The sequence below is a fragment of the Pinus tabuliformis genome, chromosome 6, assembly GCF_031772625.1.
Source record: "Pinus tabuliformis cultivar Carrire ecotype Pingquan chromosome 6, CPIR1, whole genome shotgun sequence".
In the NCBI taxonomy this organism is placed as follows: domain Eukaryota; kingdom Viridiplantae; phylum Streptophyta; class Pinopsida; order Pinales; family Pinaceae; genus Pinus; species Pinus tabuliformis.
In genome coordinates, this window is record NC_142292.1 from 321,062,536 (window position 1) to 321,134,624 (window position 72,089).

General features: G+C 38.0%; 2 protein-coding genes across 2 annotated transcripts; both read right to left on the reverse strand.

The window, feature by feature from the left end:
- Nucleotides 1-27,250: 27,250 nt before the first annotated feature.
- Nucleotides 27,251-29,539, reverse strand: LOC149258588 (12-oxophytodienoate reductase 3-like). Its single transcript, XM_089372160.1, has 4 exons — nucleotides 29,334-29,539; nucleotides 29,096-29,236; nucleotides 28,868-28,998; nucleotides 27,251-28,379 (listed from the first exon to the last, which is right to left on the reverse strand). The coding sequence occupies exons 1-4, from the start codon at nucleotides 29,459-29,461 to the stop codon at nucleotides 27,553-27,555; spliced, it is 1,227 nt and encodes a 408-aa protein (XP_089228286.1). The 5' UTR covers nucleotides 29,462-29,539; the 3' UTR covers nucleotides 27,251-27,552.
- A 17,356-nt stretch (nucleotides 29,540-46,895) lies between these two features.
- On the reverse strand, nucleotides 46,896-55,491 carry LOC149258589 (12-oxophytodienoate reductase 3-like). The gene is made up of 5 exons (XM_089372170.1): nucleotides 55,275-55,491; nucleotides 55,029-55,169; nucleotides 54,802-54,932; nucleotides 54,174-54,313; nucleotides 46,896-47,874 (listed from the first exon to the last, which is right to left on the reverse strand). The coding sequence occupies exons 1-5, from the start codon at nucleotides 55,400-55,402 to the stop codon at nucleotides 47,173-47,175; spliced, it is 1,242 nt and encodes a 413-aa protein (XP_089228296.1). The 5' UTR covers nucleotides 55,403-55,491; the 3' UTR covers nucleotides 46,896-47,172.
- Between the last annotated feature and the right edge of the window lie 16,598 nt (nucleotides 55,492-72,089).

Here is a 72,089-nt window from a genome sequence, read left to right on the forward strand (position 1 = left end):
TTTTAAAGTATGGAAAGAACTTGTAAAATCATATGAGAAGTTGGATGCACAAATAAAAGCCGGCAATGAGAACATTCAGGTATTGAATTTTTCATTAAACATTATTTAGAATGTATTAATACTTATAAGTATCTTAGACATGTATTTGTGTGAAAATAAATTGAATTGGTTTATGTTTAAGGACAAGGCATCCAAGGCGAGGTTAACCAAGACAAAAGTCACTCATCGTAGTGGCCAGAAAGGTTTAAAAGCACTGATAACAACCTTTGTAAGTATATTAAACATGTGATATTTTTTTAATAAATTTTGTACTAGAAGAAAGTCATTGTTATCTAATTTCTCCCTATTTATTGATTGATAGGACCTCTCCAAATCATTTGGAAAAGGAGGTGCTGCAGCAAAAGAGATGGGTTGAATTTGTTGTTTGGATGGACTCTATGGTATGTAATCTTAGTTGGATTTCCAATATACTTTTGAACCGTATTTTCATTTTATTTTTTAGTACTATTAGATATTATATCTTACCTCATTTTATGGTTAACATTGTATAACAAAAACATGCGTTTTGTTATGTAATTAATACTAACATGTAATATTGATTTTTTTTGTCAGAATGCTATAGGTAATGATTGCCAAGATGATGATTATGATGATGATCCAAATTATGTTCAACATATATCAGGAGATGATGAGGATGATGGTGGTGAAGGAGGAGATGATGATGATAGTTGCGGTGTTGGTGATGATGTGGATCAGAGTAATGAGGATGGTCAAGATGATCATGAGGATGATCTTGGTGGTGGTAGCTAGGCATGCACATGCATTGTTTTTTATGAAGAAATTATTGTGTAGAATGACATTGTTATGTTTAGATGGGTGTTGTGAATTTACCCTATATCAATGAGACATTTTGATTTTGTAATCATACGATGAGTTTGATTTGATTAAAGATGATGATGATATTATCATTATTATATTTTTATTTGATTTATATATTGCAAAGTATAATCATTATTTTGATAGAGAATTATAATGTCTGGTGATATTACCATCTTTGGATGTATGTTGTTAATTTATCGTAGAATAATGATATTCATGAAATATTTTGATTTGTTAATCATATTTGAATTTTAGTTGTTTTGATTAAAAATAATACTGATTTTATTAGTATTATGTTGCTATTTTATACATGTTTTGAAAATTGTTAATGACACATTGTTATTTTTTTGGATGGATGTTGTCAATTTCTCTTAAATTTCTTTACAAATGATTTTGAATTGTGATATCTGCTTTAATGATATTTAGAAACTATCATATATTTCACTATGAATCTATAAAGGGGGTCATATATGTAAAGAAAAATATACTCTATATAAGAAGTCAAATGCGGATGTAACCATGGATGCAAAATTGAAAGTAAAATTGGATGTTAAACTAGGAATTAATACAAAATGCAAACAATTGACATACAAAGTGTTTTAAATTAGAAGTGAAAAATTGTGCAATAGTTGACACAAAGAAGGGAACAAAACATGGCATACAAAAGGATATCAAATTGGGCAAAAACAAGGACACATAAATGGGCACCAAATTAGATGCAAAAAAAGACAACAACTAGATGTAAAATAAGATGCAAAGTTGAGCATTAAAAAGAAGCAAAAAACGTTACAAATTAATATGCCAAATGATGATGCAAATAATGGTGTAAATTTGGGATGCAAACTTGGGCGCAAAAAAGGAAAAAAAAAATATGTAAGAAAAGACATAAAACAAGATGCAAAATGGGGCTGAAAAAAGGTGAAACCAAGGATGCCATATTGGATGTAAAAAATGATTCCTAATCAAATGCAAATTTAGGCTCAAACTCAAACACAAAATTATATGCAAATGTGGACACAAAATGAGGCAGAAAAAGATGCAAATTTGGATGGTGAAAACGTTGTAAAACTAGACACCAAAAAAATGCAAAATTGGATGAAAAAGTGGGTGTAAATAATGGTGCAACATTGGACACAAGTAGACACAAAAAATGGTGCAAAAAGGGGCATAAAATAGCTTAAAATTGGATGCAAAACTTGGTGCAAAAACAAATACAAAAGTAGACGTAAAAAATGGCTCTAAATTGAATGTACCATTAGACACAGAATAAGATGCAAAGGTGGACACAACACATGACTCAACATAAGATGCAAATTTGGATGCTCAAAATGATGTAACATTAGATGCAAGAGATGGTGTTAAAAAAGATGCAAAATTGGATGAAACAAATGACGCAAAATATGGTGCAAAATGAGATGGGAAAAATGGAGACAAATCAAACGTAAATGTGGATGTAAAAAATGGTCCAAAAAAAGATGCAAAAATGGGCACAAAAATGGATGCAAAATTTGGTGCTAAATCAAATTCAACACATGTTGAAAAGATAGGCACCAAAGCTGGTGCAAAAATAGAAGCAAAAACTAGTGTAAGACTAGATACAAAACCTGGCGTAAGACTAGATGAAAAAACTGACACAAAATGGATGCATAAAAAGACGTTAAATTGGATTCAAAATACAGTGTAAACTTGATGCAAATGATGGCGCAAAAATGGAAGCAAAGAATGACACAAAATAGGAAGCAAAAGAGAATGAAAAATAGATGCAAAAAATGACACAAAACTAGAAGCAAAACCTGTCATAAAATAAGATGCAAATCTTGGTTCAAAATTTGACGCAAAAAATGATGCATAGTTTGGTGTAAAAAATGATGCAAAATCTAGTGTGAAAAAGGATGCAAAATCAGGTGAAAAAAAGGACGCTTTAAAATTGTACAATAGAGCCAGATTTAGCGCCAGGTTGCTCATCACAATTACAAAAAAAATGCACTAAAATCTGGCGCTAAATCTGGCGCAAATCGCTGGTTTTGTTGTAGTGACGTTGATGCACTTGGATCTACTAAATATCAATTCAACAACAAAGAGGCATGTGTTATATTTTACTTGTTGCGTTAAGTTTCTGCTAATAACTTTAAGACCATGAACTATAGCACTATGGATGAGAGTGAATTATTTCTTTCTATGCAAAAATCCATTGGAAAGTGCCTCCGTGTTAGTCGTGTGCTATCTGCTCCTCCAAGTTATGAAAATTGTCGATCTAGAATACAAGAATATGGCCCCCCTATTTATCTATTGATTAGTTATCTAGCTAAAGAATCAGCACTCCCCAAAGGCCCACCTCCATACCAAGCCACTGTGTTTCCTTATATTTCCAAATGGGCTATTGCAATGATGTGTCAACTTCTCGGATATGACCATGACATAGTAGTAGATGATACTATGTTAGGATTTATGGTTGTTCCGTGCCCCCCATCAGAAATCGTGTTTTCCAACTTTGATTATGCCCAGTTTCTTGTTGAAATCATCCATGTATAGCTAGTCAATTTCCACACCACCAAGTATGTTAGGTACCAATCTTATCTAGTGTACTTAATAATCTTTAATCTATGTCCATATTTTGAAGATATTGGGATTAAAAGTAGCCCTATCAATCATGAACAATTATGGTCTTTGATTTCTTATTGGATGTGTAGGAAGTCCGAGGATTATTCAGTGTCAAATCTATAGCACTAATAGATTGCTCGTAGCCTCAATAGAAATTGTGTCATATATGCATCAAACTACTTGCAGCACTCACCTCTTTCTTGCTAAATGTGTATAAGCTATGAAAAATTGTTACTTAGTCAATTTTATCTTTTCATATCAATGCAAAAATAGAATGTCCTCATTTATTTTTTTCTTCCAATCACTTAAAGAAACAATAACTGATCCCTGTCATTGAATAGGACTACCAGTTGCAACACGTTATCATTCTGTATTGCTGCCCTTTGAATTCACAAGTTCCAACATTTAGTCTCTCTAAACTCACAAGTTCTTGTAACAACGATTCTTTCCTAGGGGACTTATTGTTTCTTGCTCTTATTTTGTTACCTAGACATCAATACTATTGTACTTATACACTATCAATTTCTCTTTGTTCATCATGCATCATGAATAGATATGAAAACTTTCTCTACTATGCTTGCATCTATGTGCATCATTTCTTTGCCTTGACCTCTGTGCCTTTACCCAAATCACCAATGAAAGAACCTGGAGTTGCTTGCTTACTCTATTGTTAGTGGTGCTTCCATTGGTTTAATTGGTGCAGGATTAGGATCTTAAACAAGCTCTGCTACTGAACCTGCTTAGTTACTCTACCTGGTCTATCTGCTATGCCAGAGGCTGGTCTCCACAGAGCTACTCCAGACCAATCCACTATGTACTGCTAACAAAATAGGTTGGAATTTTGCAAATGTAACCAGAGTGAAAATTTTGCAATCTACAGCAAACTTGCAAGCCTTTTGGTGTTTGTGTCCTCAATATGAACTTTGCCATCAAGGAGTAAGGTGGGATACTACAGTTCAGTAAAGTGGTTGAGATTGAATTGTTTCTTTCTATGCACAAAGCTGTTCGAAATTCAATTTCTAGGACAATAATCACGATCAACTGCCCCTCTATGTTAGTCATGTGCTATCTGTTGCACTAATAGATTGTTGATAGCCTCAATAGACACTGTGTCATATATGCATCAAATCACTTGCAACACTCACCTCTTTTTTGCTACAAGTGTCTAAGCTATGAAAAATTGTTACTTAGTCAATTTTATTTTTTCATATCAATGCAAAAATAGAATGTCCTCTTTTCTTTTTTTTCTTCTGTTCACTTAAAGAAACAAGAACTAAATATAAAAGCAACCCTATCAATTATGAGAAGTTATGGTCATTGATTTCTTATTGGATAAGTTGCAAGTTGTAGTAAATTCAATTTGTATTTCCCATGGTGAGGTTCATGGTTCATAGCACAAAGCTTAACCGGAGTTACTACAACTAGCATAGAAACTGCCTCTTTCATAGCCACTGGAATGGGTCTTGCAATAGGTACTAACACCCTTGCTACTTACTCTGTTGTTAGTGGTGCTTCCATTGGTTTAATTGGCACAACATTGGGATCTTAAATGATCTCTGCTACTGAAACTGCTTAGTCAACAACGAGCACGAAGTTGCAAGTATAAAAGATAGCTAGCTAGTATTGTTTTTGCTTTCTATGGTACTTGTGTTGTAGCATTTTTTGGTTTTAATAAGATAGAATATTTGACAAAATGTTAAGTTAGGATATGGACATAAAAATAGTGAATAAAATGTTTTTAAAGAAAATATCTTGATGATGATGTCCATATCAAAGAAAATGTTAGGTTAGATGTCCAAAAAAAATGAAGACAAAAAGAAAATGTTAGGTTAGAAAGAAAAGAAAACAAATAAACTTTGAAAGTGAGCAAGTCTAAATGCCACTACTATTTTTCTATAAAATAATGGTTGTGTGTAGGTTGTTTTAAATGCCACAACCCATGACAGACAAATAGTTTAATCTTGACTGCTTCATGCTTTAAATTTGATGTTATAGTTAGAGAATAAAGATCTGGCCAAATTGTTTAATCTTGGAAAATCAGTAGTTAGGTAGAGAATAATAAGTTGCTCATTAGTTTAATCTGAGCCCTTAGAGGTTATAAGGGTAGAGTTAGATAGTTTACTTTTGTAAAATAAAAAGAAAGGAAAAGGGTTTGCTAGCTTAAATGTACCCATTAAGTGAAGAAAAAATTATAGGATAAGCAAATGGTAAGTAGAGAAAGGTTGCAGAAGTTTGATGATTCATTAGACAAAGGGTACATTTATCATGTTTCACCATATGTTCTATGCCCATGATGCAATTTCACAAAGCAAATGAAGGTCTATAAGATCAATTAAGTAACTTCCCATTCATCCCTATATTCACTAATTTCCCCTTCCCACGTTCATATATTCATATTCATTCATTTTCTACAAAAAAACCCCTTTTCCTAGGGTCAGAACCTTTTTTGCCTAGGAAAAGTAAAAAAACCCTATGTAAAATCCCTTTTTACCTGAAAAATCCATAAAAAGGTGTTTTAGCCTAAGTATTGATGCATATGTGAAAAGAAAATAAACCACGAAAAAGCATAATACTTAGTATTTTCCCTTTTCCGCTCATATTTCATATAAATTCCCCTTTTCAGCTCATATTTCATATTAACACTAATTAACGTATTAAACCCTTAAAAGTTCCCTTTCTCGTATATATTAGATCCTCTATAAAATAACCCGAAACCCTAGTTTTATAATAAAACTATGTATATTAATATCGCATCACAATATTATCACATCGCAAGCCTTTCATATGGATACACTCTTCTCTGATTGTGATATGCGATCAACGATGGACCCGGACCCAACCAAATATATATTACAGTTCATGCCATATGGCATCCACCTCCATCGCAAGTCCCGCTAATAGCATAACCCTCTGCCATTGCGATCTCCGATTGCGATGGGACTCAGACCCAACGCAGTATCATCCATGTTCTATTTTCATACCGTGTTCGGCCCTTATCGCATTCCTTTGCGATGCGTTGTCCCCCTGCTAAAATTCAATTGTGATATGCGATTAGCCCAGAGCTGATATCATTATCCACTCGCATTTATATTATTTCAAATCTGCCATATGCGTTTTACAAAGCTTTTCTTTGTTAAATCGTTTTTTATGATTTAAACAAATAGAAATAACTAAACCTCCATTTAACCCTGCTAATCACAGTTTTAACACATAATAAATCCATTACCGCCATTTTTAATCATTCATACCCTCCATACTCCTTCTTCACTCTACCACCGTCCGATCTAAGGTGTTTAGATCCAACGACCCTCGGCAATTCCGGGTACGCTCTCTATATGAGCATTACCTGCCCGTAAAGTGGTATTCCACTAGCCTCCTTTTCTACATGTCAGGCTCACGTTATTTTGTTTGACCTTTCCCAAAACCCCCCACGCTTCATAAGTAGTGCGATAAAAACTGCCTCCTGCAAAACGATAAAATGGTTACTGTTCATTTCGTGCCATTTTTCAAAAAGAACCGTTTTTCCATTTAAATGCCTAAAATGAAATTTTGCTCTGTTTTTGCGTGTTTACAGAGCAAAGCCTCCATAAGCCTCTAAAACCAAAACAACCCTTTTTTTACCTTTCGATATGCTATGGACTCCTTCCAATATCATTTTAAGCTCAGTAAAGCCATTCAAGACTATCTCTGCCACCTTGTTTTTCTTAAAAGTTTAAGTGTTTTGCAGGTAAAGACCCCTGTTCCAGGCTTACAAAGAAAAAGCCTGTGTACAGTTGGAAGACAAATATGAAGACCATATCAATTTACTTTACCCTGTAACATAAAATCTAAAGTGATTTACTGTTGAAAAACACAGTAAAAACCTGGATTTCACAGTAAAGATAAAAGGAAACAGTAAAGGTTATTCTACAGGGTTAAAGGATATTCACATAGTTTAAAGAGTATCAGATGAAAGATCAAACTGAAGGAGTCAACCAGTGCAAAGGATTCAAACAATTTTAGTAGCTTAAAGGGTGAAATATCAAACAACAAAGCTAACAAAACCTGAATAAAAGGGACAATAAGAAGTAGTTCAATAGCTACCCCTATCTTCTTACATGAAGATTTTTTCCTTTCCTAGAATAAATCCTAATCAGTTTTAGGATATTTCTTAATTTTTATATTGTATAAATAACTCTCTTCTCGAGATGTTATAGGTTCGGAGTTCAAGATTCATAGTTCATTGCTTGTAAAGTCTTTACTGTCAATACTACTTTGAACCTGGAAGCCACCTTTGAAGGAAACTTTTCTAGACATTTGATGTACTCAGTCTTTTTGGAACCTTAATACAAAGTAGAGGATTCTTTATCTGGTTTTACACAGTTTGTGTTATCCTGTGGGTTTTCCCAGTTATCAATCATTATGTTTTTCTTCATATGCTTATGACTTATAGAGATATCTAGGTAGGAAGAATTGTGTCTCAATTCATTCCTATAAGCTCCTGAAGTGATCATCTATTAAGAGAATGGATTAATGAACTGTTTGTTTAGGTAATCCCCTCTAATCAGTAAATCATCAGCATCTTGTGTAAGCTTAAGTATACTACCTTGAGCCTTTGGATTGTAGTTTAGAAGGTTTTCCAACTTATGATTGTTCTATTTTATAGTCTGGAAATTGTGATAATCATATTATTTGTTGTCTTCTTCTCACCACTATTTTTTATCTATATCACTGTGTAATGCTTTATAGCAGCCCTCTGCTGAAGTATTAATATAACCCAAAGGATTAATTACTTTAATTATACATCTGTCTTCATTCATTGGTCTTCCAAAATTAAAACCAAAAACCCCAAAACAATTATTTTAGATGCTTTGGCATTGGTAGCTGACCTACTACTATCTCAAAGGTACAACATCATACTGGCGCCGTTGCCAGGGATTTGAATTTCATTTAAGTTTCCATTGGGACAACAATATTCATTCATTCTTTTCCTTTAAAGGTGATTAAAGGTATATAAAGGTTAAAATCATTCACCTAGGTGACTCCACACTCCCAAGCTGGCACCTTTTAAACATACCAGATCTCGTTCAGAAGCTGACATAGTTAGTCCCCTGTTAGATCCTGAAAGGATTCTAAGAAAAGCCAATTCTAAAATGGGACACTGATCATCTTCTTGCGATAAAGGGTAAAGCGTTGAAATCTGTGCAAAGGTCATTTTAAGGCAAAAAGGTATGTTTGCGGAGTTTTCCTTTGTAAACATATGTTTTCCTTTATAAATGGTTTTTATGAAGGAAAAGAGCGCCAATAGAGATATTTACGCATAAACATATATTAACCAAGGTTTGGAAGGAGAAGGTTATATATGCATGGATTAAAGGATTTAAAAGGCTCCGAAGGGTTTTAACAGACCCGATGGGAGTTTCAGGTGGAGTGATTGGGTTCTGATAAAAGGAACTTATAAAGGGCCCTGACCATTTATGGTCTGAAGATTTAACTCCATAAAGAGTTAAATACCTAGGACAAAGCTATGGATGCGTTGTTAATATGCATACTGTGGGCATATGTTGGGTAACCCTGGCATATGTGATCAAAGAGATTGAGCAGAGATTGTTTCAAGATGGTAAGGAGGCAGTAGGAATCAAACAATTTCAAAGTGAAGATAACTAGAAGCAGGTTAAAGGAGGAGAAGTTCACTACTGTAAACCCAAGCAGGAAGACATCATTAGAACAGATGGTGTGGAAGAGAGACTAACTGAGAGTCTCATGAATTCTGCTAGGAATTCGAATCAGCATACTGATGTACTGACCGAGGAAGAGGAAACAGAGCAGCAAACTAAATTGTTGCCAAAGGAAGATAAGGCACAACAACCTTATGTTTTTAATTTTAACAAGTGTTTTACGAATGCAAGTTTTGTTGCAAATGTTGGAGAAGATTTGGCATAGCTAAGCCACTTAAATATGGAAGAAGAAGACTCCATGGGAAATTTAATCCATGGAGCAGAGGGTAAGGATGATAGGGAGGTAGCAAGTAAACCAAAGGATGAAGCAAGTAAAAGAGAAGTCAGCATAGGAGTCACAGCAAGCGTTGAAGCAAGCGCAAGCAAACCAAAAGTTGGAGCAAGCAAAGGAAGAGTCAGTATAGAAGATAGCAACAGTAACCTTAAACAAAAAGAAAGAGGAAGGATATGAAGCAGAATATGGACCAGCCCAAAGATATGTTGGACATAAAAATTGAAGAAATGTGGCAGCAAATGATGAAGCAATTCAAATGGAGAAAAGTGGTAGTAGTTGCAAGCAAGATCAATCAGAACATGAACCTGATTGACAAGAAGAAGAAGACAGCAGACATACAACAGTAGCAAATGTACAAGGCATCTGGACAGTTACAGAACAAAGTATGGGATCTAGGAAGACCAAGACTAGAAGACACATGATCAGGAGATCGTGAATATTTTCTACTTTTGGAGTCTAATGTAGGAGAATTCATCCCAAGGAAAATCATTATAAATAGTAGACATAGGCGGGTCATGCATTTTAGGAAATAGTTTTCCTAAGTATCAAGTTAATGCAATATTTAGGCCTTTAAGTATGATTTAATTAGATAATGGGAGAATATTTAAATGCTCTCAAAACAAATAAATGAGAACATGAGTGGTAAAGAGACGGTTCGATGATTCAAGGAACAAGAGAGAGATTTTAGGAATTAATTAGAATAGAAGTGGACCATTGAGCTGATAAGGTGACTTTTCTATTTTAAAACAGATAAAAAGATGGAGTGGATAAAGTCTGCCACATATGTATGCATGTAGCGAGCTTTAGGGCTTTTGTTAAAGGATGGGATCAGGTCCTTCATAGTAATCCAATCCAAATTTTCCATATAAATATATGTAAGCCTACGGGCAGAAGAAAGGAGGCCACTAATGTTGAGAATCGGGCCTGTGCGAGGCAAGGAGTCTCGAATGTAATCTGTGTTTTACATTAATATATATACAGAGTTATTTCTGAATGTCTCAAAAGAGTTGAATGCGTGTTGTAAGTGTTGATTTGTATGTGAACTTGTAGGCTCTGTGATAGGGGGTTACAGACAGAGTTGTGCGGAACACACAGAGAGAGGGGATCGATTCAGAAGAATCGTAATGGACCATCGAGTCTAATTGAAGCAGCAGAGCAAAGCTCTGGAGAAAAGGAACGGAGTGAAGATTAAATGAGGAGTTAAGCTAAGAGAAGTTGAGCAGCAGACGTGGAAGAATGAAACCCTGAGGAAAGAACCCAAACCCACAGAGAAATGCTAAGAAGATAGCAAAACCATCAACAAAGAGAAGAGTGGAGAAGTGAAGAGGAGTCGCGCAGCGAAAACAACAAGGATGAGAGCTTTTGAAGAAACTCAAACAAAGAGAGAAATTGAAGAAAACGCGAAGAAATTCCAAGTAAAAGGAATAAATGGGGAAGTTTAAAGTGGTGATCAACAGCCATTAGATCTCATAGATCAACGGCTATGATTTAATCGCATTGGCGGGAGCCTGTTTAAGTTATCGAAATGGAAGTTGAGTTATAGTGATTGCGATAAAGCGATGGATCCTAGATCGTCAAATCGAGAGTTAACATCGACGGTCCAAATCTAAATCACTAATCGCATATTGGAGTAGCGCAGAGACCAAGCAAAGAGGCATTTGAACGCCGATATGCCGATAGTGACAAGTCAGCGATCAGAGATCGGCCGACTGCTAATCGGAGGTCGGAACGCAGAGATAAAGTGCTGAAGTGAGAGCAAACCCTCTAACAGTTGTGAACGCGAGTGTATACGATTTAATATCCGCATGTATGTGTTCGCATATGGTTTGTCGTTTCTGTTGACTTTTAGTGTTGTGCTATTCCGATAGTCGCATATCGGAATCAGAGGAGTGGTATGGTACATATGTGTTATGACCGCGAGGAAGCCGATTAGCCGATTGTGATAAAGGGTAAAGCGTTGAAATCTGTGCAAAGGACATTTTAAGGCAAAAAGGTATGTTTGCAGAGTTTTCCTTTGTAAACATATGTTTTCCTTTATAAATGGTTTTTATGAAGGAAAAGAGCGCCAATAGAGATATTTATGCATAAACATATATTAACCAAGGTTTTGAAGGAGAAGGTTATATATGCATGGATTAAAGGATTTAAAAGGGTCCAAACAGTTTTAACAGTCCCGATGGGAGTTTCAGGAGGAGTGATTGGGTTCTAATAAAAGGAACTTATAAAGGGCCCTGACCATTTATGGTGTGAAGATTTAACTCCATAAAGAGTTAAATGCCTAGGACAAAGGTATGGATGCATTGTTAATATGCATACTGTGGGCATATGTTGGGTAACCCTGGCATCAGTTTGGTTAAGTATGGTTATATGCTGGGGGACCCCTAGATCACGTTGGATTCGTACAGTCACGGGAATAATGTCCTGGCCCTCGGCAATTGTAACATATCAGCTGGTCACGACCTCTTCTTGGTCCCATTCCTCCTTGGCCTCGTCCGCGCCCCTAAAATCCGGTGTGTGCCATTCCTGTGTTTTGATCAAGGGCCTGTGTTTCAACCTGAACTCTATAGGTAGGAATTTGATCCATCATCAGTTCATAACTTCTACAGGTACACTCATCATGGCCTACTGACCTGCAGAAATTACAGAACAACTGCTGGGAAATCTACGTATACTTTTATAATAGATGGCAGTTATCTATAGCATGCTTCCCTCCTATCTAACAAATCGCGCACCATATTGCAGGCGACACACTTGGCCCTACTTGTGCCTTTGGTCTCAATGGCATTGGTCCTCCTCCGGCGAGGTAATTCGCGAACACCGGGCAATGGTCCTTGTCGTGCCCCTGACCCTTGCCCTTTATGCACCATACCTCGTCGCGCACTTCTGGACAAGACATAATGTCTTTTTTCAAACTCTGCATTTCAAGGCACAAGTTTTTCAACTGCGCGTGAATCTGTTGGACTCCCAGGTTTGGATCTTGTATTCGAGTCTTGTGCAATCTCATCATAACCTCCAAAGCTTCAGCCTTAGTTGTTAGCCTTTGTTGTGACAACGCATTCCGTAGATGCGGTGTTAAATATGCTACAAACCATTCGCGATGTTGCCCATCTGTTAGTGGCATGTTCGCTTCGCGAACTATGCACTTCAATGTTTGATCCAGCTCCCACGGGGTTTCGCCTGGTAGCATTGTGATTTCCTTGAATCCAATGATCGACTATGCCTCCAATTTTGGTCTGCTAAATTCCTTGTTTAGCACAACCTGGATATCTGCTATCCCCACATTTGGATTGTTGTTGGAATGCTTAATGTACTAGGTCAGCTCACGATCCTACAGAGCACTAACCAACATTGCCTTCTTTATATTGTCGTTCGTCACACCTTGTGCTTCCCATACCGCTTTTACCACAAACCAAAATTGGTCTGGATCTTCATTCCCTACTCCCTTAAACATTGGTAGCTTTCTCGCGCTGGCCATACTGCTTTACGGTGGTGGCGAAGGTGGTATGGCCGAAGTTGAGGGTGAAGATAGTGAAACTGGTGGTGGTGTGGGTGGGGGTGGTATGCGCGGAATTCTTTGCTTTATTAGATTGATCGCACTTCTTGGTGAAACCTTCAGGAGTTCTTCTTCGCCTCCACGTGGAGGTGAAAGCAAGGGGCTAGTTTCTAGTTCTGTGCTACCTTTGTTTCTGCAGATCCTCCCACTCCACGTAGCCCTAAACATCAATTTATTTGCATAACCTGCTTTTTACACAGTAGCATTTTAATCCAGGTGTTCAAGGATTTAACGTACTTACCTCGTGGTCCCTTAAGGAAGTGGCGTTCTGCCTCGCTATAGCTGACCAAAGTATCTACCGCGAATTCAGTGATGAATCCTCCGATGATTCAATCCAGCCAGTGATCGACAGCTCACACGATCCTACCTTCCAATGCTTCCAGTTTGCGCACCAATTCTGGATTCCACATAATAGGTTTTTCGAGTTTACACCTTCCTTGGCTATCTGCTAGCTTTACGATCCACTCGTACAACTCAGTGGGGAAGGAAGCAAAGAAAATTTCGTGGATCTCCATATACAAGTAGCAATCTAACCACTCTTCCTTTATAATTGTGGATTCATGTTTTCCTGCACCGCAAACTCGTGAATCTTTCTGTCCAACCACTGCTGAATTCCTTTCTTTATTAGATTCCATTGGTACGACATCAGACATCTTTATGTAGATACCGGTCTCAGCAATGGAACCATTTGTTGGCTTGTTGGGGCCTGACCCAGGTTTAGAGTTATTTAGCCAAACAAATCCCGGTACTACTAGCCCTTTCGGCAATAGTCCACGGAGCGCGGACTGAGGTCTCACTTGAAGTAGTATGGGAGGGTGCTAGAACCAAGTTTTCGCACCCTGGAGATGTCTAATGAGTACGACTGGTTCGCGGTTTCTCCTCTCCCAGGGATGGTATGACGATCTTACTTACATTGATTCACAAAGGAGCATAATCCAATTGATGTTGAATAGTAGCGGACAATTGATAGATGAGGAGATGAAGGATTAGGATTAGTGTTGGGAGTTTCTTAGTAAGATCAATTGAGGGTAAATTATGAATTGATGTAATTAAAATGATTATGATATATCATATTTCTCACACCTATTTGATATATGTGTAGGACATCTGATGAATCTTTGTTACTTTGTTAACAAATGTATGTGGGACATGAACAAAAAGTTTCATTATTATGCATAGATGTATATATGTATGCCTAACCCCAAGGGTGTCAAGGAGAATTGAGCATGTAACCTCTCAATAACGAAATACTTTATAAATAAGAACTTGACCAATTAAACTAACCCTCAAAGCTACTATTTAATATATTTATATTGAAATTAAGAAATAAATATATTTATTTTGTAAAAATAAATAATATACACTCTCACACATGAGAACAGTTAAAAGTCATACAATCATAACATAAATTGGAAAGATTTGTTATTATGCATGAAGATGAGGTGGTAAATCTCGTTAAACCTATAAACAAAGGGGGGTTTGCTAGGTAGCGAAGGCTATAAGAAGGTATTACTAGATTTCTATAAAATATAATTGAATTCGGAAGATAAATAAATATTATTGTGAGATAGATCCCATGTCAAAGATGTTGCTTCCTTGATAAAGATAATAGTGGAAAAACTACCTTAAAAAGATGTTGGGAAGCTCTTGGTTGTGATCCTTTGGCTGTAGTTAACTTTGTTTGTGGCTTTAATAGAATCTTTTTGGTACCCACACTGAAAGCCAATTGTACTTGAGAGAGCCCAAGTGTTAATATGGAAACTCGCTTTAGTTATGCTAACTAGAAATACCTCTAAATGACATCTGGCCTTGTGCACCCTCCAAGGCCCGCAACGAGTGGAAATTGGTGCCATGCAATAAAAAGCGTAACAAATAGAGGTTGTTGTGCCATGCAATAACAAGTGTAGCAAGTTGATGGTGTTGTTTCATGCATAGAACATGTTATATGTGCTATCTGCTAACATTTTTAGTTGCAATGGCGAACCAGGTACCGAAATTATTAGACATGTATAGTGCTGATATGATATTACAGTTGAGTGATACAGATGGTGTATGGTATAGAGGAAACCCAGTTGGGATCATGCATGGGCGACCTGTCCCTTCTGTTTCGTTCGTGGTTCTCTGGTTCGGTTCTGTTTGTTTCTGGTTTTGGGTCTGGGTTCATGGCTTCTTGATTTGTTGAGGCTCTGGTGCTTTTGATTTTGAGATGATGGCTTAAGCTGAGGTTGAATATCGTTGCTTCATCGAGGGTCTCACTTGGTCCATTAATGATTGAAGCTTGTAGGACGCTTTCAATCCCTTTGGGGAAATTTTGGATTCGAAGATTATAACCAACTGAGAAACTGACAGATCCTGGGGATTCAACTTCATGACCTTCAGCAATGAAAAATAAATGAGGGGTGTCATAGATACCATGAATGAAAAGGTGATCGATGGCAAGAACATCACTATTAATCTGACCCAGACTAGAGGCAACAGAGATGGTGTTGGTGGCTATGGCTACCGTAACAGCGGCAGTGGTTGATCCAAAATGGATCTTGTATCAAACCTCTAAGTCTAAGTCTTCATATATATTGACTATCAGAAAACACTATCGCAGAAGAAAAAAAAACTAAGATGACGGAAAACAGAGCTAAGCGGAGGTTGAAGTAACGTTGCACAGGAGTCATCAGATCGGACAGATCAACGGCCCAGATTAAATTGGGATATCGCATCGGGAGAGGCCAGCGGAGTATATTGGAGGCGACCCTAAGGGAAATATGACTGCGATCGGCGACTTAACGTGGATCGTTGATCGAGCATGCAGATCAACCGCAGAGATCGTATCGCAGATTCCTAAAGGGAGGACTTAACACAAGCGAACCCGAACGAGTTATGAAATAAAACAACGAAGGATTTGAGTTTCGTGGTAAGCAGTATTTCGGGCGGGCTTCAGGCGGTAAGCATTATTGGAGAGGCTTCGCCCGATTCCATACACTAGCTGACACGTAGCACGCTACAAGAGAGAGAAGACTGCTTTTTCGAGCGAGTAATCTTCGTGCAAGTAGGGCACCTGAAATGGCCATCAACCATTGGATTAGCGATCACAGATCGGACGGTGAAGAAGGCACGAGCTGGTTGGATGATCGGGTTGGATGCGAACTGTCAGATTGAAGGCAGATCAATGGTGGGCTTGCAACAACGATAAAACACAGACCCGAGAGGATTATAGATGCGACACTATAAAATTTGAAATCTGATATGCGGCGTTTTGTCGGGTTTTTCGATGTATTTGCGTTATAAAATCAAAATACAAAGGAGTTATTGTGCCTTAAGCATTTTTTTCTTAATAAGATGTGTCCAACGCTGAAATGAAGGCGAACGAACATACAAAGAGCCAGGAGAGGGAAGGCGAACAGACAGGGCCGATAGGCTTAAAAAACCATCCCATAACATAACAGAAACAGGTCAAAGTTGAAATCAGAGTTCAGAGACAGAGGAGAGATAGAGAGTCAAAGAAAACTCACAGCTATGAACAGTTGATCAGAGGCACTAAGAGGGAGAGTCTGTGCACTCTTTAGACTCGAGGTTTTCGAGTGAAATCCCTGTGTAATATCACTGTTGTTGTGTTATGGCTCTGATTGAGCTCACACATGTAAACTATATTCTTGAAGACATAATATAGAGGTCGACGATGAAAGCTGGACCAGGAGACGTAGCCAGGGGGTCTAGTGAACTCCTTGATTATTTTGACTGTGTTGATGTGTGTTTATTATGTTTTATCATTGTTCATTTTTTATATTATTCGCAATCTTTTCGATCCATTGCACTAAATAATATAGGCATTTTCCTGCACATGAGTCTGTAATACCTTTTCTTCTTGATTTAGTATCCATTTCGGATCAAGTGGTATCAGAGCATTTGGTTTTGGTTTTATTAAGGTTAGACAAGCTTGTGTTGGATTTTGAATGCTAACTAGATTAAAGCTCAGACTAGGAGAAGGAGAACTTGTTGAGGCTAATCCAGAGATTGGAAGAGTCTATTCTCAAAGGAGAATGGTAGAAGAAGCTCCATTGGGATCAAAATCTCAATTTATAGAGAGTTTTAAGATACTCAAAGCCATGGTAGAAGAAATGTATCTGGAATTTTAAGAAGGGTCGAGGTGGAAGCACTTCAACACCTAAACTAGACAGAGCAGAGGAACCTTTCCTAGTTTCCCCTCCAGAAAGCAAAGGAAAGGGAGGGATGACTCCTCCACCATCTCCTCCATCATCATCCTCATCATCATCTTCTAGCTCTTCTAAGAAGAAGAAGAAAACTTCCTTAATCAAATTAGATGTGAAGTTTGATTTGCCAATTTATGATGGAGAACTCAATGCAGAAAAGCTAGATAATTGCATAGGACAAATTGATGTATATTGCAGGGTACAGAACATTGATTTAGAAAGGAAGAAGATTCAGCTGGCTAGCCTTCGACTTGGAGGAACTGCACTAGTATGGTAGGAAGGCAAGACACAAGCTGATCTAAAAAAACATGGTAAAATCATTTCTACCTGGAATGAATTTGTGTTTGCTATCAAAAAGCAATTCTATCCTTTAGCTTACATGCAGCAGGCAATGATGAGTTGGAAAACTCTTCAGCAATTGAATGGTCAAAGTGTACAAAGTTATACTCAGGAATTCAGAAAGAGAGCTTTAACTCTAGGTATATCCTTGGACTCACTTGATACTTTATTGAAGTATATAGGTGGTCTTCATAGCTATTTAAAGCATACTATTCTCATGTGTAATCCCACTAGCTTAGATGATGTATCACTTCAAGCCACACATCTAGAAGCTAGAGGTAAGAATGTAAACTCAGAGGTTGGGGGATCATCTAAATATTCTGTAAGCAAGAGAAAGGAAAAGAAGAAACTGAAATGGACGGAGAGGAAAGAAAACAATGTAAAGAAGGGTAAACGTTCATGCACTCATTGCAAGAAAGAAGGACACGATGAGGCACTGCTGGTTTTTGCATCCAGAACTGAAACCTAAGAACTTTGGTGGAAAGGAGAAGAAGAATGTTGCTATTATTTAGCAGAGCTTGGGATTAGATTCAGGCGATGAAACAATAGTTACAGCCACAGGTATTAAAGGTAAAGATTCTGAAGCATCCACAAGTAATTTTGCACAATCTGTTGATAATGAAAATAATGAGAGAGAAATAAATGAGCTTTTTCGTATTAGAGTAATTTCCAAGCATAATAAGATTGATACTTTATTTGATAGTGGATCACAAGTAAATTTGATTTCCGAAACAATTGTAAAGAAATTGGGATTAGAAACAAAACCTCATGAGAATCCATATCCATTAGGTTGGGTGTGTGATAAAACAAAGCTACAAGTAACAATACAATGTAAACTTAGGTTTGCTATTGGATCAACATTTGTAGATGAGGTTGAGTTAGATATAGTTCCATTGGATATATGTGGTATTGTTTTGGGAAGTCCATACTTGTATGATAGAAAAGCTATTTTCTATAGAGCTGAGAATAAGTATCAACTCACTAAAGATGGAATAGAATATATTGTAAGATCTCATAAACTCAAAGGTAATTATTCTCTCATAAATTCAGGACAGATGAAAAGAATTGTGAATTCAAGTAAACAATTTTTACTAATGGTTGTAAAGGCAAAGGATCCTGAAAGGATATCGCATTGGGAGAGGCTAGTGAAGTATATCGGAGGCGGCCCTAAGGGAAATATGACTGCGATCGGCGACTTAACTTGGACCGTTGATCGAGCACGCAGATCAATGGTGGAGATCATATCGTAGATTCCTAAAGGGAGGACTTAACACAGGCAGACCTGAAGGAGTTATGAAATAAAACAGCGAAGGATTTGAGTTCTGTGGTAAGCGTTATTTCAGGCGGGCTTCAGGCAGTAAGCAGTATTAGAGAGGCTCCACCCGATTCCATACACTGGCCGACACGTAGCACGCTGCAGGAGAGAGAAAACCGCTTTTTCGGGTGGGTAATCTTCGTGCAAGTAGGCCACCCGAAATGGCCATCAGCCGTTGGATTAGCGATTAAAAATCGGACAGTGAAGAAGGCACGAGCTGGTTGGATGATCGAGTTGGATGTGAACCATCGGATTGAAGGCAGATCAACGATGGGCTTGCGACAGTGATAAAACATGGACTCGAGAGGATTATAGATGCAGCACTATAAAATTTGAAATTCGATATGTGGCGTTTTGTCAGGTTTTTCTGTGTTTTGGTGTATTTCCATTATAAAATCAAAATACAAAGGATTTCTTGTGCCTTAAGTTTTTTTGTCTTAATAAGACGTGTCCAACGTCGAAATGAAGGTGAACAGACAGACAGAGAGCCTGGAGAGGGAAGGTGAACAAACAGGGATGATAGGCTTAAAAAGCCATCCCATAACAGAACAGAAACAGGTCAGAGTTCAGAAATAGAGGAGAGACATAGAGTCAAAGAAAACTCACAGCTATGAACAATTAATCAGAGGCACTAAGAGGGAGAGTCTGTGCACTCTTTAGACTCAAGGTTTTTGAGTGAAATCCTTGTGTAATATCACTATTGTTGTGTTATGGCTCTGATTAAGTTCACACCTATAAACTCTGTTCTTGAAGAAATAATATAGAGGTCGACACTGAAAGCTGGACCAGGAGACATAGCCAGGGGGTTTAGTGAACTCCTTGATTATTTTGACTGTGTTGATGTGTGTTTATTATGTTTTATAACTGTTCATTGTCTATATTATTCGCAATCTTTTCGATCTGTTGCACTAAATAATATAGGAATTTTCCTGCACATGAGTCTGTAATACCTTTTCTTCTTGATTTAGTATCCATTTCGGATCAGTGGTGGTTATGGAGGTGGCCATGACCGTCTAGATCGGGGTTATGGGGTCGGCCGTGGTGTTTGCGGCGGCGTGGGTTACGATGGTAGGGGAGGCTATGGTGGCAGTGGTGGATCATGCTATGGTGGTGGTGGGGGTGGAGGTTGTTGGAAAGGAAAAGGAGCGAAAACACCAATTTCACACACAAAACAGAAACAGGTCAGAGTTCAGAGATAGAGGAGAGACAGAGAGTCAAAGAAAACTCACAGCTATGAACAATTAATCAAAGGCACTAAGAGGGAGAGTCTGTGCACTCTTTAGACTCAAGGTTTTTGAGTGAAATCCTTGTGTAATATCACTATTGTTGTGTTATGGCTCTGATTAAGCTCACACCTATAAACTCTGTTCTTGAAGAAATAATATAGAGGTCGACACTGAAAGCTGGACCAGGAGACATAGCCAGGGGGTCTAGTGAACTCCTTGATTATTTTGACTGTGGTGATGTGTGTTTATTATGTTTTATAACTATTCATTGTCTATATTATTCGCAATCTTTTCGATCTGTTGCACTAAATAATATAGGAATTTTCCTGCACATGAGTCTGTAATACCTTTTCTTCTTGATTTAGTATCCATTTCGGATCAGTGGTGGTTATGGAGGTGGCCATGACCGTCTAGATCGGGGTTATGGGGTCGGCCGTGGTGTTTGCGGCGACGTGGGTTACGATGGTAGGGGAGGCTATGGTGGCAGTGGTGGATCGTGCTATGGTGGTGGTGGGGGTGGAGGTTGTTGGAAAGGAAAAGGAGCGAAAACATCAATTTCACACACAAAACACGAGTACTGACTCTTTTATTAATCACACAAAAACTTTATGATTACAATGAAACCGTGAAGGGTATTTAACCTTTTCCAACTAGAGACTCTCTTAAAATAACTTGACGTAAAACCACACACTAAATTCGACTATGACTTAACTCGACCTGACTCAAGGCTCAGTTAACTAACTCTCTAATTTTAGCCAACTCCTCATGCAGGAGTAATTACCTTATTTGAACACTCCCCCTTAATTACAACTGCTAAACTAATACATGACTCATGAAAACTCAAACATTCTTGCTGGTCTATGTCTCAACTAGGCTTACAAGTGGCTTACAACACCCAATTTTGTTCTATGAAACTCAAACACATCTTTTGCTAATGACTTAGTAAATATATCAACCAATTGATCACTAGATTTACAAGGCTTCAAGTGAACTTCTCCATTGATCACAAGTTCTCTAATAAAATGATATCTAGTATCAATATGCTTGCTCTTCTGATGAAACACCCAAGGGATTAATACTAAAAACCCAATCACATCCTTCTTCTTTGTGCTTGCATACATTATGCCACGGTCTCTAGTTCCTACTATGTATCTCATAATTCTTTTTCCTGCACTCAAATTTGTTTCTTTTGGAGTCTCCATAAATCTGGAAATCAAATTCACTCCTTGCATAATATCTGGTCTTATAGCTGTGAGATACATGTGGTTGCCAACCAATCTTTTGAATAGAGTTGGATTGACATCTGATCCTTCATCATCCTTGCTTAACTTTGTACCTATTGAAACTGGTGTAGGGTCAAGTTTGCAATTCTCCATCTTGAATCTTTTCAACAAATCTCTAGTATATTATTTTGGCAAATAAAAATTCCTTTTTAAGATTTCTCAACTTCTATGCCAAGAAAATATTTCATGAGACCAAGATCTGTCATCTCAGATTCTTTCATCATGGCTGGTTTAAATTCTTCCAATTCAAAGTCACTTGTATAAATCATGTCATCAACATATAAACAAATAATTAAAATCTATCCATGCTCATTTACCTTTGGGTACAAGGTAAGCTCAATCTTGCTTATGCGAAAACCATTCTTGATCATGTAGTTGTCAATTCTGCTATACCAAGCTCTAGGCACTTGCTTGAGTCCATAAAGTTTTTTTTTCAACTTGTAAACTTTGTCTTATTTACCTTCAACTTCATATCCTAGACGTTGTTGCACATAAATTTCTTCTTCTAGAACTCCATTCAAGAAGGTTGATTTCACATCCATCTGATATACTTTCCACTTGACTTGAGTTGTTGTGGCTAGAACTGCTCTTACAGTATCCAATCTGGCTATTGGAGCAAACATTTCTCCAAAATCTATTCTTGCTTGCTGCGAGAATCCTTTTGCTACAAGTCTTGCTTTAAATATGTTAATTTCACCTTTCTCATTCAACGTCGTTTTATACACCCATTTGACACTAATGAGATTTTTTTCCTTTAGCAAATCAACCAAATCTCATGTATTATTCTTTTCAATAGCTTCAATTTGTTCGTCCATGGCTTGCACCTAATTTTCAATTTCAACTAACATCCAAATCATCATAAATATCTTTCAGACTTCTCATCTTTCTCTTACCATTTCTTGATTCATCACCTGATTGATTGCTGGGAGAATCTCAATTTGTTAACGTGCTTGAAGATCCATGCTACTCAGAAAATCTTGGAGTCCTTGTTGGTGTGTCTCTGTTTCGTGTCTTCACTTCTGATTCTTGTTGCTCCTTTTCTACTACATTGTCTTCTTCCATCAGTGGCACTTGTGCATCAACTGTTTTTTCCACAGTCCCTTTTCATGACTCTTGTTCTTTGAACACAACATCTATGCTAATTATGGTCTTCTTGGTGACAGGGTTATACAATTTGTAAGCTTTTGATTTCTCACTATAACCAGTAAATATCCATTTTTCACTTTTATCATCCAATTTTCCTCTTAGTTCCTTTGGAATACGTTCATAAGCTAGACATCCAAACACGCTAAGATGAGATACGCTACAGGACATACTTGACCATGCATCTTCTGGTACTCTGTTCATCACACTCTTTGTAGGAGATTTGTTTATCACATAAACAACACACGCCACTACTTATGCCCAATACTCATTAGACACGTTTCTTCCTTTCAACATGCTCATCACCATGTTCATAATGGTTCTATTCTTTCTCTCTACTACACCATTCTGATCTGGTGTGTATCTAGTTGTAAACTTTCTTCTAATTCCATGTTGTTTACAGTAATCATGGAATGCCTTTGAATCATATTCTCCACCACAGACCTCAATAACTTGATTTTTTGATCACTTTGGTTCTCTGCCAAGGCTTTGAATTCCTTTAACTTTGAAAAAGTTTCAAACTTCTTCTTCAAGAAGTAAACCCAAGTCTTTCTGTTATAGGCATCAACGAAAGTGAGGAAGTAACAACTTCCACCTATCAACTGTGTCCTCATAGGTCCACAGAAGTCTATATCCACTAGCTCAAGAGGTTTCTCTGCTTTGTATGCAACTCTGTTTGGAAAACTTTCACGGTGTTGTTTTCCCAAGATGCAACAATCAAAGGTACTAACAGGTTCTTTGATGGGAAGTACTTCTCTGACCATTTGTTTCTGTTGCAATAATCTTAAACCAGAAAAGTGCAAGTGTCCAAACGGAAAGTTCATAACCAATAATCATTAGAACATGCAATTGGGAAAGAACTGACCTGATCATTGTAATCCATAACTAGAGGAAAGAGATTGTTCCTCGTCATCTGCACCTTTGTTATCAGCTGCTTTCTTGGGGGATTGTCATATATAACACACTCTTGTCCTTGAAAGATAACTCTATATCCCTTCTGTGTCAATTGACCAACACTTATCAAATTATGTTTGAGACTAGGGACATAATATACCTCTGAGATTGTCTTCGGCTCCCTCTGTTTTGTCAGAATGTTGAACACTCCTTTGCCATCTACAACCACAGACTTGTTAGATCCCAACTTTACCTCTCTCTTCATAGATTAATCCAAATTTGCAACCAAATTCTTGTTGCCTGTCATGTGGTTACTGTAACCACTGTCTAATAGCCACACATTATCAGAAGGTTGATGCACGGTATGGCAAGCTCGAAACATGGAGTTAGTACTATCTGTAGTGACATCAGCTCTCTCGTTTCCTTGATCAGCTGTCCTCTTCCTGCAATCACGAGCATAGTGACCAAATTTATTGTAATAATAACATCTCACCTTTGATTTGTCAACTCTTTGATTATTGTTAAAGCATATGCTATTGCTTCCACTTTCATGTTCATTCTCTTCTCAACTATATCTCTTACCACCATGTCTTCTGCTTCCTCCTCTTCCTCTCGATCTACTTCGGCCTCGACCGCTTTCACTTGAAATAGAAACCTGACTTTTGAAAGCAGTTTCTAAAGTGGAATCTTTATTTCTGTCTATCCTTACCTCATGCGATAGAAGTGATCCCATCAACTCATCAACTGTCAGTGATGCCAAATCCTTGGCTTCTTCTATGGCTTCTACAACAACATCAAATTTGGTAGACAAAGATCCGAGGACCTTCTCAACCACTGTTTGACCTTTAATTTCCTCACCATAAATTTTAAACTAATTTACGACATCCATGACCCGATTCATGAAAGAATCGATGTCCTCTGTCTCTTTCATCGAAAAAAGTTTCAAAATCTCTCCTAGTATTCTACAACTTAACAATATTGACTTTGGCCATACCTTTATAGCTTGTCACCAAGGTCTCTCATGCTTCATTTGTTGAAGACGTGATCATAATTTTCTGGAACACTGGTCAGTCTACTCCTTGCTGGATGAGCTACAACACTTGTGCAGTCTTCTTTTTGTCTTTCTTCCATAGATACCATTCTGCATTAGCGAGAGCTCGTTCCTCTGCTTCATCTTTAGATTCTGAAAACCTAAACTAAACATAATTCCAAACATCATGACTCTGCAATGTGGTCACCATCTTAATGGCGCACACATCATAATCCTTCCATATAAGCGATAAAAACTAAGATTGAAAAATTGAAAAACCCATATTTCTTCAAAAATTTCTCTTCAAATAATAAAACCCCCCCTCTTTACTAGAGATCTTTATATACCTTTTTAAAAAAATCCTTGTGTAAGCAAAACTTTTTCAAAGCCCTTTTAATAGAAACCTTTTAAATATTCTTTTAAAATAAAATCTTTACCGAAAGCTCTTTTAAAAAGAAATTTTTACAAAAATTTATAAATCACAAAAAGCAATTTTTTATATTGTTTTATTTAAAAAACTATAAAGAAAAACTTTTCCACGGACGTAACCCTTATATAAAACTTTATGAAAAAACACCCTTCCTTCAGGTAGATATTATTACTCCCACGTGAGTTTTAAAACAACGACTTAACCTTGGAGCATACGCATAGACCTTTCGAACATACGCATGCTCACGGCCCCTTCGTCGACGCATATTATGACAGAAGGGGAGAAGCGTTGATACAAAAATTAATTATTCCACGATTTAGATGCACATTAATTAAAAAATCACTGGTTTTTTCACTTCTTCTTACAGGGTCTTTGGCTCTCGTACCAATTTGTTGAAAAGCCTGCACATTATTTTGTAAACTGAAAAAATTAATGGTTTTTTTCACTTATCTTTTTTATAGGGACTTTGGATCCTATACCAATTTGTTGGAAAGACTGCACATTAATTAATTTGACAATTTTGTAAACTTAAAAAATCGCCTCTTTTTTCACTTGCCTCTCTTATAGGGTCTTTGGATAGGATACTATTTTGTTGGAAAGGCTGGATATTAATTATTTGACAATTTTGTAAACTTAAAAAATCCCTGTTTTTTTCACTTCTCTTTTTATAGGGTATTGGAATAGGCTATCAATTTATTAGACTTCTCTTTTTATAGGGTATTGGAATAGGCTATCAATTTATTAGAAAGACGGAAAAGTCAGAAACACAAATTTCACAAACAAAACATATGAGTTACAGCTCTTCGATTAAGGACTGGCACTGGCCTAAACTAACAACCACAGACTAAATTCTACTGCGACTTAACTCAGTTGACTCAACACTCATTTAATTAAATCTCTAATTTTAATCAACTGCATACCGGAGTAATTAGATTATTAACCGACGCTACCGTGGTGGTGGTGGCCGCGGCTCTGATGTTCTTCTAGGAGATAAGCATGGTGTTTAGGGCTTGATTTTCTTTGGTTATATTTTCTGTGGCTCTAACAGTTATGTTGTTGGTGGGGGACCGTGCTTGATATAGTTGTCGTTGGGGATCGTGATCGTGGTTTGGTGTAAACAAATGTCTTGTTTCTCATCATGGCTCTGGATGAGAAAAATATTTGAATGGTATGTCCACTTGTTAAAATAGAGGAAACCCAGTGAAACTTCATTCTCAAGTTATGAGAAAATCTGCATTTTATAAGGCCATGTTGTTTGACCGTTGGTCTTCTAATAAAAGCTGACCACTTGAAATGAGTGTAACAAGCTCCCACAATGTAGAGGAGCATATTAATTAATGTATTCAGCTCATGTATTCCTATGAAGCAAACAAGCGTTTTTGTTTTTAATCTTTGGATGGTGCACTTGCTATTCTACCAGCCGCTTCTGAACTGTTGTTCCAAGAGTGCGTTCAAGGATGTATGCAATATTTGAATGCGGTTCGCTGGAGTCTTGTGCAAGAAGCCAAAATTCGAAGCATGATATCGTCACTGCAGCTAAATAATTTGCTCATCTAGTTAAATGATAGACTTTGTATGAACCCGGACAAGTCTCTTAGTAGGGGTTTACAGCTTTTGGTCCAGTCAATACAGGAAATGTTATCCACGGCTTCGAAAGATTCGCACTGTAGCAGTAAAGTGGAGAAGTGTATTGCGGGCTACCTTGAGGCCAAAGATCCGTCGTCGCCGGTCACAGTTGCATCCATCAATTGTCCTCTGCTATTCAATAGATGAGGAGCTGGAGGATTAACATTACCCTACCTTATTGGCGAACCGATCGAACTGTCGGCCATCCCGCCCACTCAGTTCAGTCGCATAGCACAGGTGGTAGTTTTTAGTTTGTGAGTGGCATAACAGAGGCGGTAGTTTTTAGTTTGTGAGTTTTTTATTCGTTAAAGGAAGACGAAATTGGAATGCTGCGATTGGCTTGGTGAACCGTGTTTGCTCACCCCAAATCTGCAGAGAGAACGCCTTTGGGCGGAATAACCAAAGCGTGGACAATTAGGTTTGATACCATGACACCGTCTGATGCATTCAAACCTGCAATGTAATGGCGTTGTCTAATTATTTTAGGTTCAGACGTATTAAAATGTTGTATAAGTATTTTAAGTTAAGATGTTTTAATTTTTTTTTTATCAGAATCCTTATTCAATATTTATTCAATGTTCAAAATTTATTTTTAAAGAAATAATAAATCAAACTAGTAATTTCAGTACATTTCAGGAAGTTTAACCATAAAAAACAAAATGCCAAAAAACCAGAAAAATCCTCCACAATATAAGACAAGGACACTAAGAATTATTGAATTTGAATTTCTATGAATTCGCTTCAATCCCGCTTTTTAAAAAATTAAAAATAAAAACCTCCAAAGTATACAATTAGACAAAGGAATACAATTGAATTTGAATTTCTATTCCTGAGGTCCAATCGTACTTTCCTATACTTGAGATGTTGCTCGTCATTTATGGATTACATAGATTAAATTGAAGTCCATAGACAATATGTATGGTCTCGTATTTTACAATAATTTGCATAGGTAGAGAATGCCTCTCCTATTGACATAATCATAGTAGAATGTAAATTATTAAATTTTGCTGAGGCTTTTTAGTTTGCATTTCTGAGATCTAGATTTGATTAGGTGTTGTAATTGCAGTTGGGGGATTGATGTAATATGGGTAATCGGTGTATCCAGCAACCTGATGATGAGTGTAGAATGTGGATCTATCATATTCGTTGAGCTTCGCATCAATGGCGAATCTGAGAGGAAGGTCTGGATTCGAAATGAAGAGACGGCCGAAGGATATCATATCTGCATAGCCTTTAGAGACGGCTTCCATGCCACTTTCTCTAACATATCCCCCGCTCCTCATCAGCGCTCCTCTGTATTCCCCTCTCACCATACTCCACATCTGGGAGGTCGTCTTCTCGGCATCCTGCAGGTCAGCTTCTTTGAGGCCTTCTCTGCTGAAGCGTGGCTCCGTGACATGCAGATACGCCAGAGGGTAACGGTTCAGGACACGGATTAGGTGGTGGGTCAGAGCCAGAGGGTCGGTGTCTGTCGCCCCATTGTGGTCAATGACGGGAGACAGTCGGATAGCGGTGCGCTCCGCCCCGATCTCGTCCACCACAGCCTCTACAATTTCGTGGGCGAATCGGCAGCGGTTCTCGATGCTTCCGCCATATTCGTCGGATCTGTCGTTGACGCCGTCCTTGAGAAATTGATCGATCAGGTAACCGTGGGCTCCGTGTATTTCCACGCCGTCGAAACCGGCCAACTTTGCGTTTCTGGCCGCCGTGCGAAACTGAGCGACAATTTCAGAGATTTCCGCTGTCGCGAGCGCACGGGGTTTGGAACAGGTGCCCCTAGAGCCATCCGGCATCAAAATGCTCCACTGTTCTGGAATACCGTTGCTAGTGGACGAGAGTGGGGCTTCCTGGTTGGGCTGATAAACTGCTTTGTCAAAAAACAAACAACGAACAGCTGGTATTAAAATACATTATTATTATTATTATTATCACTATTTTATTGTGTAGTGGAGCGCAGATTGTAATGGTTTATCTTGAAGTGGTTTGGTGTGAGTGCTAAATCATGAGATGCCGTACATAACACGACATACCTAACACGGACGGGCAGACAAACACGACATACCTACCACGACAGACAGACATAGATTTTGCAAATATTTTGCAAGTTGATAGTGAGGCAGTCAAATTTTAAAATATTCGCTAATCTACAATCAAATTTCTAAATTTTTTTAAAATTTAGAATCAACTTTAAATTTTCAAATTCCTAAATAATTTTTAAATCACAATCAAATTAACTTCTTCAAAGTTCCAAATATTCTTTAAATTAAATTTGACACATTTTTACCAAAATAAGATGCATCTGCACTAATCTATAATATTGAAGAATGGAAAGTATGTATTGACTTCATATACCTGTGTTTGACGCCCTCCCGACGTGCCATATCTGGCAGAAAATGATGGCGCCCTTCTCATGAACGGCGGCTACAACATTTTTCCATGCCTTGATTTGGTCATCGTTGAAAATGCCAGGAGAATGCGGGAACCTGCACAGCATTACATAAAAAGGTTTTTATTATCGATATTCTTTCGAGAGGATCTGCATGGCAAAGCACTCTGAATTTATATAATGAGAGAACGTACCCGATGGCCTGCGGTGACACTGCGTTTGCTTCGGTAATGAGGAGGCCGCCTTTGGTTGCTCTCTGAGAATAGAACTTCACGTGGGACGACTGCGGTATGTTATTCAGTGCACGGCATCTTGTCACCGGAGCCAACACGACTCTGCAGATGCACCTCAATAAACATTTATTAGCCACCGGCGTTGAAGAAAATATTATATAAATAACTCACGATAAAACGAAACAAAGAATATAGTTACCTGTGAGATAGATTGAAGAGCGGACCCATTTGAAAAGACGAAAGCAGTTGAGGACCAGTAGAGTTTCCATTTGCCGATCCATTTTCTCGACGATTCTGATTCTGGTAAAAATTGCCTCCCTTTCCCATTGTAAACCAAACCAATAAATGAACAATGCACGGGCCAAATATGAACAATTGAGAGAAGAAGGATTAATTGACAGAAGAGGAGGCAATGAGAGGGAATGGTTTAATCTATGGTGGAGGGAGTTGTATTTATAGGCGGCTGCACGCGGAGTTCCTCTTTCATTAAACCTTAAAAGTCGTAGCGTGGTAGCAGAGTCACTCCCACGGAAGTCGCGTGCGCTAATAAAGCCCAGCGTGGAACAATCTCTGCAAGTTATACCCACGTTGGATGAAGCCCCAGAGTCTGTCTGTGCAAAATATCCCCCAAGTTGGACTCAAAATTATACAAATTAATCTAATTTAACTTGTATAATAGTAAATTAGTTTTGGAAATGAACAAGTTATTTTTAATAAAATATTTGTTTTTAAACTATAAATTTGATAAATAATAAACTTTTCAAACTGATCAAAATTTTATGATAATTGAAACGTTGCGAAATTATATTTTCAAGAACTCTTATCCAATTTTAAATTGATTTAAAAATTTAAATAAATTTCTAAATTCATAAAGATTTCAAACTCCTAGGACAGCTTTGTTATAAAAAAAAATAAACAAATAAAATAAAAAAAAAAATAGTAAAACTTGAGAAAAGTGTAGAATATTGGAGTTAGAAACGTGAATGGCATGCTTTAAAGAACGAACAAAATATTAGTAGAGATAGGAGAAGCGTGTAAAATTCCAATTGCATATGCAATCTTGGATTGATTAGGAAAACTTTTTAATGTTTTTAATAACATTTATGCTGAGTTTAGATTAAGGTGCAGGCTAATTTTAATGTTAAGTGGAAAAACAATATATATTTAATTGTGAAATGCCGTTATTAAATTTTAATGTTCGAGTCAAAAAGAATTATATATATTTAATTATAAAATATTGTTATTAAAATTGTGCTAAATTAGAATGGTTTTTTTTCAATTAGTTTGAATTCTTTTATTTATATTTAAATTAAACTAAAACAACTTTAATATATTTTTAATTCTAAAATACAAATTTAAGTTACTTTGAGGAAATAATCTTAGGAACGCTTTTTACATTACAGTTAGATCTCACTGTAAATCCTGCCCCTCCCATAAAATTTGAAAAGAAGACAAAACAGCATGTAAACTGATCCCCCATAACCTAAACCGTCAAAATCATAATTATCCTAAAAACATAATTTGAGAAATGCAAACATCTTTTGTTTCGTCTAATTCTGGTGGTCTAGTCTCCGGCCGCGCACTCACCTCGCTCCGTCACATAGTTGAAGTGATATTTCCATCATGTCGAGGAATCAATGAGTTAGTTGGCAGGTATGAATCATTGCGTGATTTCGACGAATCGACGACTCATAAAATGTCGCTGAGACGCCGTGAACTTGACTTTACATATCGCGTTAGTTTATCATTCACATTCAAAAGGATTATCGCAGACCCTGTTTCAAAATGCTGTGTTCAAACTGATGCAGGGCCATCGTAAAACTGAAAAAGCTGAGTGCCCTTCTTTTGAAAATTTGGGAGTGAAACATTACGTGGAGCCGTAATATTTCAATGTTTTTGCAGTGAATATCAGGCCGTAATATCTGAATATCTGAATTTTACAAGGAATTACTAGCAAGGGTGAAATTTTCTTTTCAATGTCCAAAGAGAAGTTTGAATTTTTTTTTCAATGTGCAAACAGAAGTGATTTAGTCAAAGCGATTTTTTTTTTCAATGTCCAAAGAGAAGTGATTTAGTCAAAGTGATATAGGGAGTCACCTATGGAAATAGACAGCGAGACTTGTGAGAAACCACCTCTGGTAGACCACAGGCCATGGGCTGAATTACTTTGCAATGCTCTAAGACTTTTTTTTTCAATGTCCAAAGAGAAGTGATTTAGTCAAAGTGATATAGGGAGTCACCTATGGAAATAGACAGCGAGACTTGTGAGAAACCACCTCTGGTAGACCACAGGCCATGGGCTGAATTACTTTGCAATGCTCTAAAAGTTTTTAAAAGGTGTAATACTTTTTAGAAACATAAATATTTAATTTATTTTTATGGAAGCGATTTGGTAGATTATGGATCACTTTAAAGAGTTTACGTGAATAAGTTATTAACATAAATGTTCATTTTTATTTATAAAATAAAAGAAATTTACATAATATGAATATATTATTTAAATGACTTTCTAGGCGAGATATTTCGAGAGTGTACAAACACTTCATACCCGCTATCTATTCAATTAGGAGAACAACATAGTATATATAGCCTTTCACACAATCAGGTGGTTTGAATTACTCCCTAACAAATAGGATCTCAATCCAATTCTAAAGCAATAAACACCTAAACATAGGAAAGCTTAACTTTCTCCATTAATGCTAACACTCCCCCTTAATGGAGAAAGAGTTCACTAAAAAAACTCAAATCACTTACGACGCCTGTTGGTCTCAGTCTCAGCTAGGCTTACAATGGTAAAAGACAAAACTTTCATTTTTGTCTTCTTGTAGCAGAGCCCATACTTGTTCATCTTGAATTGAGGCTTCATCTTTGCTTTCCTTGCCATGAGGTAGTGATATCTCTTCACTTCATTTCTTCCCCAGTGATGGAAAGTTTGAATTCTTATTCTCGCCCTTCTCAAAATTATGGCAGGCAGGATAGGAGAAATATTAATGAGATCATCACAATTTAAATTCTCTCCAACTTTGTATTCTTCTGCCACATTTTTGCAATCAGATTCATGTAGCTCGTCCAATTGATCTTCAACAGTTTGTTCCTCTTTACACCCTTTCTGAAGATCAACTCTTGTGTCTTCAATCTCAGGATCTTGCACAACAGATTGTGCCTCTTGATTCTCGTGGTCATCAACAGCACCACATTGTTTTTTCTGAAATTTCTTTTGACTCGAACATACTACCCATGCTAATGCTTCAAAATGCCCACATGAGAAAATCATCATCATCAGAATCAAAAATATCTAAAAATATAGACATGTTGTTAAAGTCCAGCTTATCTCGCTTCGAGATTCTTTTTCGACTCCACACGGTCCTCTAACGAGCTCCAACAACCCGGTTACCACGCAGGCGGGAAACTTCTCCCTTTGGCAGCTCTTCAATTGTAGAACCTTGTAGACTGTGGTTTTTGTGCCACACAGGTCTTAGTGCCCTCAGCTCTAGCGACGAGCAACAAAACGACCTCTCACAAGCTGGAAACACTATCAGTATCTAATTCTGATGCACATATTTCTGAAGATGGGTTCAAATCAGCAAAAAAATTCACATTTTCTGTGGCATATAATAATTTAGAAGAAAATTTTCCCAATTGATTTTCAGATCTCCACAACCTACACCTTCTAAGTTACTCAAACAATAAAATTTCCAGGACAAATTTGCTGGTAGCAATAACGGATCATTGCTATCCAAATGCTCCCCTTATATCAAATAATAATAGCCTCTACACACACACACACACACACACACACACACACACATATATATATATTAAAGTTGAAAAAAAAAACTTTAATTATCAAAACGATAATTATTCCTTTAAAAAACAGCATAGGCATCACATGAATCAACTATAAAAAAAAAATACAAACTACATCAATTATCTTGTTGAAACAGCAGTGGCCTTCGATCGATACACACCTCCACTTGCTGCACACCTCTAGGCACCAAAACAAAATATCAGTGTAACAAACGAAGCCACGCAGCCATGTCCTTATCCTTCTTCTCACGGCTTCCTCCACAACCACCAATGCCACCGCCGTTCTACAACCTATGGCTATTTCTCTGTTGGGCTTCCACGGTTTTCTTTAATTTTTCTGCTTCCTTAACAACATTTGCGAGCTTATGATACCAACCGAGACTTGGAGGTGGAGAAGTTGTAGATGCTACGATCTATTGGGTTTCAAGGGCAAAGAGGTGGACGCCAAAAGCAATTGGTGATGATACATCAATCCTCACTGCAACCATTTTTTGTTAGTAGTGTATTGACAACGGATACTGCTAGTACTCCTTCTAAATGCCTCCTTGCTCTTCTTCTTGACATAACAGATGATTATCACTCGCAACGATCAAACAGGATCTCACGCAGCCTACGCCTCCACAACAGTCTCCAGCTTTCGCCTCCACATGGACTGGGATTCTCACAGACCTGAATGCTTCCTCCATAATCCCTCCGCAATCTGGCCTCCACACCTCGACATCCAACAACGGCAACTTTCCCTCTTCCAGCTATGATTCTCCTCACAACCTCCGGGCAAGTCTAGCCTCCTCGGCCTCCTCTCAGATGGAAAACTCACCGTCAACCGCAACTCTTCCTCAAACACGCAGGTTTCTTCCTGACAGGGTCGACGCTTGTTATCAACACAGACTCGTGAAGGTCTTCACGACTGGACATCAAATATCTGCGACAACCGATCAAATGAAAATGTGTGGATCAGCGCGTTTATGCACCTAACACTTGCAACAATTTCACCTTAGTCGGGCCTTTCAAATCAGCGTACAGGATCGACAACCCTGAAGCTCTGATACCATGATAAAAGATGAATATATTATGTAAATGACTCTCTAGGTGAGATACCTGGAGAGTGTACAAACTCTTCATACACGCTATCTATTCAATCAGGAGAACAACCTAGTACATATAGGCTTTCACACAATCAAGTGGTTTGAACCACTCCTTAACAAATAGGATCTCAATCCTATTCTAAAGCAACAAACACCTAAACATAGGAAAGCTTAACCTTCTCCATTAATGCTAACATGGTGCTTAATAAAATCAAGCAGCAAGTAATTTTATAGTGAGTTTCATTTTCCATAACAGCTGAAGATAGCTACGGGGCAAGTAATGTTATAGTGAATTTCATATTTCAGAACAGTTGAAGATTGCTACGTGCAGAGGCCTACCAAAACTCCTCTCTGTAGAGATGGAACATCTAACATGGGAAAAGGAAGCCAAGAGGCTGAGAGGGATTACCTGAGGCAACCTTAAGGAGAGAGAATGTAAGACTAAACTCTCTGGAAAGACACTACAAAGGGAGGTAGGAGTTCTTGAGTTGGTTGGCTAGTGGAACTCTATCTGAGGCCTAATTGCTCAGACTAAAGACCCTAGGATGAAGTTGGTTAGGAAGGCCTTGGGATGAAGCTAGTTAGGATCAAGTGGTTTTGGGTGAACCCGTGAAGGTTCTTTAGCTGAAATTGTTCTAGATATGAACTTTGCTTGAGGATATAGGGATTTCATTAAAGTATTGATTCTCATAGGTTGGGAGGAGCATTTTATGCCCTATGATTTTGTGGTCTGCTAAATGATACAAAAGGAACAAAACGGATAAGTGGAATTTACTATTTGAGAAAAATATTTTTTCTAAATATGTTTTATTTAGATGGTTGTGTAAAGGATGAAGTATTAGAAACAATGTCATGCCAATTTATAAGAGGACTTAGAATATTATTGTTCCCTTATGTCTATATATAATAATAGAATCTGTGTGTAAGTGTTAGTTCCAGGCCGAAATTGCCTTGGGTCGGCTAGCCATTATCTATGAAAAGAAGATAAGTCATGAAAATAAATTCTTCCAAACCCCAGAAAAACCAGTGTTGTTAATGTATATAACTGAAGAATGTAAATTCAAAAAACAATGATAAAGTCTATTCTATATTAATGAAGAACCTTATGAGGGTTAGTTTCCTTTGCCAAGGAAAGAACTGATATAATGAAAACATAGTCATTTGAATGCCTAAAAATTAGAGGAATTTTATAAACAAATGTAAACAAAAAACAAAGTCATTTGAATGTCTAAAAATTATAAGAATTTTATAAACAACTGTAAACAAGTCGCACACAGGGAAAATTGTAATGAAAATTCATATTAATTTTATTCATAGCTATTCGAAATTACCAATATTGTAATGGAAATTCATAGTAATTTTATTCATATCTATTCGAAATTACCAATTGTAATAGCAGAGAGGAAACTGAAATTGTTCTTTGTGAAAACTCACAAAATTGAAGAGAAAACCCCTATTATTGAATGAAATAGCAGGATAGAAAGCCTTGAACTAGTTGAGGTACACAAAGAACATATGGGAATAAACTCAAGATAAACAAAGTGCTATCATATTTAGTTAAAAGAAAGAAATGTGAGTAGTCTTCTTGACACAACAACAAATACCAGAGACGAAGTTAAATTTGTGGTCATGCATGGTTCCATAGAGCAACTATATTAAGTTTAAGGAAAACAATCAACACTTCTAAAAGTTATTGGCTATCCAATATTTATTATACACTATATCATGCAAAACAAATACAAGCCCACAAGGTTGTAAGTAAATAACAAAGAAAATTGTACAAGCAGTTCGCTGCTTCTATGGGATGGAACAACAATAATAAGATCACCTTCTATGGGATGGAACATCCATTTAAAAGTTCTTGAATGAGATTATTGATGAGGAGGTCTACATGGAGAAGCCTCATGGATTTGAAATGAATTAGAGGGAAACTCATGTCTGCAGGTTAAAGAAGGCTTTATATGGCTTAAAGCAAGCATCGAGAGCATGGTATGAAAGAATCGATGCATACCTCTTGCGACTTGGTATTACCAAGAGTTATGCATATCCAAACCTATACATCAAGGTGGTCCAAGGAGAACCAATTATTATACTCTTACATGTGGATGATCTACTAGACGCAGGTGTAGAACATAGATTCAGGAATGTAAGAGGCAATTAGCAGCCAAGTTTGATATGAAGGATCTTGGAATTGTGCATTATTTCTTGAGACTAGAAGTATGGCAGAAGTCAGCTGAGATATACCTTGCCATGAAAAGATAGGCTTAACGCTTAATAATTAAAATAAAATTACATCATATATGGAACAAGAATTACTCAAGACAATGATCAAAACCCTAAGGATTAGAGTTGATACAATTCAACAATCTAACATCGATAATATGTTTTGCTATCATTTATCAAAATATAATACATAAGGGTAATGAAAATTCTTGGTCTTTAAAAATATAATTATTATCAATATAAATTCCAAATCGGGGCCCTATGTGCCAAGGAATTTAAGTTTTGTGGGCAAAACCCTAACGTTTCTTTCCAGAAATACAACGGATGGGCAATATTATGCTAGCTGTTTGAGAAGGTTCATGACTTTTAAACATTAAAACCCTACACAAGATCCAAGATCAAGTTTCAAACTTCTTCTTCAAGAAGTAAACCCAAGTCTTTTTGCTATAGGCATCAATGAAAGTGAGGAAGTAACAACTTCCACCTATCAATTGTGTCCTCATAGGTCCACACAAGTCTATATCCACTAGCTCAAGAGGTTGCTCTGCTTTGTATGCAACTCTATTTGGAAAACTTTCATGGTGTTGTTTTCCCAAGATGCAACAATCAAAGGTACTAACATGTTCTTTGATGGGAAGTAATCCTCTGACCATTTGTTTCTGTTGCAACAATCCTAAACCAAAAAAATGCAAGTGTCCAAACAGAAAGTGCCATAACCAATAATCATTAGAACATGCAATTGGGAAAGAACTGACCTGATCATTGTAATCCATAACTAGAGGAAAGAGATTGTTCCTCGTCATCTGCACCTTTGTTATCAGCTGCTTTCTTGGGGGATTGTCATATATAACACACTCTTGTCCTTGAAAGATAACTTATATCCTTTATGTGTCAATTGACCAACACTTATCAAATTATGTTTGAGACCAGGGACATCATATACCTCTGAGATTGTCTTCGGCTCCCTCTGTTTTGTCAGAATGTTGAACACTCCTTTGCCATCTAGAACCACAGTCTTGTTAGATCCCAACTTTACCTCTGTCTTCATAGATTAATCCAAATTTGCAACCAAATTCTTGTTGCCTGTCACGTGGTTACTGTAACCACTATCTAATAGACACACATCATCAAAAGGTTGATGCATGGTATGGCAAGCTCGGAACATGGAGTTAGTACTATCTCTAGTGACATCATCTCTCTCGTTTCCTTGATCAACTGTCCTCTTCCTGCAATCACAAGCATAGTGACCAAATTTATTGCAATAATAACATCTCACCTTTGATTTGTCAACTCTTTGATTATTATTAAAGCATATGCTATTGCTTCCACTTTCATGTTCATTCTCTTCTCAACTATATCTCTTACCACCATGTCTTCTACTTCCTCCTCTTCCTCTCGATCTAGTTTGGCCTCGACCGCTTTCACTTGAAATAGAAACCTGACTTTTGAAAGCAGTTTCTAAAGTGGAATCTTTATTTCTGTCTATCCTTACCTCATGCGATAGAAGTGATCCCATCAACTCATCAACTGTCAGTGATGCCAAATCCTTGGCTTCTTCTATGGCTTCTACAACAACATCAAATTTGGTAGACAAAGATCCGAGGACCTTCTCAACCACTGTTTGACCTTTAATTTCCTCACCATAAATTTTAAACTAATTTACGACAGCCATGACCCGATTCATGAAAGAATCGATGTCCTCTGTCTCTTTCATCAAAAAAAGTTTCAAAATCTCTCCTAGTATTCTACAACTTAACAATATTGACTTTGGCCATACCTTTATAGCTTGTCACCAAGGTCTCTCATGCTTCATTTGTTGAAGACGTGATCATAATTTTCTGGAACACTGCTCAGTCTACTCCTTGTTGGATGAGCTACAACACTTGTGCAGTCTTCTTTTTGTCTTTCTTCCATAGATACCACTCTGCATTAGCGAGAGTTTGTTCCTCTGCTTCATCTTTACTAAACATAATTCCAAACATCATGACCCTGCAATGTGGTCGCCATCTTAATGGTGCACACATCATAATCCTTCCATATAAGCAGTAAAAACTAAGATTGAAAAATTGAAAAACCCATCTTTCTTCAAAAATTTCTCTTCAAATAATAAAACCCCCCTCTTTACTAGAGATCTTTATATACCATTTTAAAAAAATCCCTATGTAAGCAAAACTTTTTCAAAGCCCTTTTAATAGAAACCTTCTAAATATTCTTTTAAAATAAAATCTTTACCGAAAGCTCTTTTAAAAAGAAATTTTCACAAAAATTTATAAATCACAAAGAGCAATTTTTTATATTGTTTTATTTAAAAAACTATAAAGAAAAACTTTTCCACGGACGTAAGCCTTATATAAAACTTTATGAAAAAACACCCTTCCTTCAGGTAGATATTATTACTCCCACGTGAGTTTTAAAACAACGACTTAACCTTTCGAGCATACGCATGCTCACGGCCCCTTCATCAACGCATATTATGACAGAAGGGGAGAAGCGTTGATACAAAAATTAATTATTCCATGATTTTGATGCACATTAATTAAAAAATCACTGGTTTTTTCACTTCTTCTTAAGCCTGCACATTATTTTGTAAACTGAAAAAATTAATGGTTTTTTTCACTTATCTTTTTTTATAGGGACTTTGGATCCTATACCAATTTGTTGGAAAGACTGCACATTAATTAATTTGACAATTTTGTAAACTTAAAAAATCGCCTCTTTCTTCACTTGCCTCTCTTATAGGGTCTTTGGATAGGATACTATTTTGTTGGAAAGGCTGCACATTAATTATTTGACAATTTTGTAAACTTAAAATATCCCTGTTTTTTTCACTTGCCTTTTTATAGGGTATTGGGATATTGGGATACGATATCAATTTATTAGAAAGACGGAAAAGTCGAAACACAAATTTCACAAACAAAACATATGAATTACACTGGCACTGGCCTAAGCTAACAACCACAGGCTAAATTCGACTACGACTTAACCCAGTTGACTCAACACTCAATTAATTAAATCTCTAATTTTAATCAACTGCATACCGGAGTAATTAGATTATTAACCGACGCTACCGTGGTGGTGGTGGCCGCGGCTCTGATGTTCTTGTAGGAGATAAGCATGGTGTTTAGGGCTTGATTTTCTTTGGTTATATTTTCTGTGGCTCTAACAGTTATGTTGTTGTCGGTGGGGATCGTGATCGTGGTTTGGTGTAAACAAATGTCTTGTTTCTCATCATGGCTCTGGATGAGAAAAATATTTGAATGGTATGTCCACTTGTTAAAATAGAGGAAACCCAGTGAAACTTCATTCTCAAGCTATGAGAAAATCTGCATTTTATAAGGCAATGTTGTCTGACCGTTGGTCTTCTAATAAAAGCTGACCACTTGAAATGAGTGTAACAAGCTCCCACAATGTAGAGGAGCATATTAATTAATGTATTCAGCTCATGTATTCCTATGAAGCAAACAAGCGTTTTTGTTTTTAAGCTTTGGATGATGCACTTGCTATTCTACCAGCCGCTTCTGAACTGTTGTTCCAGGAGTGCGTTCAAGGATGTATGCAATATTTGAACACGGTTCGCTGGAGTCTTGTGCAAGAAGCCAAAATTCGAAGCATGATATCGTCACTGCAGCTAAATAATTTGCTCATCTAGTTAAATGATAGACTTTGTATGAACCCGGACAAGTCTCTTAGTAGGCGTTTACAACTTTTGGTCCAGTCTGTTAAATGTGTAATTTCAACGCAGCCGAAAACCACCAAACAAAACCACCTATCTTGTTCGCACCGCCTTTTGGCAAAGGCTGTTTTTCCTTGGAGCCCTCCGAACACATTCACTTGCCGCCACGCGTCCCATGTACGAGCACCCAAAAACCACTTTCCCCGGACGCTAAAGTCCGTTTGTTTTGCTGGAGGTTGGCGTGCGAACCACGTTGGATCGGCTCAGCGATTTGATCGCGTGATCTCCGCCGTTGACTTCCCGAATGTGCTGTCCGCCCACGTCACATCAAATTTTGTCATTGTCCCGTTGACCGCCGTAGGTGAAAACTTATGGTTTTTAATGTTTGTCGTTCTTTTTGGTGGAGGACTTTTAATACGTTGTGGGCATATAGTTAATTTGGTTATGGGCATGTCTTTAATGTAGTGATGGGCATACGCTTTACATTTTTTTTATATTTTGTTATATGTACACGTTGTCATATGAAAAACAAATATAGGTCCATGTGTTGTAGTTTTTGTTCTTGAGTGTTGTGAGTGGTGGTTACGCACGAGAGTGCGTTTATCTTTTGTAAAATGCACAGCAGTGCTTTATAGGATTTGAAATGTAATGTTTTGATTGAGTTTTTGAAGAACAGAGAGCTGTGTATGTAATTTCCACAGCAGTGGAAAATTTGTGACTGCAACAGAGTTTATTTTGTTAATCCCTCTTTGCACAGAGGATGGAATTTGTATCAGTCTTTCAGTTTTAAATTAATAGAAATGTTTTGTGACTGTGTAATGTTGTGTTCTGAGTCATTTTGGTTTTAAGAGATTTTCTGCAAAGATCCTGGACAAAAGAAACAGAGCACTGTCTCTGTGGTGAATATTTTTATTTGGTTTTGGTATTTCTCCATTAAAAAATACCCAACAGTGGTATCAGAGCAAGGCTTAGGCTCTTTGTAGGAGACAAAGAAGCTGAAGGGAGAAGGTTGTTGCTGCAACAAAACCTCTCAGGTAGACAGAAGACTCAGACAGCGAAGGATTCAGGTATTCCCCAAAAGCATTTCTCTTGTTATTGCTGAAGACAGTCAGTTTTTTTTAAAAAAAAATCACAGTCAAGGATTTAAAACCATAGTTCAAGATGCAAGGAATGGCAAGCACAAGCATGGGTATGTTCAACACCCAGCTCCCACACTTTAATGGGAAGAACTATGACTACTGGTCTATAACCATGAGAGCTTTGTTCATCGCTCAAGATATATGGGAACTAGTAGAATATGGGTTTGAGGAACCAGCAGATGAAACTGAGTTCAATGCATTAACTCAGGGAGAGAAGGATCAGCTGAAGCTCAATAGGAAGAAGGATGCAAAGGCCATTGTTTTGTTGTATCAAGCAGTGGACCAGAGTATATTCCCAAGGATAGCAGCAGCTACAACATCACACAATGCATGGCAAACCCTAAAAACTGCCTATCAAGGCATGGAGAGAGTGAAGACAGCAAAACTACAATTGCTGAGAAAGGATTTTGAAAACTTGAACATGAAGGAGTCAGACAACATTGAATCATTCTTCACTCATGTGATTGGTGTAATCACACAAATGAGAACTCATGGAGAAACAATTGAAGATAGAAGAATAGTGGAGAAAATATTGAGGGTCTTACCCTCAAGGTTTGATGCCATAGTCACCACCATTGAAGAGACAAAGGATCTCTCAAGATATTCAGTTGATGAGCTACATGCATCACTGATAACTCATGAGCAGAGGTTGAGTAGGAATGAAAACTCATCCCTTGAGCAAGCCTTCAAGACCCAGATGTCCTTTGGAAGAGGAAGAGGTCAAGGCAAAGGAAGCAAAAGAGGAAGAGGCAGAAGCCAGAACAGAGGAGGAAGGAACAGCCCAGCAAATGCACAAGGAAGAGGCAACAATACAAATCAGAACCAAGGTCAAGGCAGCAGCCAACAAAGAGATCAGTATCAGGCTCAAGGACAAAGGTATGATAAATCTAATGTTCAATGCTATTATTGCAAAAAGTATGGACATTATGCTAGTGATTGTAGAAAGAAACAGCATGATATGAACAGCAGACAAAATGCAAATGTTACAAGAGAAAACAGCAGTCAAGAAAATGTCTTGTTAGCTTGTAACATGGCTGAAACACATAGTGAGGACATATGGTTTTTAGACTCAGGTTGCAGCAACCATATGACAGGGAATATAGCCCTCTTTTCAGCCTTAAATCAGAATTTGAAATCAGAGGTCACACTAGGAACTGATAGTAAAGTGTCTGTTATGGGAAAAGGGGAGGTAAAAATATTTACAAAACAAGGAGAAAGGGAAACCATAGCAGATGTATACTATGTCCCCGGAATGAGATGTAACCTATTGAGTGTTGGACAGCTTATCCAAAAGGGTTACAATGTTTACTTTGTAAATGATGTGTGCACCATCATGGACATACCACCCAGCAAAAGATGCATTGCTGAAGTGAAGATGACAAGGAACAGAATGTTCCCTCTTAGAATAAGAGCAGACTTGAAGAACAAGAAGGAAATGGCAGCAGTCACCCAAGAGGCCTTCCAAAGCGTGCCAAAGGATGAGAACTGGTTATGGCACTTGAGATTCGGGCATCTAAATTTTGGAGGTCTAAATCTATTAAGCAGGAAAGGAATGGTAAGAGGATTACCATTGATAGAGAAGCCGGACAGCCTTTGTGAAGGTTGTATATTGGGCAAACAACATAGAGAGAGTTTTCCATCAGGTAAGAGCATAAGGGCAAAGGCACCCTTAGAGATCATCCACTCAGATTTGTGTGGACCAATGCAAGCTCCATCATTAGCTGGCAGCCTATATTTCTTGACATTCATTGATGATTTTACAAGAAAGACATGGATATATTTCCTCAAGAACAAAAGTGAAGTGTTTGTGAAATTCCAAAATTTCAAAGCACTTGTGGAGAACCAAAGCGGGCTGCACATAAAAGTATTGAGAACTGATAGAGGAGGTGAGTATATCTCAAATGAATTCCTAAAGTTTTGTAGAGAAAATGGAATACATAAACAGTTCACAACTCGGTACACCCCACAGCAAAATGGAGTTGCTGAAAGGAAGAACAGAACCATCATGGAGATGGCAAGGAGCATGTTGAAGGCAAAGCATTTGCCAAATGAGTATTGGGCTGAAGCTGTACATTGTGCAGTTTATATTTTGAACAGGTGTCCTACAAAAGCAGTCATGAACAAAGTGCCAGAAGAGGCATGGAGTGGGAGAAAGCAAGGAGTCACCCACATGAGAGTTTTTGGGTGTGTGGCCTATGCACACATTCCGGATCAGCTAAGGAGGAAGTTGGACAGCAAAGGGGAGAAGTGTATCTTTATTGGATACAGTGATGAATCCAAAGCCTACAGGCTGTACATCCCATCTACCAAGAAGTTCTTTGTAAGCAGGGATGTTCAATTCATTGAAGAGGAAGCTTGGGATGGAAGCATAGAGAAAACAGTGAATGTCAAGAACTGTTTGTCTCATGATGAAGATGAAGAGGAGGTGGCTGAAATGAATCCCCAAACAGCGGCACCAACACAAGAACAGCAAGGTACACCATTGAGGATCAATGAGAGTGCTTCTCCAAGCACACCACAAGGAGGAAACTCAAGTGCATCTTCAAGCACTTGCACACCAAGTGAAAGAGGTAAGAAGTTTAGAAATCTAAGTGAAATTTATGAAGAAGGAATGAATTCCTTATTTGCCTTGTTTTGTCATGTTGATGATCCTATCCATTTTGAAGAAGCTATTAAAGATAGGAAATGGATAGAAGCTATGGATGAGGAAATCAATGCCATAGAAAGAAACAAAACATGGGATTTGGTTGAATTACCAAAAGGCAAAGAAGTCATTGGTGTGAAATGGGTCTACAAGACCAAGAGCAATGCTGAAGGCAAGATTGAAAGGCATAAAGCAAGGCTGGTTGTCAAAGGCTACAAGCAGCAGTATGGGAGAGATTATGAGGAGACTTTCGCCCCGGTTGCAAGAATGGAAACCGTGAGAGCAGTGCTGTCCATAGCAGCTCAAAACAAATGGAAAGTCTACCAAATGGATGTGAAATCAGCATTCCTAAATGGAGTGTTAATGGAAGAGGTCTATGTGGAACAGCCTCTAGGATATGAGAAGAAAGGAGAAGAGCACAAAGTGTGCAAATTGAAGAAAGCTCTTTATGGGCTGAAGCAAGCGCCAAGAGCATGGTACAGCAGGATAGATTCATATCTATTGGATAATGAATTTGACAAATGTGAAGGAGAACCCACAGTCTACATCAAAGAAAAGGATGGTAAAATTTTGATTGTTGTCTTATATGTTGATGATGTGATTTTCACAGGTAATGATGATCAGCTCATTGAGAATTTTAAATCAGTCATGAAGAATGAATTTGAAATGACTGACATGGGTTTGTTGAGATACTTCTTAGGCATAGAAGTAGATCAAAATGAAAAAGGAATTTTTATATCTCAAGCAAGATATGTAAATCAAGTTTTGGGCAGATTTAAGATGCAAGAATGCAAGGCAGCCATCACTCCCACAGTGATGGGATTAAAACTCAGCAGAGAGGACAGCAGCAAGGATTTTGATCCTAGCCTGTACAAAAGCATTGTGGGCAGCCTTATGTATTTAACAGCAACTAGGCCTGATATTATGTATGCTGTTAGTTTAATTTCCAGATTTATGGAGAGGCCAAAGGAGGCACATTGGCAGGCAGCAAAGAGAATTTTGAGGTATGTCAAAGGTACCAAAATGTTTGGAATTCTATATCATGCCTCAGAACATTCAGATTTGGTTGGGTACACAGATAGCGATTGGGCTGGAAGTGTAGATGATCGGAAGAGCACTTCCGGTTATGTTTTCAATATGGGTTCAGGAGCCATTTCATGGGCTTCTAAGAAGCAATCCATTGTAGCATTATCTACAGCAGAGGCAGAATATGTGGCAGCTACAGCAGCAGCATGTCAGGCAGTATGGATGAGAAGAATGTTGAGAAGCTTAGGCCAAGAGCAGGCAAAAGCAACAGTGGTCTTTTGTGACAATAGCTCTGCTATTGCTTTGTCAAAGAATTCAGTGTTTCATAAGAGAACGAAACACATTGATACAAGGTTTCACTACATCAGAGAATTAGTGAACAATGGAGAAATTGTCCTAGAACATTGTAGGACCCAGGAACAGGTTGCAGACATCTTGACAAAGCCACTAGTTCAGAAGAGTTTCGAATTTTTGAGGAAGTGTCTGGGTATGACCGAATGCCCAGCTGTTGAAATTAAAGGGGAGTGTTAAATGTGTAATTTCAATGCAGCCGAAAACCACCAAACAAAACCACCTATCTTGTTCGCACCGCCTTTTGGCAAAGGCTGTTTTTCCTTGGAGCCCTCCGAACACATTCACTTGCCGCCACACGTCCCATGTACGAGCACCCAAAAACCACTTTCCCCGGACGCTAAAGTCCGTTTGTTTTGCTGGAGGTTGGCGTGCGAACCACGTTGGATCGGCTCAGCGATTTGATCGCGTGATCTCCGCCGTTGACTTCCCGAATGTGCTGTCCGCCCACGTCACATCAAATTTTGTCATTGTCCCGTTGACCGCCGTAGGTGAAAACTTATGGTTTTTAATGTTTGTCGTTCCTTTTGGTGGAGGACTTTTAATACGTTGTGGGCATATAGTTAATTTGGTTATGGGCATGTCTTTAATGTAGTGATGGGCATACGCTTTACATTTTTTTTATATTTTGTTATATGTACACGTTGTCATATGAAAAACAAATATAGGTCCATGTGTTGTAGTTTTTGTTCTTGAGTGTTGTGAGTGGTGGTTACGCACGAGAGTGCGTTTATCTTTTGTAAAATGCACAACAGTGCTTTATAGGATTTGAAATGTAATGTTTTGATTGAGTTTTTTGAAGAACAGAGAGCTGTGTATGTAATTTCCACAGCAGTGGAAAATTTGTGACTGCAACAGAGTTTATTTTGTTAATCCCTCTTTGCACAAAGGATGGAATTTGTATCAGTCTTTCAGTTTTAAATTAATAGAAATGTTTTGTGACTGTGTAATGTTGTGTTCTGAGTCATTTTGGTTTTAAGAGATTTTCTGCAAAGATCCTGGACAAAAGAAACAGAGCACTGTCTCTGTGGTGAATATTTTTATTTGGTTTTGGTATTTCTCCATTAAAAAATACCCAACAGGAATATAAGAAATGTTATCCACGGCTTCGAAAGATTCGCACTGTAGCAGTAAAGTGGAGAAGTGTATTGCGGGCTACCTTGAGGCCAAAGATCCGTCGTCGCCGGTCGCAGTTGCATCCATCAATTGTCCTCTGCTATTCAATAGATGAGGAGCTGGAGGATTAACATTACCCTACCTTATTGGCGAACCGATCGAACCGTCGGCCATCCCGCCCACTCGGTTCAGCCGCATAGCACAGGTGGTAGTTTTTAGTTTGTGAGTTTTTTATTCGTTAAAGGAAGACGAAATTGGAATGCTGCGATTGGCTTGGTGAACCGTGTTTGCTCACCCCAAATCTGCAGAGAGAACGCCTTTGGGCGGAATAACCAAAGCGTGGACAATTAGGTTTGATACCATGACACCGTCTGATGCATTCAAAACTGCAATGTAATGGCATTATCTAATTATTTTAGGTTCAGAGTTATTAAAATGTTGTATAAGTATTTTAAGTTGAGATGTTTTAATTTTTTTTTATCAGAATCCTTATTCAATATTTATTCAATGTTCTTTTCCTTATTCAAAATTTATTTTTAAAGAAATAATAAATCAAACTAGTAATTTCAGTACATTTCAGGAAGTTTAACCATAAAAAACAAAATGCCAAAAAACCAGAAAAATCCTCCACAATATAAAACAAGTACACTAAGAATTATTGAATTTGAATTTCTATCAATTCGCTTCAATCCCGCTTTTTAAAAAAGTAAAAATAAAAACCTCCAAATTATACAATTAGACAAAGGAATACAATTGAATTTGAATTTCTATTCCTGAGGTCCAATCGTACTTTCCTATACTTGAGGTGTTGCTTGTCATTATGGATTACATAGCCTAAATTGAGGTCCATAGACAATATGTATGGTCTCGTATTTTACAATAATTTGCATAGGTAGAGAATGCCTCTGCCATTGACATAATCATAGTAGAATGTAAATTATTAAATGAGGCTTTTTAGTTTGCATTTCTGAGATCTAGATTTGATTAGGTGTTGTAATTGCAGTTGGGGGATTGATGTAATATGGGTAATCGGTGTATCCAGCAACCTGATGATGAGTGTAGAATGTGGATCTATCATATTCGTTGAGCTTCGCATCAATGGCGAATCTGAGAGGAAGGCCTGGATTCGAAATGAAGAGACGGCCGAAGGATATCATATCTGCATAGCCTTTAGAGACGGCTTCCATGCCACTTTCTCTAACATATCCCCCGCTCCTCATCAGCGCTCCTCTGTATTCCCCTCTCACCATACTCCACATCTGGGAGGTCGTCTTCTCGGCATCCTGCAGGTCAGCTTCTTTGAGGCCTTCTCTGCTGAAGCGTGGCTCCGTGACATGCAGATACGCCAGAGGGTAACGGTTCAGGACACGGATTAGGTGGTGGGTCAGAGCCAGAGGGTCGGTGTCTGTCGCCCCATTGTGGTCAATGACGGGAGACAGTCGGATAGCGGTGCGCTCCGCCCCGATCTCGTCCACCACAGCCTCTACAATTTCGTGGGCGAATCGGCAGCGGTTCTCGATGCTTCCGCCATATTCGTCGGATCTGTCGTTGACGCCGTCCTTGAGAAATTGATCGATCAGGTAACCGTGGGCTCCGTGTATTTCCACGCCGTCGAAACCGGCCAACTTTGCGTTTCTGGCCGCCGTGCGAAATGTTGAAAATGTAATTTCAACGCCCTACGTACGCAGCCCAAAACCGCCAGCATGAAACCACAAACCGGCCAGGGCATATCGCACCGCTATCAAACGAAAAGCTGTTTCCGTACTATCTGCTCCGATGCAATTTGGTGCTGGCACGTGGCTCTTGCCTGACGTAGGCAACTTTGACCCATCGGGAGGTAAAGCTCAGCAGTTAAGTGCCTTCCGATATCCTCTCCATCGTCCGATCTGGTTGTGTGTACTCCACCGTCGATCTCCGAAGTTGCAGCCCGTCCGCGTCAAGTCAATTTAATTTTGCGTGGAGTGGAAGACTATGGTTTGACCGCCATGTAAGAAAAGTCATGGCTTTTTAATGCCCGTCGTATTTTCTTTGGTGGAGGCTTCAATATTGTTATGGGCACGTATTTAATGTTGTTATGGGCATGCTTTTAATTTTGGTTATGGGCATTGTCCCATATGACATACGATTTTTTTTATAATTTTTTTGTATATGTTGTCATATGTTAAAAACAAGCCTACGTGCTGTAGTAGTATATATGGTTTTGTTTTTTTTTTTAAATGTAGTGAGTGGAGTGGCTACGCATTAGAGCGTGTTTTTTTATTTTGTAATTGCACAACAGTGCGTTATAGAAATGGAACTGTAATATTTTGATTTCTGCCATTGAAGAACACAGAGCTGTTTTGTAAAATCCACAGCAGTGGAAAATCTGTGAGTGCAGCAGAGCTTTTGTGATTCCCTCTTTGAACAGAGGAAGAAATATGTAACAGAATGTTTGTTTTTAATTAATGGAAATGCTTTGTGACTGTGTAATGCTGTCTTGTGAGTCATTTTGGTTTTAAGAGGATCCCTGTCAAAAGATCCTGGACAGAGTAAACAGAGCATTGTCTCTGTGGTGAATTTTATTTGGTTTTTGGTATTTTCTCCCATTGAAAAATACCCATCAGTGGTATCGGAGCTAGTCCAGGCTCTTTGAAGACTCAAAGAAGCTGAAGGAAGGTGTGGTTGCAGCAGTCAAAACTTCTCAGGCAGACAGAAGACTCAGACAGCGAAGGATTCAGGTATTCCCCAAAAGCATTTCTCTTGTTATTGCTGAAGACAGTCAGTTTTAAAAAAATCACAGTCAAGGATTTAAAACCATAGTTCAAGATGCAAGGAATGGCAAGCACAAGCATGGGTATGTTCAACACCCAGCTCCCACACTTTAATGGGAAGAACTATGACTACTGGTCTATAACCATGAGAGCTTTGTTCATCGCTCAAGATATATGGGAACTAGTAGAATATGGGTTTGAGGAACCAGCAGATGAAACTGAGTTCAATGCATTAACTCAGGGAGAGAAGGATCAGTTGAAGCTCAATAGGAAGAAGGATGCAAAGGCCATTGTCTTGTTGTATCAAGGAGTGGACCAGAGTATATTCCCAAGGATAGCAGCAGCTACAACATCACATGAAGCATGGCAAACTCTCAAGACAGCCTATCAAGGCATGGAGAGAGTGAAGACAGCAAAATTGCAAATGCTGAGAAAGGATTTTGAAAACTTGAACATGAAGGAGTCAGATAACATTGACTCATTCTTCACTCATATGATTGGAGTAGTCACACAAATGAGAACTCATGGAGAAACAATTGAAGATAGAAGAATAGTGGAGAAAATATTGAGAGTCTTACCCTCAAGGTTCGATGCCATAGTCACAACCATTGAAGAGACAAAGGATCTCTCAAAATATTCAGTTGATGAGCTACATGCATCACTGATAACACATGAGCAGAGGTTGAGTAGGAATGAAAACTCATCTCTAGAGCAAGCCTTCAAGACCCAGATGTCCTTTGGAAGAGGAAGAGGTCAAGGAAGAGGAAACAGAAGAGGAAGAGGCAGAAGCCAGAACAGAGGAGGAAGGAACAGCTCATCAAATGCACAAGGAAGAGGCAGCAATCCAAATCAGAACCAAGGTCAAGGCAACAGCCAACAAAGAGATCAACATCATGCTCAAGGACAAAGGTATGATAAATCTAATTTTCAATGCTATTATTGCAAAAAGTATGGACATTATGCTAGTAATTGTAGAAAGAAACAACATGATATGAACAGCAGACAAAATGCAAATGTTACAAGAGAAAACAACAGTCAAGAAAATGTCCTATTAGCTTGTAACATGGCTGAAACACATAGTGAGGACATATGGTTTTTAGACTCAGGTTGCAGCAACCATATGACCGGAAACATAGCCTTCTTTTCTGCCCTAGATAAAAATGTGAAATCAGAAGTCACACTAGGAACTGATAGTAAAGTGTCTGTTATGGGAAAAGGAGAAATAAAAATACTTTCAAAGCAAGGAGAAAAGAAAACCATAGCAGATGTATACTATGTCCCCGGAATGAGATGTAACCTCTTGAGTGTTGGACAGCTTGTCCATAAGGGGTACAATGTTTTCTTTAAAAATGATGTATGCACCATCATGGATATACCACCCAGCAAAAGATGCATTGCTGAAGTGAAGATGACAAGGAACAGGATGTTCCCCTTGAGGATCAGGGCAGATTTGAAAAACAAAAATGAAATTGCAGCAGTTACCCAAGAGGCTTTCCAAAGCGTGCCAAAGGATGAGAATTGGTTGTGGCACTTGAGATTTGGTCATCTCAATTTTGGAGGTCTAAATTTGTTGAGCAGAAAAGGAATGGTAAGAGGATTGCCATTGATAGAGAAGCCGGACAGCCTATGTGAAGGCTGCATATTGGGAAAACAACATAGAGAAAGTTTTCCATCAGGGAAGAGCATAAGGGCAAAGGCACCCTTAGAAATCATCCACTCAGATTTATGTGGGCCAATGCAAGCTCCATCATTAGCTGGCAGCCAATATTTCCTAACATTCATTGATGATTTTACAAGAAAGACATGGATATATTTCCTCAAGAACAAAAGTGAAGTGTTTGTGAAATTCCAAAATTTCAAAGCACTTGTGGAGAACCAAAGCGGGCTGCACATAAAAGTATTGAGAACTGATAGAGGAGGTGAGTATATCTCCAATGAATTCCTAAAGTTTTGTAGAGAAAATGGAATACATAAACAGTTCACAACTCGGTACACCCCACAGCAAAATGGAGTTGCTGAAAGGAAGAACAGGACCATCATGGATATGGCGAGGAGCATGCTAAAGGCAAAGCATTTGCCAAATGAGTATTGGGCTGAAGCTGTACATTGTGCAGTTTATATATTGAACAGGTTTCCTACAAAAGCAGTCATGAACAAGGTGCCAGAAGAGGCATGGAGTGGGAGAAAGCAAGGAGTCACCCACATGAGAGTTTTTGGGTGTGTGGCCTATGCACACATTCCAGATAAACTAAGGAGGAAGTTGGACAGCAAAGGGGAGAAGTGTATCTTCATTGGATACAGTGATGAATCCAAAGCCTACAGGCTGTACATTCCATCTACCAAGAAGTTCTTTGTCAGCAGAGATGTTCAGTTCATTGAAGAGGAAGCTTGGGATGGAAGCATAGAGAAAACAGTGAATGTCAAGAGCTGTTTGTCTCATGACGAAGATGAAGAGGAAGTGGCTGAAGTACATCCCCAAACAGCAGCGCCAACACAAGGACATCAAGGGACACCATTGAGGACAACACAAGAACAGCAAGGTACACCATTGAGGATCAATGAGAGTGCTTCTCCAAGCACACCACAAGGAGGAAATTCAAGTGCATCTTCAAGCACTTGCACACCAAGTGAACGAGGTAAGAAGTTTAGAAATCTAAGTGATATTTATGATGAAGGAATGAATTCCTTATTTGCCTTGTATTGTCATGTTGATGATCCTATTCATTTTGAAGAAGCTATTAAAGATAGGAAATGGATAGAAGCTATGGATGAGGAGATGAATGCCATAGAGAGAAACAAAACATGGGATTTGGTTGAGTTACCAAAAGGTAAAGAAGTCATTGGTGTGAAATGGGTCTACAAGACCAAGAGCGATGCTGAAGGCAAGATTGAAAGGCATAAAGCAAGGCTGGTTGTCAAAGGATACAAGCAGCAGTATGGAAGAGATTATGAGGAGACTTTCGCACCGGTTGCAAGAATGGAAACCGTGAGAGCAGTGCTGTCCATAGCAGCACAAAACAAATGGAAAGTCTACCAAATGGATGTGAAATCAGCATTCCTAAATGGAGTATTAATGGAAGAGGTCTATGTGGAACAGCCTCTCGGATATGAGAAGAAAGGTGAAGAGCACAAAGTGTGCAAGTTGAAGAAAGCTCTTTATGGGCTGAAGCAAGCGCCAAGAGCATGGTACAGCAGGATAGACTCATATCTATTGGATAATGAATTTGACAAATGTGAAGGAGAACCCACAGTCTACATCAAGGAAAAGGATGGTAAAATTTTAATTGTTGTCTTGTATGTAGATGATGTTATTTTCACTGGAAATGATATTTATCTTATTGAGAATTTTAAATCAGTCATGAAGAATGAATTTGAAATGACTGACATGGGTTTGTTGAGATACTTCTTAGGCATAGAAGTAGATCAAAATGAAAAAGGAATTTTTATATCTCAAGCAAGATATGTAAATCAAGTTTTGGGCAGATTTAAGATGGAAGAATGCAAGGCAGCAATCACTCCCACAGTAATGGGATTAAAGCTCAGCAGAGAGGACAGCAGCAAGGATTTTGATCCTAGCCTCTACAAAAGCATTGTAGGCAGCCTTATGTATTTAACAGCAACTAGGCCTGATTTAATGTATGCTGTTAGTTTAATTTCCAGGTTCATGGAGAGGCCGAAGGAGGCACATTGGCAGGCAGCAAAGAGAATTTTGAGGTATGTCAAAGGCACTAAAATGTTTGGAATTTTATATCATGCCTCAGAACATTCAGATTTGGTTGGATACACTGACAGCGATTGGGCTGGAAGTATAGATGATCGGAAGAGCACTTCCGGTTATGTTTTTAACATGGGTTCAGGAGCCATCTCATGGGCTTCTAAGAAGCAGTCCATTGTAGCATTGTCTACAGCAGAGGCTGAATATGTGGCAGCTACAGCAGCAGCATGTCAGGCAGTGTGGATGAGAAGAATGTTGAGAAGCTTAGGCCAAGAGCAGGCAAAAGCGACAGTGATATTTTGTGACAATAGCTCAGCTATTGCATTGTCAAAGAATTCAGTGTTTCACAAGAGAACGAAGCACATTGATACAAGGTTTCACTACATCAGAGAATTGGTGAACAATGGAGAAATTGTCCTAGAACACTGCAGGACTCAAGAACAGGTTGCGGACATCTTGACAAAGCCGCTGGATCAGAAAAGCTTTGAATTTTTGAGGAAGTGTTTGGGTATGACCGAATGCCCAGCAGTTGAAATTAAAGGGGAGTGTTGAAAATGTAATTTCAACGCCCTACGTACGCAGCCCAAAACCGCCAGCATGAAACCACAAACCGGCCAGGGCATATCGCACCGCTATCAAACGAAAAGCTGTTTCCGTACTATCTGCTCCGATGCAATTTGGTGCTGGCACGTGGCTCTTGCCTGACGTAGGCAACTTTGACCCATCGGGAGGTAAAGCTCAGCAGTTAAGTGCCTTCCGATATCCTCTCCATCGTCCGATCTGGTTGTGTGTACTCCACCGTCGATCTCCGAAGTTGCAGCCCGTCCGCGTCAAGTCAATTTAATTTTGCGTGGAGTGGAAGACTATGGTTTGACCGCCATGTAAGAAAAGTCATGGCTTTTTAATGCCCGTCGTATTTTCTTTGGTGGAGGCTTCAATATTGTTATGGGCACGTATTTAATGTTGTTATGGGCATGCTTTTAATTTTGGTTATGGGCATTGTCCCATATGACATACGATTTTTTTTATAATTTTTTTGTATATGTTGTCATATGTTAAAAACAAGCCTACGTGCTGTAGTAGTATATATGGTTTTGTTTTTTTTTTTAAATGTAGTGAGTGGAGTGGCTACGCATTAGAGCGTGTTTTTTTATTTTGTAATTGCACAACAGTGCGTTATAGAAATGGAACTGTAATATTTTGATTTCTGCCATTGAAGAACACAGAGCTGTTTTGTAAAATCCACAGCAGTGGAAAATCTGTGAGTGCAGCAGAGCTTTTGTGATTCCCTCTTTGAACAGAGGAAGAAATATGTAACAGAATGTTTGTTTTTAATTAATGGAAATGCTTTGTGACTGTGTAATGCTGTCTTGTGAGTCATTTTGGTTTTAAGAGGATCCCTGTCAAAAGATCCTGGACAGAGTAAACAGAGCATTGTCTCTGTGGTGAATTTTATTTGGTTTTTGGTATTTTCTCCCATTGAAAAATACCCATCACGAAACTGAGCGACAATTTCAGAGATTTCCGCTGTCGCGAGCGCACAGGGTTTGGAACAGGTGCCCCTAGAGCCATCCGGCATCAAAATGCTCCACTGTTCTGGAATACCGTTGCTAGTGGACGAGAGTGGGGCTTCCTGGTTGGGCTGATAAACTGCTTTGTCAAAAAACAAACAACGAACAGCTTGTATTAAAATACATTATTATTATTATTATTATCACTATTTTATTGTGTAGTGGAGCGCAGATTGTAATGGTTTATCTTGAAGTGGTTTGGTGTGAGTGCTAAATCATGAGATGCCGTACATAACACGACATACCTAACACGGACGGGCAGACAAACACGACATACCTACCACGACAGACAGACATAGATTTTGCAAATATTTTGCAAGTTGATAGTGAGGCAGTCAGATTTTAAAATATTCTCTAATCTACAATCAAATTTCTAAATATTTTTTAAATTTAGAATCAACTTTAAATTTTCAAATTCCTAAATAATTTTTAAATCACAATCAAATAAACTTCTTCAAAGTTCCAAATATTCTTTAAATTAAATTTGACACATTTTTACCAAAATAAGATGCATCTGCACTAATCTATAATATTGAAGAATGGAAAGTATGTATTGACTTCATATACCTGTGTTTGACGCCCTCCCGACGTGCCATATCTGGCAGAAAATGATGGCGCCCTTCTCATGAACGGCGGCTACAACATTTCTCCATGCCTTGATTTGGTCATCGTTGAAGATGCCAGGAGAATGCGGGAACCTGCACAGCATTACATAAAAGGTTTTTATTATCGATATTCTTTCGAGAGGATCTGCATGCCAAAGCACTCTGAAGTTATATAATGAGAGAACGTACCCGATGGCCTGCGGTGACACTGCGTTTGCTTCGGTAACGAGGAGGCCGCCTTTGGTTGCTCTCTGAGAATAGAACTTCACGTGGGACGACTGCGGTATGTTATTCAGTGCACGGCATCGGGTCACCGGAGCCAACACGACTCTGCAGATGCACCTCAATAAACATTTATTAGCCACCGGCGTTGAAAAAAATATTATATAAATAACTCACGATAAAAGGAAACAAAGAATTTTTTGATATAGTTACCTGTGAGATAGATTGAAGAGCGGACCCATTTGAAAAGACGAAAGCAGTTGAGGACCAGTAGAGTTTCCATTTGCCGATCCATTTTCTCGATGATTTTGATTCTGGTAAAAATTGCCTCCCTTTCCCATTGTAAACCAAACCAATAAATGAACAATGCATGGGCCAAATATGAACAATTGAGAGAAGAGGAGGCAATGAAGAAGGATTAATTGACAGAAGAGGATTAATGGTTTAATCTATGGTGGAGGGAGTTGTATTTATAGGCGGCTGCACGCGGAGTTCATACGCCTTTCTTTCATTAAACCTTAAAAGTCGCAGCCTGGTAGCAGAGTCGCTCCCACGGAAGTCGCGTGCGCTAATAAAGCCCAGCGTGGAACAATCTCTGCAAGTTATACCCACGTTGGATGAAGCCCCAGTGTCTGTCTGTGCAAAATATCCGCCAAGTTGGACTCAAAATTATATAAATTAATCTAATTTAACTTGTATAATAGTAAATTAGTTTTGGAAATGAACAAGTTGTTTTTAATACAATATTTGTTTTTAAACTATAAATTTGATAAATAATAAACTTTTCAAACTGATCAAAATTTTATGATAATTTGAACGTTGCGAAATTATATTTTCAAGAATTTTTATCCAATTTTAAATTGATTTAAAAATTTAAATAAATTTCTAAATTCATAAAGATTTCAAACTCCTAGGACAGCCTTGTTATAAAAAATAAATAAACAAATAAAAATTAAAAAAAAAATGGTAAAACTCGAGAAAAGTTTATAAAAAGGTCGTAGAATATTGGAGGAGTTAGAAACGTGAATCGCATGCTTTAAAGAACGAACAAAACATTAGTAGAGATAGGAGAAGCGTGTAAAATTCCAATTGCATATGCAATCCTGGATTGATTAGGAGAACTTTTTAATGTTTTTAATAACATTTATGCTGAGTTTAGGTTAAGGTGCACGCTAATTTTAATGTTAAGTGGAAAAATGATATATATTTAATTGTGAAATGCTGTTATTAAATTTTAATGTTCGAGTCAAAAAGAATTATATATATTTAATTATAAAATATTGTTATTTAAATTGTGCTAAATTAGAATGTTTTTTTCAATTAGTTTGAATTCTTTTATTTATATTTAAATTTAACTAAAACAACTTTAATAAATTTTTAATTGTAAAATACAAATTTAAGTTACTTTGATGAAATCTAAATAATCTTAGGAACGGTTTTTACATACCAGTTAGATCTCACTGTGAATCCTGCCCCTCCCATAAAATTTGAAAAGAAGACAAAACAGCATGTAAACTGATCCCCATAACCTAAACCGTCAAAATCATAATTATCCTCGAAAACATAATTTGAGAAATGCAAACATCTTTTGTTTCCTCTAATTCTGGCCGCGCACTCACCTCCCTCCGTTACATAGTTGAAGTGATATTTCCATCATGTCGAGGAATCAATGAGTTAATTGGCAGCTATGAATAATTGCATGATTTCGACGAATCAGTGAGTTGGTTGGTTGGTATTCAATTAGGGGAACAACATAGTATATATAGCCTTTCACACAATCAGGTGGTTTGAATCACTCCCTAACAAATAGGATCTCAATCCTACTCTAAAGCAATAAACACCTAAACATAGGAAAGCTTAACTTTCTCCATTAATGCTAACACTCCCCCTTAATGGAGAAAGAGTTCACTAAAAAAACTCAAATCACTTACGACGCCTGTTGGTCTCAGTCTCAGCTAGGCTTACAATGGTAAAAGACAAAACTTTCATTTTTGTCTTCTTGTAGCAAAGCCCATACTTGTTCATCTTGAATTGAGGCTTCATCTTTGCTTTCCTTGCCATGACGTAGTGATATCTCTTCACTTCATTTCTTCCCTAGTGATGGAAAGTTTGAATTCTTATTCTCGCCCTTCTCAAAATTATGGCAGGCTGGATAGGAGAAATATTAATGAGATCATCACAATTTAAATTCTCTCCAGCTTTGTGTTCTTCTGCCACATTTGCTTCATGTAGCTCGTCCAATTGATCTTCAACATTTTGTTCCTCTTTACACCCTTTCTGAAGATCAACTCGTGTGTCTTCAATCTCAGGATCTTGCACAACAGATTGTGCCTCTTGATTCTCGTGGTCATCAACAGCATCACATTGTTTTTCTGAAATTTCTTTTGACTCGAACATACTACCCATGCTAATGCTTCAAAATGCCCACATGAGAAAATCATCATCATCAGAATCAAAAATATCTAAAAATATAGACATGTTGTTAAAGTCCAGCTTATCTCGCTTCGAGATTCTTTTTCGACTCCACACGGTCCTCTAACGAGCTCCAACAACCCGGTTACCACGCAGGCGGGAAACTTCTCCCTTTGGCAGCTCTTCAATTGTAGAACCTTGTAGACTGTGGTTTCTGTGCCACACAGGTCTTAGTTCCCTAAGCTCTAGCAACGAGCAACAAAACGACCTCTCACAAGATGGAAACACTATCAATATCTAACTCTGATGCACATATTTCTGAAGATGGGTTCAAATCAGCAAAAAATTTCACATTTTCTGTGGCATATAATAAATTAGAAGAAAATTTTCCCAATTGATTTTCAGATCTCCACAACCTACACCTTCTAAGTTACTCAAACAATAAAATTTCCAGGACAAATTTGCTGGTAGCAATAACGGATCATTGCTATCCAAATGCTCCCCTTATATCAAATAATAATAGCCTCTACACACACACACACACACACACACACACACACACATATATATATATTAAAGTTGAAAAAAAAAACTTTAATTATCAAAACGATAATTATTCCTTTAAAAAACAGCATAGGCATCACATGAATCAACTATAAAAAAAAATACAAACTACATCGATTATCTTGTTGAAACAGCAGTGACCTTCGATCGATACACACCTCCACTTGCTGCACACCTCTAGGCACCAAAACAAAATATCAGTGTAACAAACGAAGCCACGCAGCCATGTCCTTCTCCTTCTTCTCACGGCTTCCTCCACAACCACCAATGCCACCGCCGTTCTACAACCTATGGCTATTTCTCTGTTGGGCTTCCACGGTTTTCTTTAATTTTTCTGCTTCCTTAACAGCATTTGCGAGCTTATGATACCAACCGAGACTTGGAGGCGGAGAAGTTGTAGATGCTACAATCTATTGGGTTTCAAGGGCAAAGAGGTGGACGCCAAAAGCAATTGGTGATGATACATCAATCCTCACTGCAACCATTTTTTGTTAGTAGTGTATTGACAACGGATACTGCTAGTACTCCTTCTAAATGCCTCCTTGCTCTTCTTCTTGACATAACAGATGATTATCACTCGCAACGATCAAACAGGATCTCACGCAGCCTACGCCTCCACAACAGTCTCCAGCTTTCGCCTCCACATGGACTGGGATTCTCACAGACCTGAATGCTTCCTCCATAATCCCTCTGCAATCTGGCCTCCACACCTCGACATCCAACAACGGCAACTTTCCCTCTTCCAGCTATGATTCTCCTCACAGCCTCCGTGCAAGTCCAGCCTCCTCGGCCTCCTCTCAGATGGAAAACTCACCGTCAACCGCAACTCTTCCTCAAACACGCAGGTTTGTTCCTGATAGGGTCGACGCTTGTTATCAACACAGACTCGTGAAGGTCTTCACGACCGGACACCAAATATTTGCGACAACCGATCAAATGAAAATGTGTGGATCAGCGCGTTTATGCACCTAACACTTGCAATGATTTCACCTTAGTCGCGCCTTTCAAATCAGCGTACAGGATCGACAACCCTGAAGCTCTGATACCATGATAAAAGATGAATATATTATGTAAATGACTCTCTAGGTGAGATACCTGGAGAGTGTACAAACACTTCATACACGCTATCTATTCAATCAGGAGAACAGCCTAGTACATATAGGCTTTCACACAATCAAGTGGTTTGAACCACTCCCTAACAAATAGGATCTCAATCCTATTCTAAAGCAACAAACACCTAAACATAGGAAAGCTTAACCTTCTCCATTAATGCTAACATGGTGCTTAATAAAATCAAGCAGCAAGTAATGTTATAGTGAGTTTCATTTTCCATAACAGCTGAAGATAGCTACGGGGCAAGTAATGTTATAGTGAATTTCATATTTCAGAACAGTTGAAGATAGCTACGGGCAGAGGCCTGCCAAAACTCCTCTCCCTAGAGATGGAACATCTAACATGGGAAAAGGAAGCCAAGAGGCTGAGAGGGATTACCTGAGGCAACCTTGAGGAGAGAGAATGTAAGACTAAACCCTCTGGAAAGACACTACAAAGGGAGGCAGGAGTTCTTGAGTTGATTGGCTAGTGGAACTCTATCTGAGGCCTAAGTGCTCAGACTAAAGACCCTAGGATGAAGTTGGTTAGGAAGGCCTTGGGATGAAGCTAGTTAGGATCAAGTGGTTTTGGGTGAATCCATGATGGTTCTGAATCTGAAATTGTTTTGGATATGAAGTTCGCTTGAGGATATAGGGATTTCATTAAAGTATTGATTCTCATAGGTTGGGAGGAGCATTTTATGCCCTGTGATTTTGTGGTCTGCTAAATGGTACAAAAGGAACAAAAGGGATAAGTGGAATTTTCTATTTGAGAAAAATATTTATTCTAAATATGTTTTATTTAGATGGTTGTGTAAAGGATGAAGTATTAGAAACAATTTCATGCCAATTTATAAGAGGACTTAGAATATTATTGTTCCCTTATGTCTATATATAATAATAGAATCTGTGTGTAAGTGTTAGTTCCAGGCCGAAATTGTCTTGGGTCGGCTAGCCATTATCTATGAAAAGAAGATAAGTCATGAAAATAAATTCTTCCAAACCCCAGACAAACCAATGTTGTTAATGTATATAACTGAAGAATGTAAATTCAAAAAACAATGATAAAGTCTATTCTATATTAATGAAGAACCTTATGAGGGTTAGTTTCCTTTGCCAAGGAAAGAACTGATATAATGAAAACATAGTCATTTGAATGTCTAAAAATTAGAGGAATTTTATAAACAAATGTAAACAAAAAACAAAGTCATTTGAATGTCTAAAAATTATAAGAATTTTATAAACCATTGTAAACAAGTCGCACACAGGGCAAATTGTAATGAAAATTCATATTAGTTTTATTCATATCTATTCGAAATTACCAATATTGTAATGGAAATTCATAGTAATTTTATTCATATCTATTCGAAATTACCAATTGTAATAGCCGAGAGGAAACTGAAATTGTTCTTTGTGAAAACTCACAAAATTAAAGAGAAAACCCTTACTATTGAATGAAATAGCAGGATAGAAAGCCTTGAACTAGTTGAGGTACACAAATAACATATGGGAATAAACTCAAGATAAACAAAGTGCTATCATATTTAGTTAAAAGAAAGAAACGTGAGTAGTCTTCTTGACACAACAACAAATACCAGAGACGAAGTTAAATTCGTGGGCATGCATGGTTGCATAGAGCAACTATATTAAGTTTAAGGAAAACAATCAACACTTCTAAAAGTTATTGGCTATCCAATATTTATTATGCACTATATCATGCAAAACAAATACAAGCCCACAAGGTTGTAAGTAAATAACAAAGAAAATTGTACAAGAAGTTCGTTGCTTCTATGGGATGGAACAACAATAATAAGATCACCTTTTTCATTGGCTACTTCTATGGGATGGAACATCCATTTAAAATTTCTTGAATGAGATTATTGATGAGGAGGTCTACATGGAGAAGCCTCATGGATTTGAAATGAATTAGAGGGAAACTCATGTCTGCAGGTTGAAGAAGGCTTTATATGGCTTAAAGCAAGCACCGAGAGCATGGTATGAAAGAATCGATGCATACCTCTTGAGACTTGGTTTTACCAAGAGTTATGCATATCCAAACCTATACATCAAGGTGGTCCAAGGAGAACCAATTATTATATTCTTACATGTGGATGATCTACTAGACGCAGGTGTAGAACACAGATTCAGGAATGTAAGAGGCAATCAGCAGCCAAGTTCGATATGAAGGATCTTGGAATTGTGCATTATTGCTTGGGACTAGAAGTATGGCAGAAGTCAATTGAGATATACCTTGCCATGAAAAGATAGGCTTAACGCTTAATAATTAAAATAAAATTACATCATATATGGAACAAGAATTACTCAAGACAATGGTCAAAACCCTAAGGATTAGAGTTGATACAATTCAACAATCTAACATCGATAATAGGTTTCGCTATCATTTATCAAAATATAATACATAAGGGTAATGAAATTTCTTGGTCTTTAAAAATATAATTATTATCAATATAAATTCCAAATTAGGGCCCTATGTGCCAAGGAATTTAAGTTTTGTGGGCCAAACCCTAACTTTTCTTTCCAGAAATACAATGGACGGGCAATATTATGCTAGCTGTGTGAGAAGGTTCATGACTTTTAAACATTAAAACCCTACACAAGATCCAAGATCAAATTCCTTTTTCCATAGCTCCAAAGTGACACTTGGCCCAATGGAAATGGCTAACAAGAAACTTGGAAGAAAGTATTCGAGTAAAAACCTAGTTTTGAGTCGAGTAAAATCCAAAACTATTACCTTAGGTTTTCTTCTGGGAAACAATTAGGTGTCTTGATGAAAAAAAAAAGAGAGAGTAACTTTTTTGTAATAAATTGTGTAATGGGAGAGTGAAACTAAATAGGAACAATGTTTCCCCTTTTAAAAGAGGGAAAGGAAATAACCCTTCAGCTACCTTGATGACTCAAGCTCAAAGAAGCCAATTCCTATGCCGTCATTAGGGGATACTAGTCCAACCATAATGTATCGATTTTGAGAGCTGAAGGCAAGGAAAATTTACAATTTAATCTGCATAGACAAAAATTAGATTGGAAAAATCAAGAATAATTACACCAGGAGTTGTGTTAATCACTTGGTGTGGACAAAATAGTGATGACATAACTATCTTAACCTAGGGTTCGAAACATCGATAAAAGAGCACAATAGAACAAAATAAAGTTGCACATGTGTGGCAAAGGGAAGGGAGTGGTTACCCCTTAACCACTTGGCCTAAACATGGACCATCCGATAAAAGACCTAAGGCATTGACGATCATATTTGTGACACTTTACAGGTGTCAAATCAAACATAAGTTTCAACAACTTCATGACAACTATATCTTCGATAATGTTTCCAAAGGATGTATACATTATATTATAATTTGACAAGGCAAGATAGGTGAATCCCTTAAGGCCATAAACATCCTTTGATCTCTCATTTTAGAGATTTTGAATTTGATCTCTCATTTCAGAGATGTTGAAGTTGATCTCTCATTTAAGATATTTTCATGAAGTAAGGAGCTATTCCTTCCTTTGTTATCTTCATCTTCTACAATTCATTCCTTAGAGATATTACTTCTCCAATTTTGGATACCGAGAATAGCTCTACTAGATTATCATAAATTTCTTTTTGATGTTTCAAATTTGGAGACATAAGGAATGAGAGTCTTTGATTAAATCTATTAGAATCCTTTATGCTCTTATTTCATACTTATTGTACATAGCTAAGGCTTGAGTTTGTTCCTTAGCATGGATAGTGATATTCCCTTTGACATGTTCTAGGATTTCATTCTTCTTCAGAAGTAAATCAATCCTCTTCTTCCATGCAAGAAATTTATTGTTACCTACCAATTTGTTGCTTTCCTTGAAAAGAGATCTTGATGTATATTTAGAAGGGGACATATACTTACTTGATAGATTTTGAGATGTAAAGGATTTGTTTCCTCGTGGAATATTTGATGGCTTGTGTTCCTTGGATCTTAATGTTCTTCAAATTGCCTTCTCCAAGTGGACTTGCTTGATGATGAAATTTGCTTGATGACTTATAGCTTGATGTAGGTTGTACTTTGATCTGATCTTCTTTGTAGGTGCCTTTATGTAAGGCTCTTCTTCTTGCGATTTATACTTCCTTGATGAATGATAGGTGATAGGCCTTCTTTTCCTTGAGTAGGTTTGGCTTGATGCTTCAACCTTGTAGATTTATTTCCTTGATGGGTGTTCTTAAGTTTCTATTTCCTTGATGTGTCACCTTAGCTCTAATACCATGTTGAAGAATCTAGGGAAAATAAGTGTAGTGTGATTCTTCATTACTTGATAACAATTTGTGGAGTCTTTTTACTTTTTTCTTGTTAGATTAATCTTCTTATTATTATTATTAATGCATTTATATTTACTTCATCAAACTGCTACCAAAACATAAGAACAAGAACACAAGATGTTGGCTCTCTGCCAAGGCCAAAACCTCTGTTCTCTTGAGAGGAAAACCCTTCTATAAGTTTTCTCTTATTGAAGCTTATTTCTTGATCAATGCTAAACCCTATACCCTTGACAAGAATGTCCTCCAAGCATAAGTCAAGTCCTTCATCCTATTTTTACTTTGTCCCCTGGCACTTTCTTCTTCTTGCACTTCATTCTTCTTTCAACTATTAGTAAACATTGTTGCGCTTTCTCTAGATGAGATGCTTATCTTCTATACTTAGATATATCCTTTACTTATGTAGACATCTTCCTTCAAATGAAATCATTCTTGAGATGAGAGTGTAGACTGAAGTGATTGTATCGCAGCCCTAGATTCTCGCATGTGTGGGAGGTTCACTTGATGTTGTATACCCTTCTCTCCTTCGCTTGAGTACCTTTCCTCTACACTTGAGTAGGAGGCCTTGTAGGCCTAGATTTAGCCCCAAATAAAGAGAGATGGATGACTATTAGTTTTTGTTGTCATAATTGCAGGGACAACCCTCTGTTTCCTCACCCCTGTGACTACAACTTCCCTAGAACAGACTTCTTTAACTTCAGTTGTGTACGCTTCTTCCTTGCTGCACATGAAGACCCTTGTCCTTCGCTCTTTTCCACCTTTTCTAGTTCTTTTACTTCGCTGATTTCAAAGCTACTTGATTGGAATTTTAATGGAGTGGACAACCTCTATTTATAGAGGACTATCCCTCCTTTTAGACTAACTAGAAGGCTGACATGTTAACTGTCAGTAGGCTGACTTGTTGATCAGACTTCAAATGGTTTCTACCGTGGTGTAACATGCTTGAAGGAGCTTTTTTGATGGTGCCTTTGCATAGGAGGAGACTTGGCTTTGCTTGGAGGTATTCTCTTGACCTTAATACATAATCATACATGGTGCAATATTCCCTTAAGGCCTTCAACATTTCCTTTTGACTATTTGACTCACCTATATCACTTTGACATGTGCTAGACCTACTTCAATGAGCAAGAAACTCATTGACATATATTATAAAAATAATATTTTTTTTATTTAATAAATACAAATGTCAAAAGTACAATTATGAAGACCAAACTTTGTTACATTTCCTTCAACACATAACATGATAGTTGTTCATTCTCTTGGACAAATCAAAATTTGCCTATGCTAGGCCTGGATCATGGTTAGAGTTCCTCAACTTCCATGGCCATTCTTGTCTTCTTGGCAGTGTGCTCATAAGAAGGTGCCAGTCTCATGGCATTCAATCTCGTCACCAATGTACTATTACACTTGCATCTTCTTCCAATAACTTTACTCTATGTGCATGATTTCTCTGCAATGACCACACATTTCTCTCGATCTTCTAGTAACAAATCAAAATTATGGAATAATTTGACCTCACACTGTTCATTGACCTCAACACATATTATTTTATTTAGGTTTGGATCACAGCAGTGATATCAATGTTGATTAAAGAGAGAGAATCTTCATTCCATTTTTCGCATAACTCCTTTCACACAACTCTTCCACACATTCTCTTCCATTTCTTTGTGTACCCACATTTTGGTGGTTATATTTGTGGATCCACTATAGATTGCCCTCTCTCACATGCATAGCCATACACAAAACTACAAGCCAAACAAATCTTCTATCATATACAACAACTGCTCTCATAACGATTACGCAACAACAACTCCCACATTCTCTTCTACTTCATTTCTCATTGAGAATATGGACAGATAAAACACAAAACACACACACATAAAATGTATACTACTCTCCATTTCCTTCGCCCTTGTTGGAAATATTAATCCCAACCACCGCGTTAAACACCCTGACAACAACCATACTTGTCAGAAGTATTTTTTTGCAGGTTGCGTCTCTGTTTGAAGATGGAAGGACTGAAGCCAAAATAGAAGTACCACGCGAACCATTCTGAAATGAAACAAAGAATTTAAGGCATTTAATGTATTTTGGTAAATAGATATGGGCAAGCATTCATTCCGTGACGATAGCCCACACTCCACAAACACCTGCGTGATTCTGATCACATTCAACAACAACACCATATTAATTATTTGCTCAGTCATGCATTAATGTAAAAATTGTATGTTGAGATAAAGAAGCGAGTAAAAGTAATCTTGCATGTAAGAGAGTAAGAGAAAAATAGGGCAAGAGTTTCTTTGCATGTAAGAGAGAAAGAGAAAAGAGAGTGCTCTGAGGAGAAAATAGTGGAGCAAATTTTGGTGGGCGCATGAAAACAACAGTTACTGTGTTTTATTCTGCGTGAAGTGAAAATCCCTGTAAAACTTGTTTTTACTTGTCTCATGTGAATGTATTTTCATGGTTTAGAATTCAACCCTAAGTTATTATTGTGTTGCTCCAAACTTACTCTATTCTACTTCATTTTTTTGCCGTGAGTGGATATTGTGTTTTTAAGTATGTGTGTAGCTACGCAAAATCTAGCTCCGCGACTGCGGGAAACCTAGCTGCGCAAAATCTAGCTCCGTGACTCCACGAAATCGAGCTGCGCGAAGATAGCTTCGCGAAATAATTTTCCTCTGCCTCTCCGCATAAAAATTCTGTTTAATTTTTCTAACATGGTATCAAAGTGGGTTAAATTTTGTTAGTGTAAGAACAAGTATTTTTACCAAGAGTTAAAATTGTTTTGAGGGTGGATTGTTTTTAACATATTTATCAGCAGGTAGATTTTTTTTCTTACACTCAGAAATGGAAAAATCAAGCACAAGCTTGACTAATCCTCAGATACCTCAGTATAATGGAAAAAATTATGATTATTGGGCTATTAAAATGAACGCCCTATTTTCTTCTCAAGACTTTTGGGATTTGGCGGAGAATGGTTTTCAAGAACCAGCAGATGCAGCAACATACAATGCCTTATCTCAACCAAAAATAGATTTGTTAAGGGACAACAGGAAGAAGGATTCAAAAGCCCTGTTTTATATTTTCCAAGCAGTTCATGAAAGTATTTTCCCAATGTTTGCAGCAGCAACCAAGTCCAAGCAAGCATGGGACACCCTCCAGACAACCTACCAGGGCATGGCGAAAGTCAAGGCAACAAAGCTGCAAATGTTGAGAAGAGACTTTGAAACACTTTGTATGAAAGAGTCTGAGAATATAGACTCGTTTTTTACACATTTAAGTGGGTTGGTTGCTCAAATAATGTCTCATGGTGAGACACTTGAGGAAAGAAGAATAGTTGAGAAAGTTTTGAGAAGTTTTCTAGCAAGGTTTGATGCCTTTGTTGTGGCCATAGAAGAGAGAAAGGATCTCTCACAATTCTCAGTGGATGAGCTTAATGCATCAGTGATTTCTCATGAACATAGACTAAATAGGGCAAAAATCTCCTCATTGGAGAATGTCTTCGAGACACAAGTATCATTTGGTCAAGGTTGAGGTAGAGGAAGATCATATGCTGGAGGAAGAGGAAGAAGCCCACAAAGAGGTGGAAGAAGAAGCCCTTCAAGCTCAAATGGAAGAGGCAGCAATCAAAATCCAAGTCAAGGGCCAAGACAAAATCAAGCACAAGGTCAGAGGTATGATAAATCTCAAGTTCAATGTCATTACTGTAAGAACTATGGTCATTATGCAAATGAATGTAGAAAGAAGAAATATGACATTAGTAACAAACCAAGTGTAAATTTCACAAAAGAAAATTAGAACCATGATAGCATGTTTTCAACTTGTAATGTAGCACAAGAAAAACAAAGTGATATATGGTATCTAGATTCAAGGTGTAGCAACCACATGTTAGGAAACATAGAAATGTTTTCCAATCTAGATGAAAGTGTGAAATCTGAAGTGACATTAAGGACTGATAGCATAACATCTGTCATAGGAAAAGGTAGAGTTAATATCCTAACAAAGAAGCGGGAGAAGAAGTACATCTCAGATGTTTACTTTGTCCCTGGTCTAAATCATAACCTCATAAGCATTGGACAACTCATGCAAAAGGGTTACAATTTCTTCTTCAAAAATGATGTGTGCACAATTTTGGATAGGCCTCCAAGTAGATAGTTGATTTCAAAGGTTCAAATGACAAACAATAGAATGTTTCCCCTAAAATTAAAATCAGATTTGCAGAAATAAGGTGCATAAGCACAACTCTTAATGAAATCAAAAGAGAATGGAAGAAAAGATGCAACTGTCACACAAGTAAACTTTCAAACAGAGGTAAAAGATCAAAATTGTTTATGGCATTTGAGATTTGGTCATCTCAACTTTGGAGGTTTGAATTTGCTACATAGGAAAGACATGGTGAAGGGTTTTCCACTCATAGAAAAACCAAACAACCTATGCGAAGGATGTATCTTGGGCAAGAAACATAGAGAGACATTTCCAGCAGGAAAGTTAGTAAGAGCAAAGGAACCTTTGGAGATTGTCCACTCAGATTTATATGGACCAATGAAGACACCATCAATTGGTGGCAGCCACTATGTATTTACCTTAATAGATGACTAAACAAGGAAGACATGGGTCTTTCTCCTAAAACAGAAAAGTGAAGTGTTTGAGTGCTTTTGCCAATACAAGGCTCTTGTTGAGAAGCAAAGCGAACACTACATCAAAGTCCTTAGGACTAACAGAGGTGGAGAATACATCTCAAATGATTTCCTTCATTTTGTAGGGAGCATGGAATTCACAAGAAACTTACAACAAGGTATATACCTCAGCAAAATGGTGTGGCAGAGAGGAAGAATAGGACCATTATGGAAATGGAAAGAAGTATGATGAAGACAAAGCATTTGCCAAATGATTATTGGGCTGAAGCTGTCGCTTGTGCATCATATATCTTGAATAGATGTCTAACCAAAAGTGTCCAGAACATAGTTCCTGAAGAGGCATGGAGTGGAAGAAAGCATAGTGTCACCCACATGAGATTTTTTGGATGTGTGGCATATGCACATGTCCCGGATGAGTTGAGAAAGAAGTGTTGAAAATAGCAACAAGAAATGCTAAAAATAGCACTGCTATCAATAGCAGTTCGGGTACCAGTGTTGGACATAGCAACAAGGAATGAAAAATGGAAGTGCTAAAAATAACATCACTATAAATAGTATTTCGAGATAAATTCCAATTTTAGTTAGTCCATGAACTAAAATTGAGAATTAAAATTCGAATTTGATCTTAGCAGCGGTTTGTAAAATAATTAATTAATTCATCTTGAGTTAAGTAGTTGTAGAAAATCAAACATGAAGTCTATGTGGGGACATGCAACGGTTATTCCATTAATTGAGGAATTTATCCCTTAGTTAAAGAGATAAGGATGAGTTGTAATTAGTTAGCTTAGTTAACTGAGTTAAGTCCAGTTAGATTAGTTCCAACAGTTTGTGGAATTAATTGTGAGTTCAGTTAGTTAATGCATGCATGCATGTAACTGCTGCATTTCAAATAACTGAATATTCTCTGATAAATAACTCATGCATGTCAGTTCAGTCAGAGACCCAGTTGAGATCAAAGGAAGGGACAATGTACTATCAGTTGGAGGATTTTTCCTATATAGGAAACTCATCCATGCAGATGGAATTATCTCCTTCAGGATTGCGCAGTTAGATAAGAGGTTAGTGAGTGTGTGAAGAGACCAATTCACACAAGTGGCAGCACTGGACCCCAAGGAAAACTATGCAAGGAAATAGGAGGCTTGGAGGGTAGAGGAGAAGGTTTGGAGAAGCCTTTGACTGTCTATGAGTAGCATTGTTTGATTGCAGAGAGAGTATGATCGCTTGAGAGCTTATTCTTTTTGTAACTTGAACATATTTCCACTTGTATGATAATATAGAGATTGGAGTTTTAGGCTGAGGCTTTCCCCGGGTTATTATTCTGTGTTATGTGTGATTGATTTCTCATTCTCAGTTATATGTGTTCTAAATTGATCTTGCTCATATTCGATTAAGCTTCTGCAAAGTTTGTTGTAGAAGTAGATCTTGTATTTTGCTTTAGTATATTGCATAATCTGTTGATCTATAGTGGGAATTTCTACATGGTATCAGAGCAAAGGTGATCAAAGTGAAGAGTAATATACAAAGAAGGAAGAAGTTTCAAGTTTCAAGTTCCTGATTATAGAATTTGAATTCTTATCACATCTCAAATTTCCCTAATGGCATTCAACAGTTTAAGACTTGAGTATGCCCTTGATGGAAGCTCGAATTATATAGCTTGGAAGGATTGCATGGAAGCAGTATTAGAGGATAACGGTCTAAAGGACTTCATTGATCAAGAAGTCCCCAAGCCAACTGATGCTACAGAATTGGCGGAATGGAAGAAATGTGTGGCTAAAGCAAGGAGAATCCTCCTGGAGGGAGTTCGAGACCACATTGTCTCGAGCCTCCATGGGAAGGAGACATCGTTTTCAATGTGGAAAACATTGAAAGATCTATATCAGAACAGCAGCGATCAGAGGAAGCTAGTGCTAAAAGACAAGCTTCGGAAAATCAAGTGTGAAAAGGGCGACACGATCTCTACATATCTAAACAAGCTCACCACCTGCACGGATGAGCTTGGAAGTGTAGGGATCACGACTACTGATGAGGACATTGTGAGTCTTGCACTCCTCGGTCTTCCTGAGAGCTGGCATAGCTACCAAGACTCAGTTAATGGAAGACAAAAACTGCCAGATTGGGAATGACTTTGGTTGGATCTGATGCAGGAGGAGATAAGAAGAAGCACCAGAGATGGATATTCATCATCCAAGGGGGATGAAGAAAATTGTGCCTTAGCGAGTAAGGAAAAGAAAGGGAAGGAGAAGGATTCTCATCCCAAATCCAATTCTTCCCATGGTGGGAAGAAGTTTGACAAATCGAGAGTGAGATGCTTTCATTGTCATGAGGTGGGCCATTTTGCTACAAATTGTCCACTGAAGAAATCCAAGATGGGATCCAAGGAAGGATCTAAAGGTGAGGCATTAGCCTCACAGTTCGAGTTGGATTTCACCCTCTTCGCATGCATGGTTTCATCCATGGTGGGATGTGGTTGGTTTCTTGACATTGGAGCTTCTTTCCACATGACCAACGATAAGATTTTTTCAGTACCTTGGAGGAGAAAGATCTTCAGATACTCATAGCAATGGGTAATTATGAAAAGTATAGTGTCTCAGGTGTAGGCACGGTTGTTTTTCAGAGGGAGCATGGAGCTCGCATTACCTTGACCGATGTCAAGTATATACCAAGACTGAGGAAAAATTTCGTGTCGATCACAATGCTAGAAGACAAATGCTATGATGTAGTCTTCAGTAAGGGAAAGGTTTTCCTTAGACATGTCACCACGAAATAAGTAAAGCAGATCGGTTCACGAGTCAAGAACCTGTATGCTCTTGAGGTTCAAGATGCATGTAAAGCCTTGAGGAGCAAGGAAACTGTTGGAGACTTGGTGGTTGAGAGGGAGAGTAAATTACCTCTCCATGCAGCACCAGAATAAGTCTCAGACAATTGTGGAGGAGCCACAATTAGTGAAGAAATTTCAGGAGGTTGTGGAGCAGCCACAACTGGAGAAGTCGAGAGGAGATCGAGTGGTGGCATCCACTCATGCAGAGACCTCTAGTAGGGGGAAATTTTGAGCCAAGTGGGAAGAGGGATCACATGCATCCATACCTCCAGGTTGGAGGTGGGGCAATGTGGAGTGACAGTCCCAAGAAGGCTGGAATAGGGATAGGATCATTGAGGTACCCAACCTCTCTGATTAGACCTTGCTATAGGAGCCCTGATGAGGAGTAGGAGGACTGGTTGAGTGGGTAGAGATAGATGCGGATGGAGCAGTAGAGAGATCTATAGTGTAGGGATCCCAAGAGAGCGCAGAGCTAGCATGCTGCAACAATGTGAGAGGCACAGGAGTGTTGCACTAGTGCAGGATGGCACAAAGAGGTGAGTAATGGTGCAAGATGCATGGAGTGTTGCAGCAGCTAAGAGGTCACAGAGGAAGCACTTGTTAGTGGCAGAGGAAACTTCAGGATCATAGGATGTTTCTAGCCCAACGGGGAGGTCAGTTGGGAGATTTTTTGTTTCTAGAGTTGTTAGAGCAACAACACTTGGGAGAAGTGTTGCATGCAAAACATTCCAAAGGTTTAGGGTCGGGTTCGAGTTGAATGCCTTTCTTGTTGAGAGGGAGTGTTGAAAATAGCAACAAGAAATGCTAAAAATAGAAGTGCTAAAAATAGCACTGCTATAAATAGAAGTTCAGGTACAAATGTTGGACATAGCAACAAGTAATGAAAAATGGAAGTGCTAAAAATAGCATCACTATAAATAGTATTTCAGGATATATTCCAGTTTTAATTAGTCCCTGAACTAAAATTCAGAATTAAAATTCGAATTTGATCTTAGAATCAGTTTGTAAAATAATCAATTAATTCATCTTCAGTTAATTAGTTGTAGAAAATAAAACATGAAGTCTATGTGGGGACATGCAACAGTTATCCCATTAATTGAGGAATTTATCCCTTAGTCAAAGAGATAAGGATGAGTTGTAATTTGAGTTGTAATTAGTTAGCTTAGTTAATTGAGTTAAGTCCAGTTAGATTAGTTCCAACAG

Bases quoted from the DNA above. Each gene is read 5' to 3' on its own strand.
- LOC149258588 (XM_089372160.1), bottom strand. From the start codon at position 29,461: ATGGGAAAGGGAGGCAATTTTTACCAGAATCAGAATCGTCGAGAAAAT. The intron at 29,237-29,333 runs GTAACTATATTC...GTGCATCTGCAG, and splicing joins CTCTTCAATCTATCTCACAG to AGTCGTGTTGGCTCCGGTGA. The intron at 28,999-29,095 runs GTACGTTCTCTC...AATGCTGTGCAG, and splicing joins GTGTCACCGCAGGCCATCGG to GTTCCCGCATTCTCCTGGCA.
- LOC149258589 (XM_089372170.1), bottom strand. From the start codon at position 55,402: ATGGGAAAGGGAGGCAATTTTTACCAGAATCAAAATCATCGAGAAAAT. The intron at 55,170-55,274 runs GTAACTATATCA...GTGCATCTGCAG, and splicing joins CTCTTCAATCTATCTCACAG to AGTCGTGTTGGCTCCGGTGA. The intron at 54,933-55,028 runs GTACGTTCTCTC...AATGCTGTGCAG, and splicing joins GTGTCACCGCAGGCCATCGG to GTTCCCGCATTCTCCTGGCA.